The 72,089-nt window shown below is 47.7% G+C and overlaps 2 protein-coding genes across 2 annotated transcripts in view; one reads left to right on the forward strand and one right to left on the reverse strand.

The window, feature by feature from the left end:
- Window positions 1-21,662: 21,662 nt before the first annotated feature.
- Window positions 21,663-26,459, forward strand: CLDN23 (claudin 23). The gene has a single exon (XM_073636924.1). It carries the CDS (start codon window positions 22,010-22,012, stop codon window positions 22,871-22,873), a length of 864 nt encoding a protein of 287 aa, XP_073493025.1. The 5' UTR covers window positions 21,663-22,009; the 3' UTR covers window positions 22,874-26,459.
- A 45,121-nt stretch (window positions 26,460-71,580) lies between these two features.
- Window positions 71,581-72,089, reverse strand: part of LOC141156691 (zinc finger MYM-type protein 1-like) — a 1,740-nt gene continuing 1,231 nt past the window's right edge. Inside the window, exon 1 of the mRNA XM_073642998.1 lies at window positions 71,581-72,089. This exon is cut by the window's right edge and continues 1,231 nt beyond it. Within this exon, the coding sequence (XP_073499099.1) occupies window positions 71,581-72,089 (509 nt within the window).

Here is a 72,089-nt window from a genome sequence, read left to right on the forward strand (position 1 = left end):
CCCATTCGCTGTTGGGGCCCGGGCTGTTTCCCTGGCATCTGTGCAGCACGACCCGCCGGCACTGCTTGATTGCCGGCACTTCACCAGACATGGCCGCGCGCAGTGCGCTGTGCGGCTGTGTCTGGTACTAATGACCCGGCAGGGGCGACACTGCGCCTTTAATTTTGCTTGTGTGTCACCCCTGTCGCGTCATTGGTAGCAGACACAGCCTCACAGCGCACCGCCATGTCTGAAGTGCCGGCAATCAAACACCGCCGGAGGTCCTGCACAGATGCGTGGGGAGTGGCCCCGGCCCTGACAATGAGTGGGCCCCCCCTGATGGTCCAGGGCTCCATGTCTGTGACACGCTGGCGGCCCTGCATAGATGAGAGGGAGCAGCCTGGGCCCCAACAGCGAGTGGGCCCCTCTGATGGTCCAGGGCCCCATGTCTGTGACACGCTGGTGGCCCTGCATAGATGAGAGGGAGCAGCCTGGCCAACAGCGAGTGGGCCCCTATGATTGTCCAGGGCCCCATGTCTGTGACACGCCAGCGGCACTGCACAGATGAGGGGGACCAGCCTGGGCCCTGACAGCGAGTGGGCCCCCCTGATGGTCCAGGGCTCCATGTCTGTGACACGCTGGCGGCCCTGCATAGATGAGAGGGAGCAAACTGGGCCCCAACAGCGAATGGGCCCCTCTGATGGTCCAGGGCTCCATGTCTGTGACACGCTGGCAGCCCTGCATAGTTGAGAGGGAGCAGCCTGGGCCCCAACAGCGAGTGGGCCCCTCTGATGGTCCAGGGTCCCATGTCTGTGACACGCCGGCGGCCCTGCACCGCCACATGGCAGAGGAGCTCGACTGGAGACAGCACCGGGGGCAGGTGAGTGAGGCTTGTTGCCAGCTTTCCCAATCCCCATATTAAAAATATTTCTAATGTGTGTGTGTATGATGTAAATGTCTGTGTATGTCAGTATTTATGACTGTGTACATATATTTATGTCGGTTTTATATGTGTTTCTAAGAATTTGTTTTCAAATATGTATGTATATCTGTATGTGTACGTATTTGTGTATGTGTGTGTCTACGTATTGTATGTGCGCATATCTGTGTACCATGTGCATGCATGTGTGTATGTGTGTGCATATCTGCATACCGTGTGCATGTGCATGTCTGCGCACTGTGTGCATGTCTGCGCACTCTGTGCATGTCTGCGTACTGTGTGTGTGCGTGCATGTCTGTGACTCGCCCCCTGGGCCGTGGGGTACCCGGAACCGGGCTTCTGTGCGATGCTGGGGGTAGTAGTGGCAACCCGATCCCGTGGCTCAGGGTGGTCAGACCAAATGCTGTGGCAGTCTATTTATAGCGTTATGAATGTCCGACTACGCCACCCGTGGATTGCGGTCAGGGATGACCGCCGCTGCAAGGCAGACCACTGAGGCTGGTGTTGGTGTGCAGCACAGGGATAGGATAACTCCCCACGGGAAGAGTGTAGCCTCAGGGCAGCGTATGTGAGTGCTAGGGGTGATAGTGCAGGCCGCAATAGTAAGAGTTCAGAGTCCGCTTCAAACAGTCCAGGGTCTTTATTGTAGGTATTATTACTGACCCAACAGGAGTACCGAGTAGGAGTGGGCCTGGGTATCTGAGAGCATTCGGGCGAACCCCACTGGTCAGGGTGAGTGTGTAGGCCTACCGTTCTCTCTCTGCTCTTACTGACTATCCCACTTTTCGTGGTGTAATAGCCCACGTCCCTGAGCTGGCCGTGTACTTCGCCTGTATGGCTTGCGACTCGGGCCTTAGGTACCTTTTGCTTCTCCTTGCTGTACCGGTCCCTCTGTGTGGCGGAGCCTCCAGGCTTCTTAGGCCAAGGGACCTGAAATCCCTCGCGGGTTGGTTCTCTGCTGCTGGGCTTGCAACCCTGACAGCCTCGGACCCCAATGTCCGGTTGTGTGCTTCTCTCAGCCAGGACCGGCTCTCGTCGCCTCTGTCCCTGGCTTGCTGGTTCTCCTCTGCCCCACAGACTCCTCAGCTGCTGCTGACCTGTCCCTCTTCTCTGAGAACCCTTCTGGATACTTCAGAAGTGGGTTCTGGTCTCTCTAACCCTGCCCCAGTTCCAGCTTTTATAGGGGCAGCCTGCTCCCCCTACTGGCCTGGGACAGGAGGTGCTGCATGCTAATGGTCCCTGACCAGGGAACCTCCCTCCTGCTCTCAGACACAGCCTTTAATAAATGTGGCATCCAGGCCTGGGGTGACACATTCCCCCCTAGTAAAATTTAGTACTCCGGGACTAAGCAGGAAACACAAATACAGCGTATAAACAATAACGTAACATATATACAAGCTCATTTTGTCCTTAAGGTCACGGCGCTTAGGTGACCGGGTGTCCATATCACCCAACAAGGTGAAGTTTTTGAGCGGTGTGGGGACCTGTCTCCATAAACCCCAAGTTCCTGGCCTTAGGCGTGGAGACAAGGCTGAGCTAACTACTTTGGGCCACAAGGGAACCACGCCGGACAGGTTTTTCTTCTGTGGCCGTCTCCACAAGAGGGCACCAAGTGCAACTATCTACAACTCAGTTCCGGCCATTCAGTGTCCATGACCTGTCAGTCCATAGAACTAGAAAAACTGGGAAAACAGTATTAATAATCAGGTACAAACATAAAACATTAAATATATACACTGTGCATTTAGATCTTCGAGCGAGCTGGTATTTGACCCCTAGTGCTCCGGGTTGACCTCCGTAACCCACTGTCTGGTGGTGGTCTAACCTGGCTTTCCCCACTAGTATTAAGGGTACAGCTACTAGCTGGGTTTACAGGCTGGGCAGGCAGCTGTCTGCGGGTCCTTTGGCTTACCGCAGGCATGGCAGGCTCACTGTCAGCAGAGGGTTGACTCTCCTGGGCTGCTGGCATGGGTTCTTCTGCCTCCGGGGCTGCTTGTTCCTCTTGTTCTTCCTGCTCTCCTGTAGGTTCGTGCTGGGTTGGCTGAAGGAAGTGTAGGACGGGTACCACTAACGCATTGTTTATCCGAGTCCAGGTCCGGGGGAACTCACCGAGAACTGTGCTGATCATTTCTTCCTTGTCCTCTGCGGGTTCAAGGTCATCTTGATCTTCACTTGGACTCTGCAGTTGCTCGGGGCACCGTTTTAGGTGGTCTCTGGAGACGGTGCTAGTGGTTTCTCCTCCATCCTTGGTAATTACACATACCTTCGGGTTGTTGTGGTCGGACTGCAGTACTGTATACGGGTCGCTCTCCCACTGGTCATCTAGCTTGTGAAGCCTTCTCTTCCGCTTCAGGACCTGCTCTCCAGGTTCCAGGGGACCAGCAGGGGCGTGTTGGTTGAAGAGCCTCTCTTGCTTTTCTCTTGCTTGAGCCAGACTCCTCTCCACACTCTCCTGTACCCTCTTGTACTGTAGCCGCCATTCCGTATCCCAGTCCACATCTGGGGAGGTGTCCACGGGTGTCAGGACTCCCATCTCCAGGTCCATAGGCAGCTTACCTGGTCTTGCTCGCATCAGGTAAGCCGGGGTGCAATTTGTAGCATTCACCGGGATATGGTTGTACAAGTCAATCAGGTCTGGCAGCTTCTCCGGCCACAGGCTGCGTTCTTCCAGAGGCAACGTCTTGAGGAGATCAATGACGATATTATTCATTTTCTCACACAGCCCGTTGGTTTGCGGGTGGTAAGGCATTGTCTGAATCTTGCTACAGCCGTAGAGGTTGCAGAACTCCTGGAATACTTCAGCCTCAAACGTTGGACCTTGATCTGTCAAGACCTGTTCCGGATACCTGTGTGGACGGCAGAAGTGTTGCTGGAAGGCTCTGGCCGCTGTTTGGGCTGTCAGGTCTTTAACAGGAACCACCACCAGGAAGAGGGAGTAATGGTCCACAATCGTGAGGGCATAGATGTAGCCGGACCGGCTTGGAGCCAACTTCACATGGTCCAGAGCTACTAGCTCAAGAGGCTGCCTGGTGACGATGGGCCTCAAGGGTGTCTTCTGGCTGGTACGGTCTTTCCTTCTGAGGTTACATGGGCCACAGTCCCTGCACCACTTCTCTATGGCCCCTCTCATACCGACCCAGTAGAACCGCTCCCTCAGTAGGAACTCCAGTTTCTTCCACCCGAAGTGTCCCGCTCTGTCATGGTAGGCCTCCAGGACCATTGCTGCATCTCGCCTTGGGACCACTACCAGCCAGGTCAGCTCATGCGTCCGGTGGTTGACAAGCCTTCTGCACAGCTTACCCTCGTAGAGGAATAGCCTGCTTTTCTCCTTCCATAACTGCTTGGCTTCCTCCGGAGCGTCCAAGACAGGGCTAGCGTCTGCCTGGGTTAACAGGTCTTTCACCAGGCGAATTGCAGGGTCACTATCTTGCGTTTCCTCCCAGCCGTGGTGGGGTAAGGGGTTGAACATGACGGTGGTTAGGTCTTTGTCTCTTACCCGGTGAGAGTGCTGAGTGGCCCCATACTGGTGGAACGCAGGGAGCTCTACTTCCTCCAGCTCTTCCGAGTCTTCTTCTCCTTCAGGTAGGTGGGGCATTCTTGATAGGGCGTCTGCATTGGCGTTGGTTCTGCCCGCCTGGTACTTGATTGTGAAGTCATAATTGGATAGCCGGGCCATCCACCGCTGTTCTAGGGCACCTAGTCTTGCATTGTCCAGGTGTGTCAGCGGGTTGTTGTCCGTGTACACAGTGAACTTTGCGTTCTGTGACGGCCCACACCACTGCCAAGAATTCTAGCATGAAGGAGCTGTAATTCTCCGGGTTTCTTTCAGTGGGCCTCAGCTTCCAGCTCGTGTACGCGATCCGTTCACCCTTTCTCTGCCCTGTTGGTTTTGCGACAGTACGGCTCCCAGCCCCACATTACTGGCGTCTGTGTGGAGGATAAAAGGCTGGCCATAATCAAGGTAGGCCAGGATCTCATCCCCCGTGAGGGCCATCTTCAACTGTCGGAAGGACTCCTCTTCCGGCTTGTCCCACTTGAAGGGTGGCTTTTGGCTTCTGGTCTTAGATTGCCCTATCAGGAGGTCCTGCATAGGGGCTGCCATCTTAGTGAACCCGGGGATGAACCTTCGGTAGTAGCCTACCAACCCGAGGAATTGCCTCACTTCTTTGATGTTAGAGAGGCTTGGCCAGCTCTTGATTATTGTAACCTTGTCGGGGTCGGGGGCTACTCCCTCTGCACTCACCACGTGTCCTAGGTACTGGACCTTCCGTTTCAACAAGTGACACTTTGAGGGTTTCACCTTCAGGCCATAGCCTGCCAGGGCCTCGAACACTTCGGCCAGGTGCTTTAGGTGGTCCTCGTAGGTCATCGAATAGACAATAACATCGTCCAGGTAGAGTAGGACCGTCTCAAAGTTTCGGTGCCCTAGACAGCATTCCATCAGCCTCTGGAAGGTCCAGGGTGCGTTGCAGAGCCCGAATGGCATACAGTTGAATTCACTTAATCCCATCGGGGTGGTGAAGGCGGTTTTCTCCTTGTCAGCCTCTGCCACAGGAACCTGCCAGTACCCGCTAGTAAGGTCCAAAGTAGAGAAGAAATTAGCTGATTTTAGGGCTGCTAAAGACTCCTCTACCCTAGGTAACGGGTACGCGTCTTTATGGGTGATACGATTGACCTTTCTATAGTCCACGCACATTCTCATGGTACCGTCTTTCTTTTTTTCCAAAACTAAGGGAGCTGCCCAGGGGCTACAGCTATCTCTAATGACCCCAGCTTCTTTCATTTCTCTCAGCATGCCCTTTGCATTCTGATAATGTGCAGGGGGTACAGGTCGGTGTCTCTCTTTCATTGGTGGGTGGCTCCCCGTGGGGATGTGGTGTTCTACTCCCTTTACTCGGCCGAAGTCTAGCGGGTGCTTACTAAAAATTCTCTCGTACTCCTGAACCACCCGGTAGACTCCTTGTTTTTGGTGCAGGGGAGTAGAGTCAGCACCCACATGGAGTTTCTGGCACCAGTCCTCCTTGTGTTTCTGGGAGCCATTATCCTCCATCGGGGGAGATGGAGGCAAGGGTTCCACGACCCTGAGAGCATTGTGTTCGACGGCAAACAATTTGGCTAGTGTAGCGTACTGGGGCAAGTGTACTTCCCTTTCCCCAATGTTTAAGATCCGGACGGGCACCCTTCCATGGCGGACATCAACCACCCCCCTGGCTGTCAAAATGGTGGGCCTGCTGTCTGAGTACACGGGTTCTACCATGGCTTGGTAGTCTCTCCCTCTTAACCCGATTGCAGTCCGACACCAGATCATCATTTCACTTTTGAAGGGGCATGGCAATGGGGAACGGGTCGCTCATCCTCACGCTACCGATCTCACCACCAGACAGTTCTACCTGTTGCGGTTTCATCAGGGCTCTTATCTCTTTCTGGAGGACCCTCTGTTGGCTGGAGCTCGCATTCATCGCCACCTGCTGCAAAATTACAATTACTTCTGAAAGACAGTTTTCAATCACGTTAGTACCCAAGGTTATTTTAGGGTGACTTTCTCGACTGTCAATGTCCACAATGATCACTCTCTGTGCCGGCAGTTCAACCTTACCAATCTTGATGGTCATCTCTCTGAACCCCACCTGCGTCACGGGTTGGCCATTGCTGGCGATGATGCTTAAGTCATCGTCTGGCTAACGGGTTATATCAGCGTCACCCCAGTACCGCTTGAAAAGTACGTAGGGGATGGTAGTCACTTGAGACCCGGTGTCCAGCAGTGCACTCATGGGGATACCGTCCAGCACCATGGGTAAAACCGGACGTCCCCCCATGTACTTATCGCGCCAATTAGATGGGCCTGGTGACCTTATGCCTGGGGGTTGGCCCTCTGCCCCAGGTCGGACCCATTTAAAGTACAGTACCTGGCTATGTGTCCCGGCTGGCGGCAACGGCGGCAAATCGGCTGTCCATCCTCAGTGTATCGGTCGGCGGGCCTCCCTCTGAACGACGGGATCCTCCTCTGTCGAAGCCACGGGACATCCTCCGGACTGGAACGACTGTACGGTCCTGGTCAATGCAGCCACACTCTTTGTTAGTTCTTGGACCTGATGGTGCAGGTTTGTAGGCTGGGATGGATTTAGGGACTGCGCATCAGCCCCCACAAGGTCTGCGGGGTAGGGCGCCGCCCCCTGGTGGTAAGTGATGGCAGGGCGCCGGGAAGCTACAGCGCCACCTGGTGCGGGTTCTCGGAGCACCCGGATTGACCTATCTTTGAACTGTGCAAAAGTCAAATCGGGGTTCTGTAGGGCCATGAGGCGCAGCTGAGTCCTGTGGGCGCTGGACAGCAGACCTTCTATGAACTGGTCAGTCAACAGTTTATCGGTGTCCTGCACGCTGCCAGGGTCACCTTGTTTGATTGCTCCCAGGGCTTCTTGCAGGTTTAAGGCATAGTCTCTGATACTATCTTGGGCTCGCTGCTTACAGCCATAGAACCACATTTTGATTTCTGCTGAGGTACGGGTGTCAAAGGTGTTCCGTAAACGGGTCAGAACCCCCTTTACAGTCCTTTTCTCCTCAGCTGTCCAAAACTTTACCTCCCGCTGGGCCGCACCAGTTAACTGCCCTATTAGTATGCTTACTTTCTGTTCTTCTGTCAGGGGATAAACTTTGAACAGGCTATTCAGCCTTTCTTTGAAGTCGCCCAAGGTATGCGACTCACCGGCATACTGTGGCAGCCAGGCCGCTCCGGGGATATAGGGCATGGAGAACGGCATCACAGCTGCAGCGGCCACGCTGGTGGTAGAGGGTCCCTCCGCGTCCGACATCTTCCTTCCCCCTAGTTAACTGTGGCCTACCTTCCGGCGATCCTCTTCTATAGGCCGTGGCTCCGCTCGCGCTGCTCTGGGCGAGGACCTTGCGTCGCATCCTGGTGACGTCAGCGTCGCTCTCTCTCCTTCCATGACCTTGCGCAGTGTCTCAGCGTAGGGCGGAGCTTCAAGTCTCACGCGTTTTTGACATCCACGCCCCTCTTCTTCCCGCGCGGCGTCCCGAAGATGGCGTCCGATGGCGGGAAAACGGCTGAAGATGGCGGGAAAATGGCTGAAGATGGCGGGAAATGGCTCCGAATGGCGGGAAATCTCTTTTTAAGGTACGTATACAGTCTTTTCAGGCGCGCAATACCCGTTTGTGGCGGGTTGGTCACAATCCTGCCGACTACGCCAAAGCTGTCTCGCCCCCTGGGCCGTGGGGTACCCGGAACCGGGCTTCTGTGCGATGCTGGGGGCAGTAGTGGCAACTCGATTCTGTGGCTCAGGGTGGTGAGACCAAATGCTGTGGCAGTCTATTTATAGAGTTATGAATGTCCGACTACGCCACCCGTGGATTGCGGTCAGGGATGACCGCCGCTGCAAGGCAGACCGCTGAGGCTGGTGTTGGTGTGCAGCACAGGGATAGGATAACTCCCCACGGGAAAAGTGTAGCCTCAGGGCAGCGTATGTGAGTGCTAGGGGTGATAGTGCAGGCCGCAATAGTAAGAGTTCAGAGTCCGCTTCAAACAGTCCAGGGTCTTTATTGTAGGTATTATTACTGACCCAACAGGAGTACCGAGTAGGAGTGGGCCTGGGTATCTGAGATCATTCGGGCGAACCCCACTGGTCAGGGTGAGTGTGTAGGCCTACCGTTCTCTCTCTGCTCTTACTGACTATCCCACTTTTCGTGGTGTAATAGCCCACGTCCCTGAGCTGGCCGTGTACTTCGCCTATATGGCTTGCGACTCGGGCCTTAGGTACCTTTTGCTTCTCCTTGCTGTACCGGTCCCTCTGTGTGGCGGAGCCTCCAGGCTTCTTAGGCCAAGGGACCTGAAATCCCTCGTGGGTTGGTTCTCTGCTGCTGGGCTTGCAACCCTGACAGCCTCGGACCCCAATGTCCGGTTGTGTGCTTCTCTCAGCCAGGACCGGCTCTCGTCGCCTCTGTCCCTGGCTTGCTGGTTCTTCTCTGCCCCACGGACTCCTCAGCTGCTGCTGACCTGTCCCTCTTCTCTGAGAACCCTTCTGGATACTTCACAAGTGGGTTCTGGTCTCTCTAACCCTGCCCCAGTTCCAGCTTTTATAGGGGCAGCCTGCTCCCCCTACTGGCCTGGGACAGGAGGTGCTGCATGCTAATGGTCCCTGACCAGGGAACCTCCCTCCTGCTCTCAGACACAGCCTTTAATAATTGTGGCATCCAGGCCTGGGGTGACACATCTGTGTACTGTGTGCATGTCTGCATACTGTGTGTGTGTGCATGTCCACCTACTGTGTGTGTGCGTGCATGTCTGCATATATGAAGGAAGAGGGGGCAGGCTGGGCCCTGTGTTGTATACCTATATTTCACTGCCGTATCTGTGCATCATGAATCGTGTATGTGTTACAATGGCTTCCTGAGGGCCATTGCCTCCAGTGACCCCCGCTCCACCGCCGCCAAGGTAAGAAGACGGACCCCCATATTATAAAAAATATTTTTTTTTCCTATTTTCCACCCCAGAGTTTGGGGTGCGTGTTATGGTCCGAAAAATACGGTACTTATTTTCCCCACTGTATCTTTGTAAAATGAAATACCAACGTGAAATTCCGATAAGGAATTTAGATTGTGAGCCCCATTGGGGGCAGTGATGATGATGTCTGTAAAGCACTATGGAATATAATGGCGCTATACAAGCAAAATAAATAACAATTAAAACAATTATGCTGGAAAAATGAGGTGACAAGTGTCTGTCTGGAATTTATTACAACCATAATTTCTACTTCAATAAGTAACTTTAATGACATTGCCAGTGCCAATTTATTTTTCTCTTTGAGTTGTCAAACTAGGAACAAGGATATGAATTTGACGTGCTGGTCTAGGTTATTGTTCTTTAGTAATCTAGGCTTCTGTTTTCATGCATTGCCTTGGACAAATAAAGGTCTCCCTGAATGCAGGCTAGCCTGTCGAGGTGCAGCCATTCTTGTTTCCTCAAGAAGTCTAACACTTGCGTAGGAATCTGAAACAACTGGTTTCACAATGTACCTTTACAGTCAGAAATAGAAAATAGGCAGGGAGTAGACCTAGAATATGTTGGTCACAATATGTCTTGTGTTCTATGTTTGCATTTTTCAAACTGTACAAGAATATGGACTTAAGTCACATGTTCTTTTTTTATTTTATAGAATTTACTCCATCCCGCCTCTTAATCAAGACCGGAGTGAAAAGCACCTCTATTGATGTATTGGGGCCTAAGTTCCCACAATGAGAATTTAGTGCGTTTTTGACCCTGAGCATTTTCATTGCCCAAAAACGCAGAGTATTATACCGATGCATCTCACTAAATTAGAATATCATCAAAAAGTTAATTTATTTCAGTTCTTCAATACAAAAAGTGAAACTCATATTATATAGAGTCATTACAGAGTAACCTATTTCAAGATTTTATTTCTGTTAATGTTGATGATTATGGCTTACAGCCAATGAAAACACAAAAGTCATTATCTCAGTAAATTAGAATAATTAACAAAAAAACACCTGCAAAGGCTTCCTACGTGTTTAAAAAGGTCCCTTAGTCTGTTTCAGAAGGCTCCACAATCATGGGGAAGACTGCTGACTTGACAGATGTCCAGAAGGCAGTCATTGACACACTCCACAAGGAGGGTAAGCCACAAAAGGTCATTGCTAAAGAAGCTGGCTGTTCACAGAGTGCTGTATCCAAGCATATTAATGGAAAGTTGAGTGGAAGGAAAAAGTGTGTTAGAAAAAAGTGTGGTAGAAAAAGGTGCACACACAACCGGGATATTCACAAGGAGTGGACTGCTGCTGGAGTCATTGCTTCAAGAGCCACCACACACAGATGTATCCAGGACATGGGCTACAAGTGTCTCATTCCTTGTGTCAAGCCACTCATGACCAATAGACAACGCCATTAGCGTCTTACCTGGGCCAAGGAGAAAAAGACCTGGACTGTTGCTTAGTGGTCCAATGTGTTGTTTTCAGATGAAAGTAAATTTTGTATTTCATTTGGAAATCAAGGTCCCAGAGTCTGGAGGAAGAGTGGAGAGGCACACAATCCAAGCTGCTTGAGGTCTAGTGTGAAGTTTCCACAATCAGTGACGGTTTGGGGAGCTGACGCGCCCAGGGGATGGGGACGACTCGGCGCCCGGGCCTTGCTGTTAGTTTTAGGGGGGATGTCGCGGTGGCCGGCTCCCGGGGCCGTACCCTGGGGTCACTCTTAAAAGGCAAGGAATTGGGGGAAAGGTGTATGGGATAGGGAAAGTTTGTGACGCCACCCATGGTGTCTGGTGAGGATCACCAGCGCTGCTACAGTCCTCTGAGGTCGGTGGTCAGGCAGCTTAGTTGGTGCGGCACAGGTAGAGCCGGGCCTCAGGGCAGCGTAGGAGAAGGGATGCAGGACAGAGCGCTGGCGGGTGCAGAGCCACGGAAGAAAGAACAGACAGAGGCAGGATTTGAAGTCATCCAAGTCTTTACTCACAGTAGTGCTTTCTCAGCTCAGAGCTTCTCTCTGCTGTCACACGGCGAGCTGCGGCCGCCAGGGTAGGGTTCAGCACACTCCAGGTAGTTCAGGAGCGCTTGACAGGACCCCCGCTCTAAAGTGTTCCTCTCCTTGTGAAGCTTTTCCCGCCTTGTGTCCCCCACTGTGTCCTGTACGGGTGCTGCGATGTCCTTGATGGGTAGCTTGTAGCTCCCGGACCGACTGGGTGCCCTTCTTGGTTACTAGTGGTGAGAACTTGGTGTAAGGCCGGGTCCCTCTGGATGAACTCAGATTAAGGAATACAGGTGGCGACTCCGCTCCGTCCGTATCCCCCTGGGATCCACATAAGCCTCCGGACTTTTCCGACAGAGACGTGAAGTGCAAAGTCAGATAATCGGGGACCGGTACCCCCTCTTGCGGCAGGGTCTCTCTGGCAGGGCCAGGATAAGGTATGCAGGTAGCGACTCCGCTCTGTCCGCACCCCCTGAGATCCTTTCGCCTGTGGAGCTTAACTCCTCCGCTCCCCTCCTGGGCCTTCTTGGTTGGACTCTGACCGGGGACAGAGCCGGTTTTAACTCTGCCCCAGTCCCCCGTCTCGAGGCCTGAGACCGGGAACCGTGGACCCTCCAGCCGGCAGCTGCTTTGTGCTGACTTGCCGTCCCAAAGACGACTAAAGACCCGACTAAAGACCCGGTTCTTAAAATGGCCTCCAGTTATATATGATTCTATTAAGTGCTAAAGTAAAGTGCTTCCTCCACCCTCACTCACTACTTGGTTCCCCCTAACTTTGGTTCCCACCAACTCCTCCTTTCAGGACCGGGGCAGCACTATGGTGCTTTAGGCCCCCTACAGAACTGGAGTGGTGTAATTTTGAGTGTGTGGTAGGGGTCCTGTGTGGTGCTCCATCCTTACCTTGGAGAGGAGATACCACACCTCGTTCTGAGGTGCAGTACCCCTGTGGCGCCACAGAGCCATGTCATCTGCTGGTGTAGGTCCACTGTGTTTTATCAAGACCAAAGTCAGCGCAGCCGTCTACCAGGAAATTTTAGAGCTCTTCATGCTTCCCTCTGCCGACAAGCTTTTAGGAGATGGAAGTTTCATTCTCCAGCAGGACTTGGCACCTGTCCACACTGCCAAAAGTACCAATACCTGGTTTACTAACAACAGTATCACTGTGCTTGATTGGCCAGCAAACTCGCCTGACATTAACCCCATAGAGAATCTATGGAGTATTGTCAAGAAGAAGATGAGACACCAGACCCAACAATGCAGACGAGCTGAAGGCTACTATCAAAGCAACCTGGGCTTCCATAACACCTCAGCAGTGCCACAGGCTGATCGCCTCCATGCCACGCCGCATTGATGCAGTAATTGATGCAAAAGGATCCCCGACCAAGTATTGAGTGCATTTACTGAACATACATTTCAGCAGGCCTACATTTCAGATTTTAAAAACATTTTTAAAGCTGTTATAAAGTATTCTAATTTACTGAGATAATGACTTTTGTGTTTTCAGTGGCTGTAAGTCATAATCATCAACATTAACAGAAATAAACACTTGAAATAGATCATTCTGTTTGTAATGACTATATATAATCAGGGTCGGTCTGGGCTGGCGGGATACCGGGAAATTTCCCGGTGGGCCCCGCCCCTGCTGCAGAGTAGAGGGGGGAGAAGAGAACAAAAAAAAATCCTGCGGTTTTAAGGGGCACGGGCCCTTTAAAAGCGCAGGCACAGTGTATGCAGGGACGCGCGCACGCAGCGTTCATTACCTGAACCACCGCGGCGCACGTCCCAGTGAAGCAGCTGAAGCTGCGTGTCTCCTTTCGCCGGCCGGCGTATGACGTCATTGTCATGCGCCTGCTGTGAAGGAGGCGCGCAACTCAGGAGAAGGAGGACACCGCACGGGATCGCAGGAAGGTAAGAGGTGTGTGTGTGTGTGTGTAATGGTCTGGACACACAAGGGGGGGCCCAGCTGGACAGACACACAAGGGGGGGCCCAGCTGGACAGACACACAAGGGGGGGGCCCAGCTGGACAGACACACAAGGGGGGGCCCAGCTGGACAGACACACAAGGGGGGGCCCAGCTGGACAGACACACAAGGGGGGGCCAAGCTGGACAGACACACAAGGGGGGGGGGGCCCAGCTGGACAGACACACAAGGGGGGGGGGCCCAGCTGGACAGACACACAAGGGGGGGCCCAGCTGGACAGACACACAAGGGGGGGCCCAGCTGGACAGACACACAAGGGGGAGCCCAGCTGGACAGACACACAAGGGGGGGCCCAGCTGGACAGACACACAAGGGGGGCCCAGCTGGACGGACACACAAGGGGGGCCCAGCTGGATGGACACACAAGGGGGGCCCAGCTGGACGGACACACGAGGGGGGGCCCAGCTGGACGGACACACGAGGGGGGGCCCAGCTGGACGGACACACGAGGGGGGCCCAGCTGGACGGACACACGAGGGGGGGCCCAGCTGGACGGACACACGAGGGGGGGCCCAGCTGGACACACGAGGGGGGGCCAAGCTGGACACACGAGGGGGGGTCAAGCTGGACACACGAGGGGGGGCCAAGCTGGACACACGAGGGGGGAACCCTGGCTGGACACGCAAGGGGGGGGCCCTGGCTGGACACGCAAGGGGGGGAGCCTTGGCTGGACACGCAAGGGGGGAGCCCTGGCTGGACACGCAAGGGAGGGGAGCCCTGGCTGGACACACAAGGGGGAGCCCTGGCAGGACACACAAGGGGGAACCAAGGTGGACCCAGGCAAAGGGGTTGGGCAGGATGGGTATATGGGGGGCAGGATGGATATATGGGGGGGGCAGGATGGATATATGGGGGGGCAAGATGGATATATGGAGGCCAGGATGGATATATGGGGGGGGCAAGCTGGACTTATGGAGGCCAGGATGGATATATGGGGGGGGGGGGCAGGCTGAACACATGGAGGCCAGGATGGATATATGGGGGGGGGCTAGGATGAATATGTGGGGGGGCGGGCTCGATACACATGGGCTAGCATAAATATATGGAGGGGCACGCTGGATATATGGGGGGTGTCAGGATGGATATATGCAGGGGGTAAGGGCAGTATGGATATATGAGGGGAGAGGCTGGACACATGGAGGCCAGGATGAATATGTAGAGGGCAGGCTGGACACATGGAGGATATATGGGGGGGACATATGGGGGCGCAGGCTGGAAACATGGAGGCAAGGATGGATATGTGGGGGGGCAGACTGGCACATGGGGGGGCTAGGATGGGTATATGGGAGGGGGCAGGCTCGATACACATGTGCTAGGATAAATATATGGAGGGGTCACACTAGACAAATGGTGGCCAGAAGGGACATATGGGGGTGCCTGGCTAGACAAGGGACTTTATTACTGTTTGGGAGCCAGATTGAGGAACATACTTTATTAGTTTATGGTGACCAGTGGGGAACATTATTACTTTAGATTCCAATTATTATTACATTATTACTTCTGTAATATAATTTACATTTTAGGAAATTGTTTTCCATGGGATGGGACAAAAGAGAGGTCCTGTTACTGTGCAGGACGGCACTATGTTGCTTTTTTTCTTCAACTGGTGTAGTGTAGAGGTCGGGGGGGGGGAAAGTGGGAATATTCTCTAGAAGAGATCAGTTATTAATAACTGTGTGTTATTTTCTGCAGAGATGATTCCTGGCTGGAAGAAGTGATGGCTGTCTGTGCCAGATGAAGAAGAAAAGCGAAGATGAAGGACTTCACCTAGAGACATCACTGGTGAGTCAGTGTATTACATGTACACTTACACTACACACGTGGTCAAAATTGTTGGTACTCCTCGTTTAATGAAAGAAAAACCCACAATGGTCACAGAAATAACTTCAATCTGATAAATTACAAATTTTTGAAAATGAAGAGATGAAGGTCAGACATTGATTTTCTGCTTCCACAGAATTTAAAAAAAAATTAACCTCATGAAATCGGCCTGGACAGAAATGATGGTTCTTCTTCTTAACTTAATATTTTGTTGAACCTTTTGAGGCAATCACTGCAATCAAACGATTCCTGTAACTGTCAATGAGACTTCTGCGCCTCTCGACAGGTATTTTGGCCGACTCCTCATGAGCAAACTGCTCCAGTTGTCTCGTGTTTGAAGGTTGCCTTTTCCAGAATGTTTCAGCTCTTTCCAAAGATGCTCCATAGGATTTAGGTCAGGGCTCATAGAAGCCACTTCAGAATAGTCCAATGTTTTCCTCTTAGCCATTCTTGGGTGTTTTTTAACTGTGTGTTTTGGGTCATTATCCTGTTGCTAGACCTGCGACTGAGACCAAGCTTTCTGACACTGGGCAGCACATTTCTCTCTAGAATCCCTTGATAGTCTTGAGATTTCATTGTACCCTGCACAGATTCAAGACACCCTGTGCCAGGTGCAGCAAAGCAGCCCCAGAACATAACAAAGCCTCCACCATGTTTCACAGTAGGGACAGTGTTCTTTTCTTGATATGCTTCATTTTTCCATCTGTGAACATAGAGCTGATGTGCCTTGCCAAAAACTTCAATTTTTGTCTCATCTGTCCATAGTACATTCTCCCAGAAGCTTTGTGGCTTGTCAACATGTAGTTTGGCAAATTCCAGTCTGGCTTTTTTACTATTTTTTTTTTCAACAATGGTGTTCTCCTTGGTCGTCTTACATGAAGTTCACTTTGGATCAAACAACGGTGGATAGTACGATCTGACACTGATGTTCCTTGAGCTTGAAGTTCACCTTTAATCTCTTTAGAAGTTATTCTGGGCTCTTTTGTTACCATTCATATTATCCGTCTCTTTGATTTGTCATCAATTTTCCTCCTGCACCCACGTCCAGGGAGGTTGGCTACAGTCCCATGGATCTTAAATTTCTGAATAATATGTGCACCTGTAGTCACAGAAACATCAAGCTGCTTGGAGATGGTCTTATAACCTTTACCTTTTAACATGCTTTTCTATAATTTTCTTTCTAATCTCCTGAGACAGCTCTTTCCTTTGCTTCTTCTGGTCCATGTTGAGTGTGGTACACACCATGTCACCAAACAACACAGTGAGTATCTGTAGCCCTATATACAAGCACAGTGAGTATCTGTAGCCCTATATACAAGCACAGTGAGTATCTGTAACCCTATATACAGGCACAGTGAATATCTGTAACCCTATATACAGGCACAGTGAGTATCTGTAACTCTATATACAGGCACAGTGAGTATCTGTAACCCTATATACAGGCACAGTGAGTATCTGTAGCCCTATATACAGGCACAGTGAGTATCTGCAGCCCTATATATAGCACAGTGAGTATCTGTAGCCCTATATACAGGCCCACTGACTGATTACAAGATTGTAGACACCTGTGATGCTAATTAGTGGACACAACTTTATTTAACATGTCCCTTTTGTCACATTATTTTCAGGGGTACCATCATTTCTGTCCAGGCCGATTTCAGGAGTTTAATTTTTTTTTAAAATTCAGTGGAAGCAGAAAAGCAATGTCTGACTTTCATTTGTTCATTTTCATAGATTTTTAATTTATTATTACTTTTGTCAGATTCAAGTTATTTCTGTGACCATTGTGGGTTTTTCTTTCATTAAACGAGGGGTACCAACAATTCTGACCACGTGTGTATATAGTATATACAGAACTCCTGTGTATGTCACTGGTGATCACTATATTATGTATACACTATATACAGAGCTTCTGTGTATAATGTCACTTGTGACCACTGTATTACCTGTGCACTATATACAGAGCTCCAGTGTATAATGTCACTGGTGATCACTGTATTACCTGTACACTGACACTATATACAGAGCTCCTGTGTATAATGTCACTGGTGATCCCTGTATTACCTGTACACTATACACTATATACAGAGCTCCTGTGTATAATGTCACTGGTGACAACTGTATTATCTGTACACTATATACAGAGCTCCTGTGTATAATGTCACTGGTGACCACTGTATTACCTGTGCAATATATACAGAGCTCCTGTGTATAATGTCACTGGTGACCACTGTATTACCTGTACACTATATACAGAGCTCCTGTGTATAATGTCACTGGTGACCACTGTATTACCTGTACACTATATACAGAGCTCCTGTGTATAATGTCACTGGTGACCACTGTATTATCTGTACACTATATACAGAGCTCCTGTGTATAATGTCACTGGTGACCACTGTATTATCTGTACACTATGTACAGAGCTCCTGTGTATAATGTCACTGGTGACCACTGTATTACCTGTACACTATATACAGAGCTCCTGTGTATAATGTCACTGGTGACCACTGTATTACCTGTACACTATATACAGAGCTCCTGTGTATAATGTCACTGGTGACCACTGTAATACCTGTACACTAAATACAGAGCTCCTGTGTATAATGTCACTGGTGACCACTGTAATACCTGTACACTAAATACAGAGCTCCAGTGTATAATGTCACTGGTGATCACTGTATTACCTGTACACTGACACTCTATACAGAGCTCCTGTGTATAATGTCACTGGTGAACCCTGTATTACCTGTACACTGACACTATATACTGAGCTCCAGTGTATAATGTCACTGGTGGTCACTGTATTACCTGTACACTGTACACTATATACAGAGCTCCTGTGTATAATGTCACTGGTGATCCCTGTATTACCTGTACACTGACACTATATACAGAGCTCCTGTGTATAATGTCACTGGTGATCCCTGTATTACCTGTACACTGACACTATATACAGAGCTCCTGTGTATAATGTCACTGGTGGTAATAACAGTGTTGTTAGTATTGTGGTTTGTATTTATGATCAGTATTGTAGTATTTGGTCACTTTGGGGTGGTAATATGTGGTCTGGTCATGGTGTGGCCGTATTTGTTCCTTGTATGTAGTATTATTCGGTCACTATGTGGTGGTAATATGTGATCTAGTCATGGTGTGGCGATATTTGTCTCTTTTGTATGTGGTATTATTGGTGTTGATATAGTGGACTGTGTTGTGTATGGCAGTCATTTTGTTCTTGCTGATATTAACTAGGAAAAGATTTTTTTCCATTAGGCCACAGCCCCACCATCAATATTCGGTCAGTATTTTTTCTCAGGAGTAGCTGCCAAAACCAGGAGTGGGTGATAAATGCAGAATTGGTGACTTGTTTCTATTATACCTTTTCTCTGTTTGTTCCTCACCTGGTTTTGGCTCCCACTCCTGAGAAAAAATACTGACCAAATACTGATAGTGGGGCCGCAGCCTTAGAGATTAAATACTTGGACCAGAGCGGCAGAGATGCACTTACAGGGGTTCTCTGGTGAAAACAAGTAATCACCTCTCCACAGGATCAGTGATGATATTGATTGGTGGGGGTCTGACTGCTGGGACACAATCGGCAGAATGTGGAGCTTTTCTCCCCATTAGACTGGAGCGGCATGTGAGATGCGACCACTCATCCAGTCATTCCCTCAGTGACTGTGAGCGCTGCTCTTTTTTGGAAGCTGCATTTTAAAATGGGGATAAGTGTCTTGTCAGGGATGAAACTTTCCCATTCTTCTGATAGGCGCGTTTTCCAATGTTCGGACCCAAACGATCAATAAGTGATCACCGATCCTGTGGATCCCATGGATCGGTGATAACTTGTTTTAACCAAAGAAGCCCTTTAATGCAAACTACCGTAATTGTACATCCCAGTTATAGTGGTGCACAGTAGATGTGCAGGAGCCGCCAGTCAATGCTCCACTATAACAGGGATAGCGGATAACAGATATTTGCATATGGCTGTAGGTGGCCCCTAGAGTCAGTTCTCCCTGTGGGCCCCAGACACCCCAGTCCGACCCTGTATATAATATATGAGTTTCACTTTTTGTATTAAAGAACTGAAATAAATTAACATTTAAATTAACTTTTTGATGATATTCTAATTTAGTGAGATGCACCTGTAGTTCCAGCAAAGCGAATGGCATTTATAGAAAGCTCATGCCCACTGTGCTTTTTTTGAACACTGTGGAAACTGACCTGCGGTACAATTTTGAAGTCTGCAACGTGCCAATTTCACTTGCAGAAAATATGTATGTTATTTGTGGATTTTCCCCATAGACTTGAATGAAATTAGGAAAATACCCAGATAAAAAATGCATGTAAAATAACGTTTAATTAGGTAACTGTGCAACCATGAAGTTTCCGAAATAAAATTCAAAACATTAGTTATCAAAAAAGAGCAAAAACTGCAGCAGAAAAAAACGGCTGATCCATGCCGTTTACACAGACCGTCTGCCGATTGGCAAACTTATGGATCAGCGATTGTTTGAAAGCCAAACGCAGGTCGACCAAAGCAAGCGATGCGCACTGAGCGATCTATACTGAATCACTCAGTACCCATAGGCTGCCATAGCTCTCGGCAGTGAGAGTCCGGTTTACACGAGATGATGCACCGCTGAGAACGATGATCAAAAAAAAAATGATCATAAAAGATCATTTCGGCCAATGAATGACAATTTTACTCATTCGTCCGGTGATCGGCAGCCTGTTTACATGGAAAAATAATCATAAAACCATCGTTCTTAACATCTCTCATTCACAATTATCTTGCGGTGTAAAAGCCCCTTTTGCCCTCATTCAGACAGCAGTAATTTTTCTCGTACGCAAAAAAAAAAACAGTCCAATTTTCAGTGTTTTGGATCAGATTTGGAGTTCATTCAAATGTCCGTTTTTTCCACATACGAGAAAAAAACAGACTGATTATTCTGATCAGAGTGTAGTACGAATATCATCCAATTTTCTCATACGTGGAGAAATGTAGAAAAAAAAAATCTCTACCTTCTCAATTCTGACAGGCTGTGAAAATCGGACTGCACTCAGATGTCATCTAAGTGCAGTCCAATTGCTTCACAGACCATTTGACTTACATTGTCGAATTTGATCCGATCCTCATATGAAAATTGGCAATGTCTCTGCGATTTTGGAAAATCACGGACATGTGAATGGAAATGAAAATACACACGATAGCACTGGTATACTAAAATCGGACGTCTGAGTGAGCCCTTGGTCAGTGTGTCAGTTTCATCAATGATTTTATAGTGTGAAAAAAAGAAATACAAAGATTGCAAAGGTTCTCTTCCCCATTGCAATGTGAAAAGCGGACAGTACAATGGATTGTACACGTTAGACAATGTGTGCTGTGGGTGATCTTTCACGGACCCATAATCTTGGATGGCCAATTTGACTCGTTACTTGGATCAAAAACGTACCGGGTCTCAGTGATTTTTTTTTTCTGCAGACATGTGAACAGCTCCTTAGAATATAATGGGAATGTTTCCTACCTGTGGAAAACAAGGATAAGAGTTGTATGAGACAAATGGTAGAACATTTATTGCTGCTTTGTTTGACTTTTTTATTTATTGTTGGATTACCCCTTATAAATCATTTACTACTCCGAAACAGAATTTTAAAGAAGGGGAAAAAAGGATTATATCCTCTTTAATATCCAAACATGCAAATTCAGACCATCTAAATTTGCATATTAAAAGGTAGAAGATTTGCTCTCAAATTTGCCTGGAAGGAGACATCCCCCCAGTACTTGTGACAGTTTTTACACCTCACTGTTCTTATTTAATTAGGACATTTGCTTATAAATGGCAGAGCAGCAAATCATGGGTGGTCCCTGAATGGATGTGAGCTGAGCAGCTAATCCCATCAGATGCAATGCTATGTATATGAATAATCCCACCAGATGCAATGCTATGTGTATGGATAATCCCACCAGATGCAATGCTATGTGTATGGATAATCCCACCAGATGCAATGCTATGTGTATGGATAATCCCACCAGATGCAATGCTATGTGTATGGATAATCCCATCAGGTGCAATGCTATGTGTATGGATAATCCCACCAGATGCAATGCTATGTGTATGGATAATCCCACCAGATGCAATGCTATGTGTATGGATAATCCCACCAGATGCAATGCTATGTGTATGGATAATCCCACCAGATGCAATGCTATGTGTATGGATAATCCCACCAGATGCAATGCTATGTGTATGGATAATCCCATCAGGTGCAATGCTATGTGTATGGATAATCCCACCAGATGCAATGCTATGTGTATGGATAATCCCATCAGGTGCAATGCTATGTGTATGGATAATCCCATCAGGTGCAATGCTATGTGGATGTGTGCAGGCTCCCCTTCTACCCCTCCCTGCAGAATACCTAGCCAGGACTCTTGTGCCCAGTGGCCCCTCCCTTCTTCCTGCTTTGAGCCCTGTGTGGTTTCTGTCAAGCCAGTTTCACTGCATTTAAAGGGAACTTTACACTTGATGCAAACAGATCGCAAACTGCAAGAAAGAAACTGCATTGCTGATCCTTGTGCAGACAGAGTCTGGGGGAGCACTGGATGGGACCCCCTGATCCTCATGATGCCTGCTGGACTGCAACTGCTTTGTGCCTAGATACCATCAATAGATCACAGGGACAGAGTGGATTATAATCCTCGTGGATTACAAATTATCCCTGGGCACACTGCCCTACAGACTGATTTTTTGGATAATCAACCAAGGAGTTTGATTTAGAAAGAAGTCTGCAATATGAGGACCCCCGCAGTGATGATCATTGGCATGGTGCTGGCCCCCTGTGGACTGGTCTTCAATCTCACCTCTACTGTGGCCCCAGCCTGGCGGACACTCTCTTCTTTAACTAACCGACCCACGGACGTGATCCAGAATCAGGGGATCTGGGACATATGCGAGGAGTATACCACCAATCAGAACAAGCAGTGTGGCATTGCCAACCCTGCGTACTTCAGCCAACTGGTGGTGCAGGTGGCCCGGGGATTAATGATCGCATCCCTGGCCGTCAATGTCCTGGGCATCGCTCTGGCCTCCTGGGGTGTGCGCTGCTGGGAGGAACTACCCAACTTCTTAATAGCAGCCTTTGGTGGAACAGTGATCTTCATCTCAGGAATTCTCAGCCTGATACCCATTGCTTGGTACAACTACCTGATGTACAACATGCCCACTTCAGTGGATCAACTAAACACTTATGTAGGCTATGCTCTGGTTCTGGGCTACCTGGGCAGCTGCCTAGAGATCATAGGTGGCTTCTCACTGATGCTCTGCTTTGTGCCACCCTGTAAGAAATGCCTACAGAACAGAGGTAAACCTACATCTGCTATGTACTACAATAAAAAACAAAGCCCCTACCAGGAAAAACCTGTCAGCCATGTCTACAGCATCAAGGACCCTGACTATCCTTCCAGTAAGATTGGCTACAGTGTAGGGAATGACAACTACCAGCACAGTAAGAGAGGGACCTCTGTGGCCTCCAGTCCCAGATCCTACACCAACCCCATGGATGTGACAGCTGGAGAGCACCCCACACGTTATGGTAGCCCTTATGGTAGACCTGACAGCCAACTGAGCTCTCTACCGTGTGACTCGGATCTACTGTAAAGTGGTGGTACCAATTATTTCCAGATGAAGGAGCATGTAATTCAACATGCGCACATTATATTTTATATCTTTTGTTATGGACGTCATAACTATAAATCATATTATTGTCTTATGTTGCCATATTAAATATTTTGTAAACTACTGAATCACAAGTAACCTCTGTGATCTGCTGTAGAGAAACCACTCTAACTCATGGATGTATATACATATATATGTGTGTTGTACATAAAACTGTATACTAGAACTTGGTTATAAAACCTAAATCCCTGAAATAGGAATTACATGGCAAATTCCCGTTTTTATAACCATGTGCTACATTTCTATTAAATCTGATTTTTAATTTCCCTTTTTAAATTTAATTTGTATATATTGTAAGGCTGAGTTTGCACACTTTATGACACATGTCACACAACTGATGACACTTTACTGCTGTGGTTTGATGGCATCAACTATGACATGAAAGCCATAGCCAGAAATCCACAAGTTTTCAAAATTATGGCCCCCATACAAATTAGACTAAAGTCAATGATCGTCTGAAAATCTGATCTGCATAGTGGCCTCCTGATTCTCCCATGACACCTGATGTTGGGGGAGAAAAGGATCTGACCCCTTGGATTTCCAATGGCTGATCTTCTTGATCTCCCAGGAGATAAGCGGACGCCAGAGGAGTCTTATCTTTCATAGAGAGATGGAGGAGCTCTTGGGTCAGAGGAGTGTTGATATGTATGGAGAAGAGATGGGTTGTTTTGGCCAACAGCTGTCTATTATATATGTGGGGTCTTTAATATATATGGTTTGTTTTACATTTATCAGTCATTCTGAATTTTTATTGTTTGGAAAACTTTCATATTACTAGTTTTTTGGATGTGCAACCACATAATACACATACTAGTAAGACATCTGACTTTGCACTAATATATGACTTTCTTTATTGACAAGGTATTTTTTTTATGTTTTGCATTAGTTCTCCTATAAGTTTACATAAGATGCACAAGAAATTCAAAAGAAAAAAAACATTTACAGCAAAGCGTCTCTAGTGTTACCAGGGTATAAGTGATCCATTTATCAATAAGGTCATAGTCCCCTCTACCACTTTCTCCAATCAGTCCATTTCCCTCTGTCATTTCTTCAATATTGCAATGTTTATCCGATCAAGCTATAATTACAAAATGCAACCAAACCAAATTATCTATTGACACCTAAAAATCCCTGTTCATTATTGTCTTAGATGCTTTGTCTATAGTATTGTAGTATTGCTGATCTATTGGAGAACATGAGTTAATATGCTTTTTTTTTGGGGGGGGGGGTAGTTGTTTTTTTTGCTAAGCAGGAGTGGATACAAAGAAGAAAAGAAGAATTCGATTTTGCTTTACACTTTTTGTGACTTTTGCATCTACTTCTGTATTGTTTTTTTTCTGAAAAAAAAAAATAAATTTTAGAATAAAAATTACGTAAAAGGGGGGAACACAGGGAAACGTATAGAAATAGACCCACTATTTTTATACATTTTCCTGTGTGCCCCCCTTTTATGTCATTTTATTCTTTTGCCAACTGGCAGTTTTTAAATTTATGTAGTAATAAAAATATTTTATTGATTATCTGGGCGTTCATTCTATTTTTGTTGTCATTTATATATCTTAGGGGTGATCACCCAGATATGGGATATGAATATATAAAAATAACCTTGGTTATTGTAGTTGTTGAATTCTGATTAGAGCTTAATGGATTATCAATAGCAACCAATCACAATTTAGCTTTCATTTTTCCAGATCACTTTGGAAAATTAAGGCTACGTTCCCATGATGAGTATTTGGTAAGTTTTTGATGTTGCAGATATTCTGCACCTATTAAAGGGGTTTTCCAGGATTTATCCTTGGGATAGGTCATCAATGTCTGATTGGTGGGGGTGTGATACTGGTGGTGATCAGCTGTTCCTGGTGTCTGCGGCGGGTGGAACTACTCAGTTACGGTGCTGCACAGCACAGCTCCGTCGACTGTATAGTGGCTGAGGACGGGTACTGCACATCCGCCCCATATTAAAATAAATGTGCAGTACCCAACTGCGGCCACTATTATGACGACGGCGCTGTGCAGCTCCCTATCTGAACAGTTCTGGCCAACACAGGGAACAGCTGATTGGCGTGAGTGCCAGGTATCGCTCCTCCACCGATCACATTTTGATGGTAACCTACCCTAAAGATAGGCCACCAATGTTAAAGTCCCGGACTACCCCTTTAAGTAAATTAGGCTACTTCATGTGCAGATTACATGTGTATTTGATGCATTTCCTCCTCGTAAATGCACTAAAAACGCATGTGTGTTTTTTACTGCAGATTTTCTGCATCTATTGCAAGCCTATAAGAAAAATCTGCATATAAAACTCAGTGTACCCATGAAAGAGGTTGACACGTGGATTTTAAACTCGCACCGCCGGTCAGTTTAGGCCGAGTTAAAATAAAAGCACAGAGAGCAGGAGATTTCTATAAATCCCATCCACTCTGCAGGAGTTGTAATACGCTGTATTATTGAAGCAGCGTCAAAAACTCATTTTGGGCACACAGCCTAAAGCTGAACTATGTCAATTAGACAGGCCCATCAGATAAGGAAGCATCACTCCTTATAATCTTTCTAGAATTCTTTGAAGTCTGTACTTAAAAAGGACCTGTCACCAGGCTAATGTGACCAGGTTTTCTCTTTCATTCCCCTGAGTATTTTGTTTTTTAGTAAATAAACCATACGAGTCTAAAGATATGGCCCTTTTTATTTGTGCTAATTTTTATGCAATCTGATTCGGAGTACATACACCGATTTCCTTGAGGTGCCATCGAAATAGGAGTGGATTCCCCAGATACAAGAAGAAGTATATTCTGCACATTCATTTCTAGCACAGGTGAAATGATTTTATTCAAGTGCTACAAACCTAAATATACAGCACCTAGTGTATGACACACTAGGTGCTGTACAGCGCCATATCAGACGCCCTCCTTCCTGCGGCTCCTTAAGGCGATTGAGAAAGATTTCTGTGAATTGAAACATCTCCTTCTGTTGCAATGCAGGAGAATCATTGTATATTTGCACGTTTGTAGCACTCGAATAAAATCATTTCACCTTCGCAAGACAGTGAAAACGTCTTCATGCTGATTTTTATGGTCTTTACAAGGGAGAGTGGCTCACAGGATTTTCTGGGGGAGGAGGAGGTCTTTATACTACTCTGCAAAATTACCCTGGACGTAAAGCAAACTTAGCGCTAAATAAATAGGACAATAACTTTTGGTATTGACAGGTCCTCTTTAATTAAATGTGCCTCTGAATGCCCATAGCAACCAATCAGAGCTCCTCTTTAATTGCCTAAACTGCTTTAGGACAGTTTTCCTTTTTGATAAGTGAGTTTTGCTCAATAAAGCAGATTATTGTATTTCTTTGCTACACATTGGTACAGCTAACCTCTGTTGGGAAAGATAGTAGGGACTTTGGATCATCAGCAATAATGTGTGATGTATGTATTGTGTCTCCTCTAATTTTTTTTTTTATAATATTAGAACAATGTGTAAGGTGCTTCATATAATAAAATATTTTTGTATTTAAACCCCTGTCTTGATCTCATGCTGGGTGCCCTCTATTGGAGAGCTATTCGTCTTTGTGTAGTAAATAGTGATGAGCACTGTAGGGTGTCTATACTTAATCTTGTTACAGACTTGCAAATTAAGCACAACTAGAGTCAGTCTAATTACGAAATAGTTGATGGAATTCCTATGTACCCACAACTGGTTAAAACAAAGAAGCAGCAGTCCAATTGATCTAAAATCCATGCCTCCCAACCACTCCAGATTCAGCCACTAGGGGCATCATACTCGAGAAGGGGGTACTGTGAGGGCATCATAATGTGTGAGGAAATTATATGTGGGGCACGATGGGGGCTTCATAATGTGTAAGGGAGGCACTGAGTCGGGCAAACATACCACTGGTGCAACCGCTCAGGTGCCCAAGAGGTAAGGGGTGCCAATTTCCACTTTCCGAGCATTAGGATGACTGCCAAGGAGCCATGTGCTGTTTTGGACAGGGGCCCTCTTCTTTTTGTGTCTGCCCCTGCACTTTGTGGGAGGGGAACTGTGGGGGCATCATATTGTATGTCAGAGACTACTGTTGGGGAGAATCTATTGTATGTGGAAGAGCGTTGAGGGCACCCTTCTGTATGGGGCCAAAAGAGGTATTAACATCACAAATGGCATCATTTCTGTGAGTGGAAATAGGGGTTTGGTTTAGCTGTAAGAATAAAAAATTGCCTCTGTGCACCCCGCAATATGTGTACCTCTTCCCTGTCCTTCACAATTGGGAGGTATGCGATAGCTAATGGATATCCGATTGATAAAAGGTGGTACCGCAGGACATATAACATTCAGGGTCATGGATGTGTGGCACCCCAGGGATCTGGTTTCCACAGTAACAGCAATGTTATGTCTGAGAGCAGGTGGGAGGTCTCCTGGTCAGGAATCCTATGCATGCCACACCTCCTGCCCAGTCCTGGGAGGGGAAGAACTTCCCCTATATAAACCTAGGGCTGAGGCAGGGTTAGTGAGTAGAGAAGAAGTAGAGACAGAGAAAAGAAGCAAATATAGGAACAGAACATCAGGAGCTCTGTGGGAGCAGTGTTACAAGGAGTCAGGGGCTGGCAGCTGCAGAGCTCGCCCTGACTGAGAAGATTTCTTACCGGACCCGGAGTCCGAGGCTGTGGGGACTAACTCCTACCCAGCAGCAGAATCCGTCAGGCAGGGGATTCCAGGTCCTCTGGCCAAGAAACCCGAAGGCACGGTCACACGCATGGGACCAGCACCGCCGTCGTGGAGCGGAAGCTACTAGAAGGCCCCGAGTCACCGGCCATACGGGTGAGCACCACACGGTACACTCAGGGACGTGGGCTACTTATACCCGCCTCTAGCAAGGTAGCCAGAAGAGTACAGTTAGTTTGGGAGGCCTACAACTCCGCCTGGCCAGGGGAGATCCCATCTGCTCAAGGACTGACCAGGCCCCAATCGCTAGCCAGTACTCCGGGAGGGTCTATCTTTGTCACCAGTAAAGACCCTGAACTACACCGTACCGTCTCCGAGTGGTTCCTGCTACCCCCATCATCCACGTCGGCTGCCCTGAGGCCATTCCCCTCCCGTTGGGGGTTATACTATCACGCTGCACAATCCTACCACCGGCCTCAGCGGTCTGCCCTGCAGCAGCAGCTCCTTAGCTGTACTCAACGGGTGGCGTAGTCGTCCAACATCTACCGCTGATACATCGCCGCTCAGTTTGACTCCCTGGGCACGGACCGGGTCACCGCCACGAGACTACAACCCTCAACAGATCCGGCTCCGGGTAAGCTCCCGCGTGCGCAACGCAGCGCGACACAGGCCCAGGGGCGCGTCAGATGCACATGAGACTCAGGGCTCTGTACCACCCTAAATTCTACAAAGCCAGATAGATGCACTCATATAAAAAAAAATGTCCCCTGTTCTGTCAGATGGCATTTCACTCATGATTTTGGCCCCTAGACGCATTACTTCTAAGTGAGAATATCATATGGTGGTAAAGAGCCACAAGGACACTGTATGTTTCTATACACATTAAGCTATACTGTTTGCTTGAGGCCTACAAATGACAAGGCAAGCGGCTCTTAAACATCTCAGTGCATACCCCTGCTCTCTGAATATTTTTTTACATATCATTTTTAAAGGTAGGTTTAATTATTTTATTATTATTTTTTATATTCCCTTGCACTACACAAAGCAGACATGAAGTCTATTTTACACATTATCAATTGTAAAACTATACACAGACTACTGCCCATCTTTGGTAAAATCCCCAGCTAATATCATGTATACAGGGGCTGTTATGCATGGCATTAGACTGACAATATTCAACTGCATTTCCCTACTCCATGGACATGAAGGGAAGTCTGTCAGCACAGAATGACTGCTCAAACCAAGTACAAGCTGCTCAGTGCACCCAGTGCACACTTGGTGTGGCCAAACATTTAAAGAGGTTGTCCACAACTTTTACATTGATGACCTATCCTTAGGATAGGTCATCAATGTCTGATCGGCCGGGATCTGACACCCGGCACCCCCGCTGATCAGCTGTTACCGGTGTCGGCGACTGCAGGTTACTAGACACCTGCCTCCTATTGATTGGAATAGGAGGTGGATGTGCCGTACCCTGCGGCGGCCACTACAAGTAAATTGAGCAGCTCGGTAAGTGAATACTTCTGACTGGCTGGCGGCCGCCGCCACTGAAATCAGTAACAGCTGATCGGCGGGGTTGCCGGGTGTTGGACCCTGGCCAATCAGACAATGATAACCTATCCTAAGCATAGGCCATCAATATAAAAGTAGTGGACAACCTCTTTAAGTTCACCTTAGCACATACTTGTTTTCTATCTTTTTCTGTCCTTCTCTGGCTGTACTAAACCAGATCTGTCAGTCAAAAAAGAAAGAAGTGGGGATAAAGTGGAAAACAAGTAAGTGGGAAGGTGCACTTAAATGTTTGGCCACACCAAGGGTGCACTGAGCGGCTGTACTTGGTTGGAACAGTCAATCTGTGTTGACAAAGTCACTTTAAAATGTTATTGTCATAACAGGTATTTTAATTATTGGCTGAAATTTTAATTTTGCATATTAAGGAGCAGAAGCAAAGTCTATGTTTGTATAATGGCCAATGCACATAATCCGCGGATGGAAACTACACCGCTATCCTGGATATAACTATTAAAGAAGCCCTCCTCCCATCAAAGTTTCTATCCTCTTAATATATTGCACTCGTCATATATGGCAGTGTGTACTTACAATTGCTCATTTTGCCTTTCTACCGAGCTAATTCTTCTCTTTTCTCTGCTCTACGTAGAAACAGGAAGTCCCTTGTCCCTGCATTTATCATTCCCCTCTTCAATTCCTAACTCCCCTTGCCGGGGACTTTTGCAGTGACCGATGAGTCATACAGACAAAATTGACCTCCTGTTGCTACATAGAGCTTAGAAGGATTCATCTAGTCAGTTTTTAATCACTTGATGTCATAGACCTAATAGAAAAGAGAAGAATCAGCTGGGCAGAAAGGCAAAATGAGCAATTGTAAGTGCACAGTACTATGTAATATGATGACTGCAATATACACTGCTCAAAAAAATAAAGGGAACACTCAAAAAACACATCCTAGATCTGAACGAATGAAATATTCTCATTGAATACTTTGTTCTGTACAAAGTTGAATGTGCTGACAACAAAATCACACAAAAATCATCAATGGAAATCAAATTTATTAACCAATGGATAGATATCTATATCTGTTTTCCTGTCTGTACCATTAAAAGCTGATTGAAATAAAGAAAAAAAAAGTAAGTATTACGTATATACAGTGCTGGCCAAAAGTATTGGCACCCCTGCAATTCTGTCAGAAAATACTCAGTTTCTTCCTGAAAATGATTGCAATCACAAATTCTTTGGTCTTATTATCTTCATTTAATTTGCTTGCGAGGAAAAAAACACAAAAGAGAATGAAGCAAAAATTAAATCATTGATCATTTCACACAAAACTCCAAAAAAGGGCCGGACAAAAGTATTGGCACCCTCAGCCTAATACTTGGTTGCACAACCTTTAGCCAAAATAACTGCGAACAACCGCTTCCGGTAACCATCAATGAGTTTCTTACAATGCTCTGCTGGAATTGTAGACCATTCTTCTTTGGCAAACTGCTCCAGGTCCCTGATATTTGAAGGGTGCCCTCTCCAAACTGCCATTTTGAGATCTCTCCACAGGTGTTCTATGGGATTTAGGTCTGGACTCATTGCTGGCCACCTTAGAAGTCTCCAGTGCTTTCTCTAAAACCATTTTATAGTGCTTTTGGAAGTGTGTTTTGGGTCATTGTCCTGCTGGAAGACCCATGACCTCTGAGGGAGACCCAGCTGTCTCACACTGGGCCCTACATTATGCTGCAAAATTTGTTGGTAGTCTTCAGACTTCATAATGCCATGCACACGGTCAAGCAGTCCAGTGCCAGAGGCAGTAAAGCAACCCCAAAACATCAGGGAACCTCCGCCATGTTTGACTGTAGGGACCGTGTTCTTTTCTTTGAATGCCTCTTTTTTTTTCCTGTACACTCTATGTTGATGCTTTTTCCCAAAAAGCTCTACTTTTGTCTCATCTGACCAGAGAACATTCTTCCAAAACGTTTTAGGCTTTCTCGGGTAACTTTTGGCAAACTCCAGCCTGGCTTTTTTATGTCTCGGGGTAAGAAGTGGGGTCTTCCTGGGTATCCTACCATACAGTCCCTTTTCATTCAGACGTCAACGGATAGTACGGGTTGACACTGTTGTACCCTCGGACTGCAGGTCAGCTTGAACTTGTTTGGATGTTAGTCCAGGTTCTTTATCCACCATCCGCACAATCTTGCGTTGAAATCTCTCGTCAATTTTTCTTTTCCGCCCACATCTAGGGAGGTTAGCCACAGTGCCATGGGCTTTAAACTTCTTGATGATACTGCGCACGGAAGACACAGGAACATTCAGGTCTTTGGAGATGGACTTGTAGCCTTGAGATTGCTCATGCTTCCTCACAATTTGGTTTCTCAAGTCCTCAGACAGTACTTTGGTCTTCTTTCTTTTCTCCATGCTCAATGTGGTACACACAAGGACACAGGACAGAGGTTGAGTCAACTTTAATCCATGTTAACTGGCTGCAAGTGTGATTTAGTTATTGCCAACACCTGTTAGGTGCCACAGGTAAGTTACAGGTGCTGTTAATTACACGAATTAGAGAAGCATTACATGATTTTTCAAAGGGTGCCAATACTTTTGTCCACCCCCTTTTTTAGGTTTGGTGTGGAATTATATCCAATTTGGCTTTAGGACAATTCTTTTTGTGTTTTTTCATTGAAGACAAATTAAATGAAGAGAATAATACCAAAGAATTTGCGATTGCAATTATTTTCAGGAAGAAACTGAGTATTATCTGACAGAATTGCAGGGGTGCCAATACTTTTGGCCAGCACTGTAGATGTAGATGACTTATATGATAACATTCAGACAGGCCTAGTTCAATGCATGGCAGACGCTTGCATACATTTTTGACGTATATATTCTATGCATATGTCTGCAGACGTATAAATGTGAACCTAGTTTAACAACTTGGCCTACATTCCCATTTAACATAGAATTAGGGAAATTATTGCTGATCACTTTTGTTTTTTAATAAAATCGTCAGGATAGCCGACATTACTTTGATGTGCACTGCCATTGTGAAAGCGGCATTCTGAAGCCATTACCGTTTTGAGATAAGATTGTGTATTTTTGCACAACTTTATCTTAGATATTTAATAGGTAAATATAGATACTGTAACTTAGATGCACTGCTCGGAATAGCTAGAGTCAATTATATTGGCCATCCTGTGGCTTGTATATCATTCCTTAGGATTGGGGGGTCCCAGCTGTAGTGGGGAATTCCTAACCTTAGTACTTTCATACACGGAAGCCCCAAATCTCCAAATCGTTTAACTCTTCTGCAAGAAGAAGCTGGATTGCAGTAAGGGAAGGATACTAAGAACCACATTTAAATCTGCGAGACCCCATAATTAATAAGGGCAGTATACCTGGCTAAATTCTGTAAATCCAGTTAGAATATGGCCGGAAGTATGCAAACTTAAGGTCACGTGACTGCCCACTGTTGCCGCAACACCAAAATCTGTTGACAGACATTTCATAGAGAACACCGGGAAGCTCAGCTGGAAGAACGGCCGGCGGCCATCTAACCTTGTAATGTGTATCTAATGTGTATGGTGGGCTTTAGATCAAATAATTCTTCCAGGATATGTCATATTAGATATTTCTATCTGGGAATAGCAGTTTCCACCCTAACTTCATTGCACAGGTAAATAGTTGCATTGATGGTGTTACCTGAACTTGCCTTCTCCATGACAAAAAATACCTGTGATTGATCTCCTGGAAAGCTTCACAGCCAGATACTGCTTTGTATTTCTGACCTACTCTTATTAACTTTTCTAGACCATGAACTCAAGTGCACTACTTATCAGGACAAAACTTGCATTCTAATCTGAATGGCAATTGAGTTGGTAATGGATCTCCTTTTGTGAGCCTATTAGCAACTAAGAAGCAAAAAACAAAGTGTAAGAGGAATTGACACTAAATACTAAAGAAAAGGCATTGTTATTTCAAGTGACGTCAACGAGGTGAAGAATTCCAAGTGTAAATAGGTTTGGGAGGGGTTGAGTCCCAATTAAAAAAAAAAAAAGTTTGAGCATGTCATTTTTTTTCTTATCGAACACAGTAAGTAAAATTGGTGATTGGGACTGTTATACATGAATGCAGAAAGTAATAGAGACTCGTATAAATTCTTTATAAACAATGGGCCCGATTCATCATAGCTTTTACATCTGTATTCCGGGTAAAAAGATTGGAAAAGTCACAATTTTGGCACAACTGGTGGCTAAAATTATGTGACCATTGGTATTTTCACCCAACTCTGGCAGAGCGAGTGGAATTTGGCCTGTTACATGGAAAGAAATGCAAAAAAGGGCGCCACCACAAAAAGAAGGGATCTATCTAAGGCATGCTAAACCAATAAATATGAGAGAAGGAAAAGAATCCTTTTTTTTTGGAAGTGCATTGAGGTGAAGGGTACATTGCTGGAAAAGGAAGAAAAAAAAACAAAAACCCTCTTTAAATCTCTTAGTTTGCGAGTGTGAACGAGCTGCGTGTGTCCGGAGCTTAAGTGCGAACGAAAGTAAGTGTGTGACTTGTTTTTCAGTGACTTTGGATTCAGGGAGTTTGGAAGGGAGGACTTAGGACTGAATTGCTGACTGTATTTCATTCTTTCTTTACTTTACTTTTTACTTAATTAATCCACCTGACCTACTTATCTGATTCCCCCGTCCATACTTGATACTTAATTGATCCCCCGTCCATACTTAACTGATCCCCCGCCGATATCTAATTGATACACTTGCACATCCCTAATTGATCCCCGTCCATACACCTATATATAAATAATTGTGTTTTGTACTTGTATATATACACTGACTGTATCCCCATATTTAGAATGACGTCCATGTTGGCCGGAGCCGTGCAGTGTACATCTTGCGCAATGTATGCATTCCGTGAGCAACCGCTCGAGGATCCATACTGCTGCGAGAGATGTGAGCATATCGTGCACTTGGAAGCCCAAATTCTGGATCTAAGTGCTCAGATAGCGGTACTGAGGAGCATCGACAACATGGAACGGAGTTTGCTGCTCACCGAGCAGACACTCAATGGGTCAATACTGGGGGTGGAGCATAGAGGGGAAGTGCAGGCTGAACAGGCAGGGAGCTGGATAACAGTTAGGAGGGATAGAGGGAAGAAGTATAGGAAGGCTGGTTCAGAACCGGCATTATTGGAGCACGACAGATCCTCTGACCGCCGGGGGAGTGTATGCTCCAGTAATGAGGGGGAGGGGGGAAGTGTAGGGCAGGCAAGACAGGTTCTGGTAGTGGGTGACTCTATTATTAGGGGGACAGACAGGGCAATCTGTCACAAAGACCGGGATCGCCGAACGGTGTGCTGCCTCCCTGGCGCTCGAGTCCGGCACATCGCGGATCGGGTTGACAGGTTACTGGGTGGGGCTGGCGAAGACCCAGCGGTCATGGTCCACATCGGCACCAATGACAAAGTGAGTGGTAGATGGAGGGTCCTTAAAAATGATTTCAGGGACCTAGGTAGGAAGCTTAGGGCAAGGACCTCCAAGGTAGTTTTCTCAGAAATACTACCAATCCCGCGAGCCACACAGGAGCGCCAACGGGAAGTTAGGGAGGTGAATAAGTGGCTAAAGAGTTGGTGCAAGGCAGAAGGGTTTGGGTTCATGGAGAACTGGGCCGACTTCGCGGTTGGCTATAGGCTCTACCATAGGGACGGGCTGCACCTCAATGGGGAGGGTGCAGCGGTGCTGGGGAATAAGATGGCTAATAGGTTGGAGGAGTTTTTAAACTAGAGACGGGGGGGGAAACCAAGGAAATAGGTGGGATGTGAGGCAAGCAAGGGGGAAGGGGAGAAGTGAATATAATGAGGGTGGAGAGGGGGGTGGGGATAGTACAGTTAGATCGTTAGAGAAGAATAGGATGCTAAATAACCCCAAAGTTTTATCTTGCATGCTGACAAACGCAAGAAGCCTGACCAATAAGGCGGATGAGCTGCAGGCGCTTATATCGGAGGAGAGGTATGACATCGTAGGTATAACAGAGACTTGGCTAGACGATAGCTACGACTGGGCGGTAAATTTATTAGATTATAGTTTATTTAGAAGGGACCGGAAACAGGGGAAAGGCGGAGGAGTCTGCTTATATGTAAAGTCATGTCTAAAACCCAGACTAAGGGAAGATATAGGAGAGGGAGAAGAGGGGGTCAAGTCCATGTGGGTAGAGATAGAGGGGGCAAAAAATAATAATAAAATATTACTGGGGGTCTGCTATAAGCCACCAAATATAACAGAGGAGAATGAGAATCTGCTATTAGGGCAAATAGACAAAGTAGCAAAACATAATGAAGTGATTGTAATGGGGGATTTCAACTACCCGGATATTGACTGGGAAACAGAAACCTGTAGATCTCAGAAAGGAAAAAGGTTCTTGACAAATATTAAGGATAATTATCTCTCCCAACTAGTGCAGGAACCAACGAGAGGGAAGGCCGTGTTGAACTTAATATTGACTAATAGGCCTGATAGAATAACTGAGGTACAGATAGGGGGGCACCTAGGTAATAGCGATCATAATATTATCGACTTCAAAATGCCCTTCAGTAGGGTTATCAATAAGGGAACAACAAAAACATTAAACTTTAGGAGGGCGAAGTTTGATCAGCTGATAGAAAACCTTCAACTTATTGACTGGGACAAAGTACTTAATCAATGGAATACGAATAGTAAATGGGAAACCTTCAAAAGAATTCTGAATACTCAGTGCGAGAGGTATATACCGTATGGGAATAAAAGGGCCAGAAATAAGAGGAAACCAATATGGTTGAACAAGAACGCAAAAGGGGCGTTAAATAGCAAAAAAGAGGCATTCAAGAGATTAAAACAAGGTAACAGTAAGGAGGCACTAATGTGTTACAAGGAAAAAACGAGAACCTGTAAAAAACAAATAAAAATAGCGAAGGAGGAAACAGAGAGACGTATTGCTAGGGAAAGTAGATCAAATCCCAAACTGTTCTTTACGTATATAAATAGTAAAAGGATTAAATCGGATAATATTGGACCGATAAAAAGTGAGGAAGGCAAAATCATAGAGAAAGATGAGGATAAAGCTAATCTATTAAATAATTTTTTTTCGAAAACTTTCACAAAGGAAATAGAACTAACAGGAGAAATGAGAAGTGACAAACTTAATCCTCCACTAAGTATGACAAATCTAACCCAAGTTGAGGTACAGAAACGCCTCAGTAACATTAAAATAAACAAATCACCAGGACCTGATGGCATACACCCACGGGTACTAAGGGAACTAAGTAATGTGATAGACAGACCGTTATATCTTATATTTAAGGACTCTGTTGAGACTGGGTCTGTGCCACTTGATTGGCGACAGGCGAATGTAGTGCCAATATTCAAAAAGGGAGCGAAAAGTGACGCCGGAAACTATCGGCCGGTGAGTCTGACGTCCGTTGTGGGCAAAATTTTTGAAAGCTTCATTAAAGAGGCAATTACGGAGCATCTTGATGCTAATAATCTTTTAATCCCGAACCAACATGGATTCATGAGGAATCGCTCCTGCCAAACAAACCTGATTGACTTCTACGAGGTTAGCTCTCGAGTAGATCAGGGGGAACCAGTGGATGTCGTGTATCTCGACTTCTCAAAAGCGTTCGATAGCGTGCCACATAATAGGTTGGTATACAAAATGAGAATGATGGGGCTGGGGGAAAATGTCTGCAAGTGGGTAGCTAACTGGCTAAAGGATAGAAGGCAGAGGGTGGTTATAAATGGAATATACTCAGATTGGGTAAGCGTCACTAGTGGGGTACCACAGGGGTCTGTACTATGCCCAATGTTATTTAACATCTTTATTAACGACATAGTCAACGGGATAAATAGTAAAATATCAATATTTGCAGATGACACAAAGTTATGTAAAACAATTAATACAAAAGAGGACAGTGCAGACCTACAGAGGGATTTGGATAAGCTGGGTATGTGGAGCATTAAATGGCAAATGAGGTTTAACGAGGAGAAATGTAAGGTCATACATATGGGAAGGAAAAATGGAAGTCACCAGTACTCACTGAATGGGAAATCATTGGGGAATTCAGAGATGGAGAAGGACTTGGGCATCTTGATTGATAGCAAACTAAATTGGAGTGCCCAAAGTCAGGCCGCTGCTGTAATTGTGCTTTATAGGATATTCAGTCACTAAGATTGATAAAATATTTACTGTGAATTAGTGATATGCTTTACATCTAGTCACGCTTATTTTCTGCGAAATATATTGTTGCTGCTTGTACGTCATGGACAAGATCGGCTTATTCTTAGTAAATAACCACATCCTCCTGGACTGCTGACTCACTGGATTTTGTATTACAAAGTGACAGGAAAAGAGAAAAAAAAGTATTTTCTTACAGTAATAGGCAAGATGGTGATTAGTTGTCATATTTCACATCAGCCCCTTTACGCCAGCAGTTACCCTCTTGTGCCTTCTCCGCAGCTCTCAAACTATGGATTCTTCTCTAAGGCCAAACTCCCCTATTTACATGAATGTGCAAAGAATGTGCAAAATTTTTGGTATGCCGGGGAATTCTTTTATGGAGGTTTTGAGGATCATATTTTGACATGGATATTAATTTAGCTAAACAGAGGCAAAATTTTGCTTCATTTTTTACATTATAGAAAATTTACAAAATTAGAATAAAAAAACAAAACAAAAAAAACTTAAAATCCATGCTTCACTACTGTCACCTACAGTTTCTATTGTAATGTTTTATGCCGTTGCATCTCATTGCTTAAAGGGAACCTTTCATGTAAAAAAAAAAAACACTATTAACTTGCAGATATGGGGTTAATTTGCAGGTTAATAGCATTTTGAACCTGTCCTCCACCCGCACCGAGAGCCCTGCTGCCGGGAGGAAATTAACTTTATTCCCCCCAGCAGGCTCGGGCTATCAGTCATAGGGGTGGGCCGGCGCGGCTTCAGTCATTGCACAGTACCTAGCGAGTGATGGCTGTAACCGCTATGATTGACAGCCCGAGCCTTCCAGGGGGAATAAAGTTCATTTCTTCCCGGCAGCGGGGTTCCGTGCGGGTGCTGGGCAGGTTTAGAACCCTATTAATCTACAGATTAACCAGAGATCTGCAGCGTTTTTTTTGTTTTTTACATGACAGGTTCTCTTTAACCCTATTCACCTGGAAGTGATACCAATGTCACTGTTAAGGCAAGGTCAAATGGAGTAGCCATGACAAGGTTTGAAAATGTGTTTTTTTTTTCTGGGCAATCGCATGACCAATTGTAATTTTCTGTGTGTTTTGCGAGTAAAACCATTTTTGCCCGCAAAAACAGGTGATTACTTACAAAACCGTCAGTTTTTGGCCATCACCTGGCTGCTTCAGCCGGTCTTCAATTCAGAAATCTTTAATCTACTGGAATCAAGATATGCAAAGTGACAAGTTTTAACCCCTTCACCACCTTGGATTTTTCAGTTTTTGCGTTTTAGTTTTTTGCTCCCTTCTTCCCAGACCCATAACTTTTTTATTTTTATGTCAATATGGCCATTTGAGGGCTTATTTTTTGCAGGACGGGTTGTAGTTTTGAACAACATCATTGGTTTTACCATATTGTGTACTGCAAAATGGGAAAAAAAAGTTCCAAGTGCGGTGAAATTGCTAAAAAAAGTGCAATTCCACAATTTTTTGTTGTTGTTTTTTTTACCATGTTCACTAAATGCTAAAAATAACTTGCCACTATGATTCTCCAGGTCAATACGAGTTTGTAGATACCAAACATGTATAGGTTCTTTTTTATTTAAGAGGTGAAAAAAAATCCAAAGTTTGCAAAAAAAAAAATAAAAAATAGTGCCATTTTTCAGGATTTGTGGATGGTTGAGAGCTTAATTTTTTTTACTTTTTTATTGATACCCTTTTTGGGGTAGATACAGTGTTTTGATCGCCCGTTATTGCATTTTAATGCAATGTTGCAGCGACCAAAAAAACCCCGCAATTCTGACGTCTTGATTCTTTTTCGTTACGCCTTTTACCAATCGGATGAATTCTTTTTATATATTGATAGATCGGGTGATTCTGAATGTGACGATACCAAACGTGTATTTTTGATTGATTTTTCATTGTTTTATTCTGAATGGGTCGAAAGGGGAGTGATTTGAACTTTTTTTTTCTTTTAAATATTTTTAAAAACACTTTTTTTTACTTTACACATGTTAAATAATCTCCATGGGAGACTAGAAGCTGCGATCATCTGATCAACTGTGTTACACATAGCAGGGCTTTAGCCCTGCTATGTGTAACAAAAGTGCTCATCAGGGTGACGCTTTGGGCGGGTCTTATGACGCGCTTCCAACGCGTACATGTTAAATGCCGCTGAGTTTGGCAGCGGCGTTTAACACGTTAACAGCCGCGGACGGGTCGCGATTCCTCCTGCGGCTGTTAGGGGCACAAGACAGCTGATCAGATCATCTGTCATGTGCCGGAAAAGATGCAGGCTCATTGGCGGAGCCTGCTCCAAAGAGATGGATGCGACCTTGGACGTACCTATACGTCCAAGGTAAGAAAGGGGTTAAAGATGGTCCACTACTTGGACAAACCCATTTCATTTGCTATATTACGCCCCGGTGTTGGCGCAATTTCAGCGTTGACAGTGCTTTGTATCTCGTGACGTTGTTATGCTACATGAGCCCAGCAACCAATAAGCAGCCGCTTCACTCTCACTTCCTTTGCATGAAACTGGCACCCAGAAGAAGTGAAAGTTGCTGCAGCTCTCTGATTTCCTTGGAATGTCAATTATGTCTGAAGGAAGTGAGAGAGAGGCGGCTGCTGATTGGCTGCAGGGCTCATGTGACATAACAACATCACGCGAGCCCTGGAAGAGCAGACACCGACATCACTGGAATGGCGCCAGAACCAGAGGAAAATATAGCTTGTTTTTATTTGTTCATTCACCCTGTCTTTTATTATGCTTTGCTTATAAAGCGCCATCATATTACACATCGGTTTACAGACATCATCATCACTGTCCCCATTAGGGCTCAAAATCTAAATTCCCTATCACTATGTCTTTTTTTAGAGTGTGGGAGGAAACCCACACAAACATGGGGTGAACATAGAAACCCAGGACCCCAGTGCTGCAAAGCAACAGTGCTAGCCACTGAGCCACCATGCTGTTTTTACAGTACTGCTGCTCCAATGATTATGTGATTTTGAAGATGAAAGGCCCTGTAGAAGAGGCCAAACTAGAGTAGCAGATGTGAAAGAACAATGACTAGTATAGTACAGATATGAGAGCAGGGCGGATATATCCATGCTGGAACAATGTACCATCACTGCTGCTCAGATGCTGTTGCTGGTTCAGTGTAGCAGCTGGAACACCAACTACCTGAATACTCAGACAACTGAACACTGCCTAAACTGGGTTTAACCTCTTTACCCCCGAGGGTGGTTTGCACGTTAATGACCAGGCCAATTTTTACAATTCTGACCACTGTCACTTTTTTGAGGTAATTACTCTGGAACGCTTCAACGGATCCCCCTGATTCTGAGATTGTTTTTTCGTGACATATTGTACTTCATGATTGTGATAAAATTTCTTTGATATGACTTGCGTTTATTTCTGAAAAAAATTGGAAATTTTGCAATTTTCAAAATTTGAATTTTCATGCCCTTAAATCAGAGAGATACAGTACAGACCAAAAGTTTGGACACACCTTCTCATTTTAAGATTTTTCTGTATTTTCATGATTATGAAAATTGTACATTCACACTGAAGGCATCAAAACTATGAATTAACACATGTGGAATTATATACTTAACAAAAAAGTGTGAAACAACTGAAAATATGTCTTATATTCTAGGTTCTTCAAAGTAGCCACCTTTTGCTTTGATGACTGCTTTGCACACTCTTGGCATTCTCTTGATGAGCTTCAAGAGGTAGTCACTGGAAATGGTCTTCCAACAATCTTGAAGGAGTTCCCAGAGATGCTTAGCACTTGTTGGCCCTTTTGCCTTCACTCTGCGGTCCAGCTCACCCCAAACCATCTCGATTGGGTTCAGGTCTGGTGACTGTGGAGGCCAGGTCATCTGGCGTAGCACCCCGTTGGACCATCATTTATTTTTCAACAGGACAATGACCCCAAACACACCTCCAGGCTGTGTAAGGGCTATTTGACCAAGAGGGAGAGTGATGGGGTGCTACGCCAGATGACCTGGCCTCCAAAAACCCTCAATGTAGGCCCTGGGCGTGGCTGCAGGGCATAGGTGATCCGGCGTTGGACCACGTCTTCAGCCACGCCAAACGGGTTTTTCTACTGAGGTCATTTGTTGTACAATTATAAAACCAATAGGGGGCACCTTAAGAAGTGCAACTATTTACAAGGGAAAGTTCTTTGGTTATTCACCGTCCATAACCTGACAGTTTTTGGTACCCTTACCGGGTAAGTATGCACACATAACTTTTCAACTTGTGGGTGTACCCTTCCGGGCAACTGGGTAAACATAAAACTCTTTTAACTTGCAGTGTCTCTGCTGCACCCTGACGGGTAACTTATATACGGTTAAAGTTCAGTTCAGTCCCATCTACTGCACTCAGTAGTGGTGCTCCCTCCGGGGAAGCTCTTGTCCACTGTAGGCTGACCCAGCTGGGTCTTCAGCGCTGTAGGGTGAGGAGCTGCTCCCTTTCCCCACCCGGTGGACATTCAGGGCATACCAGCCCCGTTCACCTTGGTGTCTGGTATACGTGACATAATCACCCAGATATAGGTTCCGGTCCGGGTGACCTTCTTTTAGGTGGGACTCTACGTCCCTCCGGTTCATGAAGAGGTCGGTTTCGGAATGCGGGTCCCGGATGAAACCCTAACCTCCTTCCAGGTTAAATTTTACAATGACCCCTTCCGCACGGGGACCGGATGCTGCTCTGCTGGTTCTGCGGGCCTGGGCCTTCTCCTCCATATTGCAGGCCTCCAACTTCTCCCAACGTACCCGCCGGATGTGTCGCTCCCTCTCGAGCTGCGCCAGCTCCCTCCTGCAGTGCTCTTTTCTGCGGGCCGCCGCTGCCTTGGTTTCCTGGGAAAACCCCATGAGATCTTCCCCGAGATTGTCCCACTCATACTCCTCTTCCTCACCGTGGGAGTTGGCAGGGGGCTGGGGAGCTGGCAGCAGTGGGGCCCGCTGGTCCTCCACCTCCGTGGACCAATCCCATGATCGGTGTCTGTACATCCACTCAAGTGTGGGAGGGGGCGGTTCCTGCAAGGGGCCCAGGAGTGGGCCTGTGTCGCTGGTGCCCGGAGGTAACGGTTCCGGGGCCTGAAGGACGTCTAGGGCGGGCGCGCCCGGGGACGGATATCTGGGGAGGAGGATCTGAAATGCATCTTCATCTTCCACGCCCGGGGGCAGAGGGCCTTGCTGGGGTGTTAGGAGCGGGCCGGTATCAGTAGCGCACGGGGACAGGTGTCCTGGGAGGAGGGTCCAGAATGGGTCCTCGCTTGCCACGACCGGGGGCAGAGGGCCTTGCTGGGGTGTCAGGAGCGGGCCGGTATCAGTAGCGCTCGGGATTGGCGGCTCCTCCAGAGGGCTCAGGAGCGGGTCAGCAGCTCTAGCGCCCGGGACAGGGAGACTCCTCTTACCTGCTCCCGCGACTGCTCTTGCACTGCACTCTGCCTCCTGGCGCTGGTCCGGATCCGTCACGGCTGGGGCGCTGTCCGTGCTTGGCAGCGGTGCTTGCTGCCGGCTCGCCAACCTTTCCACCATTTCTTTCTTCCAGCCGATAATAGCGTCTTGCTGGGCCCTCTCCATCCTCCGGCTCAGGTCTTCCATCCCGGTGCAGAGGATCTCGGAATCCTCCCGGGACAGCCTGGCAATTAACTCCTCCAGGGTGAGGGGTGGCTCCTGTGACGGCAGGCCGCTAGCAGGGATTCCGGCTTCACCTGTCCCCATCTTCCCTGCTGGGTATGGTCCCTCTGGAAGGATCCAGACCACACCCCGTCTTCCAGTTTTATTCTTCCCTCTCCCCTTTTTGGGGCGGTCCCATGTCTGCCTGCTGTCGGTCACACCTGGGGGCATCTCTTCCAGACTGATGGACAGGTCCAGGGTCATGGCCACAGTTGCAGTGGGTGGGCCGCGCTTTTGGCGCCATTCTGGGACCCAGCCCACGATGGGAGGTGATCTTTTGTTGTTGTCTGGCTCGCACATAATGGCGCCCGTTCTTCAGGGGCGGGCGCCACATTCAGTAGGAAACACAGTCTTTTAGGTGCACAATACCCGATGATAACAGGTGGGTTACATATCCTGCCGACTACGCCAAAGTTGACGCGCCCCCTGGGCCGTGAGGTACCCGGTGCCGGGCCGGTGGATTCTGGGGGTTGTAGTCACAGTGGCGGTGACCCGGTCCGTGACCCAGGGCGGTCAATACAAGGGGAATTATATGTATAGGTTTTAATAAAGAGTCCGACTACGCCACCTGTGGAATGCGGCTAAAGGGGCTGCCGCTGCGGAGCAGTCCTCTGAAGTTGATGTTACTGCAACAGGGATGGTGTGGCTCTCCACAGGAAGAGCTAGCTCCAGGGCAGTGTAGAAGATGTTGCAGGTTGTGCTGGGCGTTGTAGTGCAGGGAGTGATGGCGCAGTAAGAAACACAGAGACAAGGTGGTGCAGTCCCAGGGTCTTTACTCACGGTTATTGCAGTCCAAGTTACAGAGCTCAATATAACTGTCCACGTCGTGCTGCATTTACTCAGTGAGGGGTTCAGTCCAACCTCAGATATCTCTGGAGTACTTAGCAGGACCCCCTTCTGTGTGTTCTCTCTGGCTGTCTCCCTGAACCTCATACCAAGTGTCCCAGTCCAGTATCTGCGGGCCTTAGCGGGCGACGTTTGTTCCGTCCCCTGGGTCCTATGTAGCTACCTTCCTGGTGAGACTGGCATGGAATGTTGGCTACAGGACATGAAATACTGCAGCCTTCGGTTTCTAGTTAAGATGTGCAATCTTTTGCTAGTTGAGGGATCCGGTACCCTGTATGCAGCCTGACCCCTCCACCTCCCGGTAGATGCGGGCGTACGGGTGGCCTTCTGCACGGCCCGTACCCCTAGGGTCCCTTCTTCCGTTCCTGGAGCCTTCCTGCTCCCTCTCCTCTCTTCCCAGACTTGGGCCTCACTGTCCAGGCCCGCATCTGGAGCAGAGCTCGTATAGAGCCTCTGCTTCTGTCACTTTCCTCCTCTGACTGGCTTGGCTTTCTAAGAGGGTGTCTGTACTTATATCTTTCTTCTATGTGCTCCCCTTAACTGCTTCCTCCACCCACACCCACTACGTGGTTCCCCTTTACTAGGTTCCCCCCCCCCACTCCAGCCAGGGAAGGGGCTCAGCAAGTACGTGGGAGGCATCTTGCCCCTCCTGTTGGCCTGGAGTGGTGTGTTGGATGCAGGTGTTAGGATCCTGAGCTGTACTCCTTCCTTACCTGAGAGTAAGATACCACACCTCTGGGTGAGATGCAGTACCTCTGTGGCGACCGAACCTTCAGGGGCGCCACACATGCCCTTCTTAAATGTTAGTAGTGAATCACTCATTACTACATCATGCAGCAGAGAGTTCCATATTCTCATTGCTTTTACAGTAAAGAATCCCCGTCTGTGATTATGATTAAACCTACTTTCCTCCAGACGTAGAAGATGCCCCCTTGTCCCCGTCTCTGGCCTCAGAGTAAAAAGATCAGTAGACAGGTCTTTGTACTGTCCCCTCATATACTTGTACATAGTAATAAGATCACCCCTAAGCCTTGGTTTCTCCACAGTAAATAACCCCAAGTGTAATAACCTGTCTTGGTATTGCAGACCCCCCAGTCCTCTAATAACCTTGGTCGCTCTTCTCTGCACCCTCTCTAGTTCAGCTATGTCTTTCTTACACACCGGAGACCAGAACTGTACACAGTATTCTAAGTGTGGTCGCACTAGTGACTTGTATAGAGGTAAAATTATGTTCTCCTCATGAGCATCTATGCCTCTTATAATGCATCCCATTATTTTATTTGCCTTTGCAGCAGCTGCCCGACACTGGCCACTAAATGTGAGCTTGTCGTCCACCAACAGCAGCACCATTTTTATTTACATTCGTCTTTTTGATCGCAGTTTATTCCATTTTTTGTTTGGCGGTATGATGATAAAGCATTGTTTTTTGCTTCGTTTTTTATTTATTTTTTTACCGTCTTCACTAAAGGGGTTAACAAGTGGGACAGTTTTATAGGTCAGGTCGTTCCGGACGTGACAATACCAAATATGTATACTTTTATTTATTTTTTTTGTTTTTTTCATAATATTTATTTATGGGTACAGTATATTTTTATTTTTTTTTTATTATATTTTTATTTTTTTTTTATATTTTTCCATTTTTTTTTCACTTTCATACACATTTTTTTTACTTTTACACTTTGTCCCACTATTGGATGTTCATTTTTTTGCAATCTGATTGCCTGTATCGCATAGAGATGCAGCAGCATCTCTATGCTATTGTCACGCCAGGTGTGGGAAAGACTTAGTGCAACACAAGTGGAAGAGGGAAAGGAAGCCCAGATTCTAGGGAAAGGGGGAATCTGAGACCTCCTAGTCTGGTTTAGTGTCACCCTGTCTCAACTACTGTCCCTATATTGGCTCTTCACCAATCGCCGCACGCGTGCTTCGCCGTGACTTTCCCTGGCGTATGGCTAAGGCTAGGGACGGGATGAGAAGAACACTAGTCGATCTCCACTAAACTCTATAGACAACAAGGGTAGATAAACAGGGGGGGATTGCTGTTATGATCTGCAACAAGAACTAAGGAAAGATAGGGGAAAGCTGTCCCTACAGTAAGACTAAGCTGAATCCCTACGATGTAGCGGGCTGCCTGTTCCTAGTGAACACACCCACCTTCGTCCTCGGCTAGTCTGAACGAAGACCTATAGAATTAAGGGAGGGGTCCCTAAAAGAACTAAGGACTGGGACAAAAATGGGACACCTCCTAAACAGAAGTTTTTGCAGAGCACAAAAGACAAACTGACAAAAAGTACTAGAGGTCCAGAGGACCAAGCAAACTGACAGAGATAGGCATCATAGCACCAGGCTAACAAAACAGTCAAACAACACTGAAGTCCAGCAAAGCCAGAAGGGCGGAGCTGGAATATATAGGCAGATGGTCATGTGACCGCAAAACACAAGATAGTTTTTTCTAACAGGAGGGTTCTAACAGTACCCCCTCTTTTATGAGGATCCTCCGGATCCTCCAGGCCCAGGCCTATCCGGAAGCCTCCAGTGGAAAGCTTTAACAAGCCTAGGAGCAGAGACATCATCCGTCCTTACCCAGGAGTTGTCTTCGGGACCGAAACCCTTCCAGGAGACAAGATACTGTAATCTCCCTCTATGCCATCTAGAATTCAAGATATGCAAAATTTCATATTCGCCGTCTTCCACCACAGGAGGAACTGTGACAGTGACGTCCCTATCAGATACGTCAGCCTTTTTCAACAAGGAAACATGAAACACAGGATTAATCTTCCAGGAAGTAGGGACATCCAACCTAACAGCAGACTGGTTAACAACCTGAAGCACTTTAAATGGATCCACAAACTTAGGACCCAGTTTTTTAGAGGGAATCCTCAACCCCAGGTTCTTCGAAGACAACCAAACCATGTCACCCACAGTAAACAAAACCTCTTTACGTTTCCTGTCAAAATACTTCTTGGACTTTTTGTTAGCCTCTTGAAGGTTACAACGTACATTAGTCCAAACTCTCTCCAAATCACCGGAAAAATTCTCCTCCTCCGGCACCGCCGACCCCAATTTGGAGAATGAACCAAAAGACGGATGTCTTCCAGTACAACAAAAAAAAGGAGAACACCCAGCAGAGGAGGATGTATGATTGTTAAGAGCAAATTCTGTGAGAGGCAGAAACTCCGACCACACCTCTTGATTGTCCGCCACAAAACAACGCAAAAACTGTTCAACATCCTTGTTCTTTCTTTCAGTCTGTCCATTAGACTCAGGATGGTAACCAGACGAAAATGACAAATGGACTCCCAACCTGTCACAAAAAGCACGCCAAAAGCGAGCCACAAACTGAGGTCCTCTATCAGAAACAATATCCGTGGGAACGCCATGGAGCTTGACAATCTCCTTAACAAGCCCCTTAGTGAGTGTCTTGGCGCAGGGCAACTTAATGAATGGAACCAAATGACACATCTTACTAAAACGGTCCACGACCACCCAGATGACAGTAAAACCCTCGGACACCGGAAGATCAGTAATAAAATCCATAGTGAGATGCGTCCAAGGCGCACTAGGAACCTCCAGAGGGCAAAGCAACCCCACAGCAGAAGTATGTGAAGCCTTTGACCTAGTACACACAGTACACTGATGCACCCACTTGATGACTTCCTTCTGCCATCCAGGCCACCAAAAACTGCGACTGATCAGTCTCTTAGTCTCCGAAATTCCGGGATGACCTGCCAACAGAGACTCATGACACTCCACAAACAAATCTCTCCTAAAGGCTCTAGGCATGAACAACCTCCCATGGGGAGTGTTAGATGGAGCATCATCTTGAGCTTTCAGAATCAAATTCTCCAAAACGGAGTCCAAAGCCGCCACCACAACTCCTTTCTGTAAAATGCTCTCCTCCTGCTCGGCACCGACCGTAGGAGAGAAGCTGCGAGATAAAGCATCGGCTTTAACATTCTTAGTACCAGGGATATAGGTAACAGAAAAATGAAACCGAGAAAAAAAAAGTGCCCACCTTGCTTGACGGGCATTCAAGCGCTTGGCAGCATCCAGATAGATAAAATTCTTATGATCTGTGAAAACCTGAATAGGAAATCTAGCGCCTTCCAAAAAATGACGCCAATGTTCAAACGCGAGTTTAATAGCCAGCAACTCCCGATTTCCAACATCATAATTCAGTTCGGTTTCCGAATTTTTTTTCGAAAAGAAGGCACAAGGATGTGTGACACCCTGGCCTGGATGCCACAAATATAATAAAGCTGTGTCTGAGAGCAAGGGGGAAGTTCTCTGGTCAGGGGAACATTAGCATGCAATACCTCCTGTCTCAGGCCAGTAGGGGGAGCAGGCTGCCCCTATAAAAGCTGGAACTGGGGGCAGGGTTAGAGAGAACTGGACGACCAGTCTCAGGATTGAGAGGTGTCCAAGAGCAGAGAGGGACAGTTGTATTGCACCCTACGAGGAAGTGTGGCAGTAGGAGAGCCACAAGCCAGAGACAAGAGGCGAAGTGAGCCTGTCTTGGCAGACAAAGAACTCAATTTACCAGACTTTGGTGTCTGAGGCTGGGAGGATTCCACGTCCTGCAGCAGATAACCAGTCTGCAGGGGACTGTATGTTCCTTGGCCTAAGAAGCCCGGAGGCTCTGCCACAACAGAAGGGACCAGCAAAGCCGTACCAGGCCGGGAGCAGAAAGGAACCCACGTTGCAGGCCATACAGGCGAGAATACACGGAGAGCTCGGAAACGTGGGCTGTTACCCTACCAGGAGGAGATAGCCAGAAGGAGCGCAGAGAGCACAGTAGGCCTACACCCTCACCCTGACCAGGGCCAATTTCCCAATTGCTCTCAGACATCCAGGTCCCCTCCTAGCCGGGACTGTTTGTGGGTCAGTTCACCTGTTCTAGTAAAGACCCTGGACTGCAATCTGTTGTCTGTGTGCTCCTTGCTCCTCCAGCACTAACGGTACTGGGACGCCCTACACCATCACCCCCATCTTCCATTATACTGCCCTGGGGCCGCACTCTTCCCGTGGGGAGTCACACTATCCCAGCTGCATACATCATCAGCCCCAGCGGTCTACCTGGCAGCGGCGGTCCGCACTGACCGCAATCCACGGGTGGCGTAGTCGGACATCACTTAAAACTTATAAAGGGACTACCACTGGCCTGACCACCCTGAGCCACGGAGCGGGTCGCCACTACTATCCCCATCGTTCCCCTATTGACCGGATCCGAGTGCCCCACGGCCCAGGGGGCGAGTCAGATGTACTCCACCCTTGTTCTCCTGAGACAAAACTGCTCCGACCCCCACCAATGAAGTATCGACCTCGACCAAAAAAGGCTTGGTCTCATCAGGCTGCATAAGGATAGGGGCAGAACTGAACCTCTCTTTGAGATACTCAAACGCTTCAATGGCCTCAGTAGTCCACTGGGCTGTATTCGCACCTTTCCTGGTGAGATCGGTTAGAGGTTTAACAATTACAGAAAAATTCTTAATGAATTTCCTGTAATAATTGGCAAAACCCAAAAATCTCTGTATAGATTTCAAACCAATAGGCCTAGGCCATTCCTGCACAGCCTGAACCTTCACAGGGTCCATCTCAAAGCCCTCGCTGGAGACAATGTAGCCCAAAATACTAATTTTCTGCACAGCGAACTCACATTTCTCCTGCTTAGCAAAGAGTGAATTATCACCCAATAACTGCAAAACTTCACGTACACTCTGCCAATGGGATTCCAGATCTGGTGAATAAATCAAAATGTCATCCAAATACACAACCACATTCTTGCAAATCAGAGGTCTCAGGATGTCATTGACTCGCCCCCTGGGCCGTGGGGTACCCGGAACCGTGCCTTCTGGTGTTCGGTGCTCATGGGGGTAGTAGTGGCAACCCGATCCCGTGGCTCAGGGTGGTCAGACCAAATTGTGGCAGTCTATTTATCAGTGTTTTGAATGTCCGACTACGCCACCCGTGGATTGAGGTCAGGGATAACCGCCGCTGCGAGGCAGACCGCTGAGGCTGGTGTTGGTGTGCAGCACAGGGGTAGGAGAGTGTAGCCTCAGGGCAATGTAGGTGGATGCTGACGGTGATGGTGCAGGCGCAGCAAAGATCACACTGAGTCCAATGGTGCAGTCCAGGGTTTTTACTCACAGTTGTTATCCAAGTCACTTCTGTCAGCAATGACTGCCCAAGCCGTGCTGCGTCCACCAGGTGAGGAGCTCGGTCAACCCCCCAGGCAATTCAGGAGCATGGCACAGGACCCCCTTCTGTCCTTTCTCTGGCCTCTCGTTCCCCACCAGTGACCAAACTTCTGTCCAGCTACCGCGGACCGTGTCGGGTAAGCGTTGGCCTCCGCTTCCCGCTATCCTATATGGCGCCTTCTTAGCAGGTTTGGCAGGGGGGTTCGCACCAATAAATGATCACGACCTCCGGTTCTTTGCTGAGGGATGATTTACCTCCACCAACTTGGGAATCCGGTACCCTTCCACAGCCTGACCCTTCACCCGATATAACGCGGGTTTGCAACGGTTGCTGTCCGTTCTGCTCTCTTAGGGTCCCTTCTGCCTTCTTGTTTCTGGAGCCTTTCTACTCCTCTGTCTCTCCTCTTTCCTTCCTTCCCTTCCTCCTTCTCCGGCCTTCTCTCTAGGCCTGCCTCCTGGAGCTGAGCTCAGCCTGAGTCGCAGCTCCCTGTCAGCTCTCTCTCCCTTCTGCTCTGACTGACTGAACTCCCTCCTAAGATGGCCCCCACCTTTTATCTGCTTCTCTGTGTCTGAGCTCAGGTGACCTGCACCCAATGAGCTCCTTCCTGTGCTCCAGAAACCGCCCCCTATCTGCTCCTACACCACTGGGTTCTCTCCCCCCTCCCCACTACAGCCAGGGACATGGTCAGTTGTGCCTGCATCTGGGAGCACCGTCGAGCTGTCCCCCGGACATGGGGAGTGTATGTGTGTGCACCTATCTGAGCCCTGGACCACACTCCATCCTTACCTGGGAGTGGAATATCACACCTCTGGTTGAGGTGCAATACCCCTGTGGCAACTGAGCCCTCGGGGCGCCACATCATTAATAAGGTTCTGAAAAAATGCAGGTGCATTGGTAAGACCAAAAGGCATCACCAGATTCTCAAAATGACCTACCGGAGTGTTAAAAGCAGTTTTCCATTCATCACCCTCCTTCACACGTAACAAATTGTATGCTCCTCGGAGATCAATTTTGAAGAACCACTTGGCTCCCACTAACTGGTTAAACAAGTCAGGAATTAACGGTAATGGGTAGGAATTGAGTACGGTAATCTTATTAATTTCACGAAAATCCAGACATGGACGTTAGCAAGCAACTTTTGGAAAGAGTAGCACCCGGAACAAACTCAATGGCGCAATCATAATCCCTATGAGGAGGTAAAACTTGCGACTCCTCCTCCCAAAAAACCCTCCAAAAATCTTGAATAGGTACAGGTAATTCCACTTTTTCCACAGCCGCAATGCGACCATTACAACATTTATCATAGTGTAGCACCCTGAGGATTCGGCTGCTACAGGGGTATTGCACCTCAACCCAGAGGTGTGATATTCCACTCCCGGGTAAGGATGGAGTGTGGAACTGAGCTCGGTAGGCTGCATGCACTACACACATCCCATTTCCGAGGAGCAGACCGACGGTACTCCCACTTAGAAATGTGCAGGTACGACCGAGTCTGTTCCTGGCTGGAGTGGGAGGGGGGTGGTACATCCCATGTAGTGTAGGGGCAGATAGGGGGAGCAGCCTGGGTAAAGATAGGAGCTCATTGGGTGCTGGTCACCTGAGCTCACACATAGAGGGTGTATATGAGGTGGGCACCAACTGAGATCAGGGTCAGTCTGTCAGAATCAGGAAGAGGAGCAGAGCAGAGCCCTAGAGAGAGAGAGAGAGGAGAAAGAAAGAGAAAGACCCAGAGGGGGAAGACTGAAGGGACCCAAGAACCCAAATTAGAGCACCGGGTGAGGAGTCAGCAAAAGGGTACCGGAACCCAAACTGGTGGGGGTAAAAACAATCCCCAGCCAGAGACCGGAGGCCGTGGGCAGCGTCTGCCACGGCCACCCACCACATCCACCACGAAGGCATACCACACGGAGGGTCAGGGAACCCAAGGCCAAGGGTCACCCAACAGAAGGCCCGAGGGAGCTGGACCTGGGTGGATCACTAGTGGGGACGGCTGAAGAAAGGACTGAGGGAGAGCTCAGGGTCACGCTCCGGACTTGTTTGGGGGTTGGCTGGATCCAGGACCTGGTGGACGCAGCACGGCTCGGGTGGTCACTAGCAGCTGGAGTGACCGGAACATCTGCACAACCCGACTCTGTCTTCCTTTAACATCTATGCTGCACCACCACAACCCCCATCCTCTGCACCTGACCCCCTGAGGCTATACCCCACCCATTGGGGGTTATACCAACAAAAGCTGCACCTACACCATCAGCCTCAGCGGACCCTGCTGCAGCGGCGGCCACAGTGACCGCATCACAACGGGTGGCGTAGTCGACACAAAAGAACTTTAGTAACATCTGTAGAACTGCCACATCACACTGAGCTTGACGCCCTGGGCACGGGACCGGGTCACAGCCGCTCGGAGACTACAACCCCCCATCTGATCCGGTGCCGGGTATTCCCCTCAAAAAGGAATATGTCCCAGGGGGCGCGTCAATAGCACTTCGGACTCCAAGACTTAATCACATTAGTAGACCAGTCCAGTAAAGGATTGTGCAGTTTTAACCAAGGCAATCCTAGAACAACTGGAGAGGGTAAATTATCCAAAACAACCAAGTTCAAAATTTCTTGGTGAACTCCATTGATAGTGAGAGGAAATGCAGCAGTCTTGTGAGTAATACATTTCAAAGGAGTGTTATCAATTGCAACCACAGAACTAGGTGATGACAAAGGTTTGGATTTCAATTTAAGGTTTTCCAAAAACCCTTTATCAATCACATGAAGTGTTGAACCACAATCCACAAATACCTGAAATTCAATCAAATCTCCCTGCAGAGTAGTACTCCAGAAAGAAATACTCCTGCAGAGCGTAAACAAGCTATACGGGCGTAACTGACCTTTTTTTTTTCTTTACTTAAACGACGCTCACAATGCTTAATCAAATGGTCACCTTTACCACAATAAAGACACAATCCCTCGGCGAATCTCCGGTCTTTTTCCTGAGAGCGGAGTGACATCGCCCCAACCTCCATCGGTTCCCCACCGTCAGAGCAGATTTTCTGGGGACAAGGACCTGACATTACAGGAGTCTTTACCTCATTGAGCCTGCACCTCAGTCTCCTGTCTATACGAACAGCTAACTGCATATCTTCCTGCAGAGTCTCAGGTGCAGGGAATGCAATTAGCAAATCCTTAACCCTTTCACTCAGACCAGCAAGAAATAAACATCTCAGCGCCGAATCATTCCACTTAACTTCTGAAGCCCATCTCCTGAAGTGTGTGCAATAATTTTCAACATCATCAGACCCCTGATTCAAACGTCTAAGTACTGATTCAGCAGATGAGATTCGATCAGGATCGTCATATAACGGCCTCATAGCAGAAAAAAATTCTTCAACAGAACTTAAACACGGATCATTAGGTTGGAGAGAAAAGGCCCAACCCTGTGGTTCTTTGCGCAAAAGTGACACAATAAAACCAATGCGCTGTGATTCATTCCCAGAGAATCTTGGTCTCAAACGAAAATATAACAAACAAGCATTTTTAAAGGAAAAAAAATCTTGCTGTTTACCATAAAAGACATCAGGCAGTCCTACCTTTGGTTTGACAAAATGCGCTCCAGGACAGCTACTCACGTGTTGCTAAAGCTCGGCCACCTCCAGAGACAATCCCTGCAGGCGTTGAGCCAACTCCTGGACGGAAACCATACTGATCCCCGAATTTCTTTCCTTTTAGTTTTTTTGGGCTGGACTTACTGTTATGATCTGCAACATAAACTAAGGAAAGATAGGGGAAAGCTGTCCCTACAGTAAAGGCCCCGTCACACTAAGCGATGCAGCAGCGATCCCGACAACGATACGACCTGTCAGGGATCGTTGCTGCATCGCTAATACATCGCTGGTGAGCTGTCAAACAGGCAGGCTCACCAGCGATCAGGGGAGCAGCGATATCGTGGAAAGAATCGTTCCACGATGTCCTGCTCCCGTTACCAGCCTGCTGCAAGCAGGAGCAGGCTGGTAACTATGGTAAACATCGGGTTACTAAGTGCGCGTGTGCCCCATGTAACCCACTGTTTACCATGGATACCACTCTGCTACGGTGCGCGGGAGCCTCCGTGCACCGTAGCAGAGTGGTATCCATGGTAAACAGCGGGTTACTAAGTGTGCGCGTGCCCCTAGTAACCCGATGTTTACCATAGTTACCAGCCAGATCGTTGGTCCCGCTGGTCACACACAGCGATGTGTGCTGGCCAGCGGGAGGCCAACGACCAAAAAATGGTCCAGGACACTTTGCAACGATCAGCGACCTCACAGCAGGGGCCTGATCGTTGCAAAGTGTCACACACAGCGACATCGCTGGTGAGGTCGCTGGTGAGTCACCAAAACCGTGACTCAGCAGCGATATCGCTAGCGATATCGCTATGTGAGATGGGGGCTTTAGACTAAGCTGAATCCCTACGATGTAGCGGGCTGCCTGTTCTTAGTGAACAGACCCGCCTTCGTCCTCGGCTAGTCTGAACGAAGACCTATAGAATTAAGGGAGGGGTCCCTAAAAGAACTAAGGACTGGGACAAAAATGGGACACCTCCTAAACAGAAGTTTTTGCAGAGCAGAAAAGACAAACTGACAAAAAGTACTAGAGGTCCAGAGGACCAAACAAACTGACAGAGATAGGCACCGAAGCACCAAGCTAACAAAACAGTCAAACAACACTGAAGTCCAGCAAAGCCAGAAGGGCGGAGCTGGAATATATAGGCAGATGGTCATGTGACCGCAAAACACAAGCTAGAAAAAACTAACAGGAGGGTTCTAATAATTGCTTAGCTTTAGACTCCAGACAAATGCGCACACGGCCTCAAGCTCCAGAGGGGATGAAGTACTGCTCTTGCTAAAGCCTCACAAGTAGCAATGAATATCGCCGGCACCTCCCTCTCAGACACACCAGGTATTTATACACCCAGGCTAGGGAGCTAATTAGCCAGAGGGAGGTAGCCGCTGGGTCTTAGAGACAGCCAGTGTCTAAGAAGATGTCTGTAATGCTAAATGTAGAGATCTCCTGCAACCAACTGCTGGGCGACTGTCTGTCACCTCTGACACACCCATGACAGTACCCCCTCCCTCTACGAGTGGCCCCCGAACACTCAGGACCGGGTTTCTCAGGAAAAGAGGTGTGAAATGAGTGAACCAATCTGGGAGCGTTCACCTCTGACTCTGAACGCAAATTCCTCTCCTCTGGACCAAAGCCTTTCCAGTGCACCAAATATTGTAGAGAACGACGTTGGAGATGAGAATCTACAATCCTCGAAATCTGGAACTCCAGATTACCATCAACCATTACTGGGAGCAGTAGTAGAGGTGAGGGCTGAAGAGGTTCTACATATTTTTTAAGTAAGGACCTATGGAACACGTTGTGGACTTTAAGGGCCTGAGGAAGTTCAAGACGAAATGTTGCTGGGTTAATGGCGGCTGTTATTTTATAGGGGCCAATAAACCTAGGTCCCAGCTTCCAAGAAGGAAATTTCAATCTTATATTCCTGGTAGACAACCACACAAAGTCATTCATATTCAGGTCCGGACCTGGCAAGCGTTTTCTGTCAGCCATATGTTTATACATGTCTCGTGATCTTTAAATTACTCAGCACACCCTGCCACACCGAGGAGAGCAACAAAGCAAACCGTTCCTCCTCAGGAACTCCTGAAGCTCCTCTCCCACTAAAGGTACCAAACGTTGGGTGATAAATGTATGCATCGAAGAATGGTGACCTGCCAGTGGATTCTTGACGATGATTATTAATGGCAAATTCTGCCAGCAGTAAGTAGGATTCCCAATCCTCCTGTTTTTCGGAAACAAAACAACTGAGGTAGGTCTCCAAATTCTGATTGACACGCTCGGTCTGTCCATTCGACTGAGGGTGGAAGGTAGAGAAAAAGGACAGCTGCACCCCCAGTCGAGAACAGAATGCCTTCCAGAACTTGGAAACAAACTGAGTCCCCTGATCTGACACCACATCGGAGGGAACCCCGTGAAGCTTCACAATCTCATTTATGAACACCTGAGCAAGTGTCTTGGCATTTGGAAGCACAAACAATTTTACTGAACCTATCTACTACCACCAAAACCACCGTTATGCCTGCAGAATCCGGTAGGGCAGTAATAAAATCCATGGACAAGTGTGTCCATGGCCTACTGGGGATAGGTAGCGGAAGAAGAGTACCAAACGGACGGGTATGCGAAACCTTAGAATGCACGCAAATACTACATGCAGCTACGTGTTCAATTACATTCCAATGCAAACCCGGCCACCAAAAACGATGAGAGAGGAGGTCCGCGGTTGCCATACCACATTGATGCCCAGCAAGCACAGAGTTATGATGTTCCTTAATTACTTTGCGGCACAGATTAGAAGGTACAAATAACTTTCCTGAAGGGCAGGAGACAGAGGTGTTTCCCCCTGTGCCTCCAACACCTCACCCTCAGTTTCACGTTATGTACAATCTGAGTAAATGCTTTCTGTGCAAGTGGTGCTGAGTCGATAGCGAAAATGGAAATAGGTTTATCTAAAGTTCAACAAGCAAAGCCATGAGTTTTCACAAACTCAGCATCCACCATGCTGACTCCGGCTCCACTGTCAACAAACACAGAAATTTTCTCGGTTTTGCTCTCTAGCACCACCTCTGCTGTCAGGATAAAGCAGGAACTGTAGTTTGGCAACAAATGCACCCCTTGTTTATCCAACTCCAGACTACCAAGAGTTAATCGAGTCTCCTTTTGTTTAGGAATTGAAGGACAGGTCCCAACAAAATGTCCCTTTTTCCCACAAAAAAAATACGCCTTTTTGCTTGCGAATCTCCGGGGAGATGTATGATGTAGAGACTCCCACCCTCCCACCCAACTGCATGGGTTCCTTCACCTCCCCCAGTACTGGCTCACCCCCAGGCTGCTGCCCTGGCAGAGGTACACAACCTCACCCGTCTATCCTGAAGGAGTCTATCAAGACTTATGGCCAAAGACTTGGAAGCCTACAAGGACTGAGGGGTTTCATATACTGCCAAGGCATCTTTTAACCTTTCAGAAAGCCCCTCACAAAATTGAATTCTAAGGGCTGAGTCATTCCATTTGGAATCCGTTGCCCATCTACGGAATTCTGAACTGTACGTCTCCACTGACTGATTCCCCTGCTGAAGGCGATTTAACCTAGGCTCAGCCAAGACAACTCTGTCAGGGTCATCATAGATAAGGGCCCGAAAAACCCCTCCACAGACTGGAGAAAAACCGAGTCCTACGGTAAAGAAAACGCCCAGGATTGAGGATCGCCCTGCAGTAGAGAGATCACAATTCCAACCCGTTGCTCCTCATTTCCGGAGGAATAGGGACGAAGTTTAAAATACAGTTTGCAGGCCTCCTTGAATAGAAAAAACTTGTCCCTACCTCCAGAAAACCTGTCCGGGAGGGCAACCTGGGGTTCAGGCTGGGCAGGCCTACCTGCAGAGACCCCCCCATATTGGCAACCTGTAGCCGCTAATGCTGCTGCTGTACCTCACCTTGGAGGTCATTCACCTCCAGATATAACCTGTGCAGCTGCTCTGCGAGCTCTGCAACTGAACCCATACCAAGGGAGAAAGGTGGAAAAAAAGGTCCACGCCCAAAAACATACAGAGAGGGAAAAAAATGTTTGTTTGTTTTTTTCCCCTTTTCAAAACGTGCTTGGCCAGCGATAATGTCACGCCAGGTGTGGGAAATACTTAGTGCAACACAAAGGGAAGAGGGAAAGGAAGCCCAGACTCTAGGGAAAGGGGAGACCTCCTAGTCTGGTCTAGTGTCACCCTGTCTCATCTACTGTCCCTATATTGGCTCTTCACCAATCGCCGCACGCGTGCTTCGCCCTGACTTTCCCTAGCATATGGCTAAGGCTAGGGACGCAAGGAGCACTAGTCGATCTCCACTAAACTCTATAGACAACAAGGGTAGACAAACAGGGGGGGATTGCTTAGCTTTAGACGACTCCAGACAAATGCGCACACGGCCTCAAGCTCCAGAAGGGATGAAGTATTGCTCTTGCTAAAGCCTCACAAATAGCAATGAATATCGTCGGCACCTCCCTCTCAGACACACCAGGTATTTATACACCCAGGCCAGGGAGCTAATTAGCCAGAGGTAGGTGGCCGCTGGGTCCTAGAGACAGCCAGCCTCTAAGAAGATGTCTGTAATGCCAAACGTAGAGATCTCCTTGCAACCAACTGCAGGGCGACTGTCTGTCACCTCTGACACACCCATGACAGCTATCCAGGCTGTCAGCAGTGCACAGGCAGAAGTCACTTTGATCGCGCACTGCGCATGATCAAAGTAACTTCCTGCTGTCTGGTGACCCGGATGTCATCATGACAACATCGGGTCACCATGACAACCACCGTGACCTGGCACAGACAGCGCGGGACGCCAGAGAAGAAGTAAGTAAGCAGCGCTTATGTAGCACCCTGAGGATTCGGCTGCTACAGGGGTATTGCACCTCAACCCAGAGGTGTGATATTCCACTCCCGGGTAAGGATGGAGTGTGGAACTGAGCTCAGTTAGCTGCATGCACTACACACATCCCATTTCCGAGGAACAGACCGACGGTACTCCCACTAGAGAAATGTGCAGGTACAACAGTGTCTGTTCCTGGCTGGAGTGGGAGGGGGGTGGAACATCCCAGTAGTGTAGGGGCAGATAGGGGGAGCAGTCTGGGTAATGCTAGGAGCTCATTGGGTGCTGGTCACCTGAGCTCACACATAGAGGGAGTATATAAGGTGGGCACCATCTTAGGACAGGGTCTTTTGCAGAGTGAGGTCAGTCTGTCAGAGCAGAGGAGAAGAGCAGCTCCAAGGCCAAGAGAGAGAGAGAGGAGAAAGAAAGACCCAGAGGGGGAGAAAGAAGGAACTCCAAGAGCCCAAATTAGACCAGAGGGTGAAGAGTTGGCAACAGGGTACCGGATCCCAAGCTGGCAGAGGCTACAGCACACCTTAGCCAGGAACCGGAGGTCGTGGGCAGGATCTGCCACGACCACCCACTAAATCCACCCGGAAGGCAGACCAGGAATAGGGTCAGGGAACCCAGAGACAAGGGTTTACCACCAAGAGGCCCGAGGGAGCCGGACATAGGTGGATCCCTGGTGGGGAAGGCCAGAGAAGAGGACAGGACAGAAAGGGAGCTCAGGACCATGCTCCAGAATCACCTGGGGGTTGGCCGAGTCCAGGACCTGGTGGACGCAGCACGGCTCGGGTGGTCACTTAAGGCCGGAGTGACCAGAACAACTGCAGTAAGTAAACAAACCCTGAACTGCACAGCCCGACTCTGCGTCTCATTTCCATCCTCGCTGCACCACCACAACCCCCATCCTCTGCAACTGACCCCCTGAGGCTATACCCCTCCCGTTGGGGGTTATACTACCTGAGCTGCACATACATCACCAGCCTCAGCGGACCCTGCTGCAGCGGCGGCCTTTTGACCGCAATTCAACGGGTGGCGTAGTCGACACAAAAGAACATCTAGTAACATCATAAGGACTGCCACACACTGAGCTTGACACCCTGGGCACGGACCGGGTCACAGCCACTCGGAGACTACAACCCCCATCTGATCCGGCTCCGGGTATCCCCAACAACACTGGCCCAGGGGGCGCGTCACTTACCTCCCCTTGCTCACGGAATGCTGCGATCTACTTTGATCGCAGCATTTCGGGGGTTACTGTGCTGGGAGCGGTGCTTGACCACTCTTGGCACATAGCACCGGGTGTTAGCTGTGAGAATCAGCTGACACCCGGCGGCGATCGCCCCGCTTGCGTGTGGGCGCAATCCCGTGATGTGTAATAGTACGTACAGGGTCCAATAGACCCGGGCCATATCGACATACTATTACTAATCACATCAGAAAGGGGTTAAAAGGGACTCTGTGTAGCATCGGCGTCTCTGCCCCGTTCTAGGCAGAGACGCCGTCCCTCTCACCTCCCAGCTCCTGGCGCGGCGTCCTCCAGCGCTTCTCTCCCCGCTGCTTCCGGCACGCGCTCCTTCCCCGGCAGTGTGCTTAGGGCGCGCGCGCTCCCCCTCTCTTAAAGGGACCGCGCGCGCCGTCCTAAGGAGTCCCCAGCCAATTGCCGGAGGACCTCCCATATAAAAGGCACCTCCTCCAAAATGGAGGTGCCCGAGCAATGTTGTAGCACTGTTCACTACTCTGCTTCAGCCCTCAGGTCCCGTTGCCAGTTACCTGCCAGATTCCTGCCAGTCTGCTGTCTAATTCCTGCCTGATATCCTGCTACCTGCCTGCTAGCCTGAGGTCCGACGGTCTGCCTTCCAACTCCTGTCAGTCTGTCTAAGGACCAGCTTGCCCGCTCACCTGGGAGCGCTCATCTGCTGCCTGTCTGCTAGCCTACCAGGAGGCTCTGCCGTCACGTGCTGTGACCACCCGCCTGTCCAGAGACTCCTGCCCGCTCACCTGGGAGCGCTCATCTGCTACCTGTCTGTCGGTCTTCCTGGAGGCTCCGCCGTCACATGCTGTGACCACCCGATTATCCAGAGACTCTCGCCTGCTCACCTGGGAGCTCACGTCTATCATCTGCCGCCACAGGTCGTACCAATCCTTTACCCAGAGACTGCCCCGGTCACTTGCCGTGACCTCCTGCCCGTTCATCCAGAGACTGCCCTGGTCACTTGCCGTGACCTCCTGCCCGTTCATCCAGAGACTGCCCCGGTCACTTGCCGTGACCTCCTGCCCGTTCATCCAGAGACTGCCCCGGTCACTTGCCGTGACCTCCTGTCCGTTCATTCAGAGACTGTCCCAGTCACCTGCTGTGACTGCCTGCCCTTCTACCCTGGTCGCCACCCGCTCCCTTACAAGGACCGCCCCCTTGTATAGTAGCTCAGAGGTTCCGCCTCCCAGACCCGTTACAGTTTGCTCGGGCCATGGAACCCGGTGGCACCCAAGCTCCCTCGCTCTCGGACCTGTGTCATGAACTGTCCCGTCAGAGGTCCCAACAGGAGTCCATCCTGGGTCACCTGCGGAATGTCAATTCTCGCCTGGACACTCTGACTGCTCTGCCTGCAACCACCGCTAGTGCCATGACTCGCAATCCGGCAGCTCCACTGCCCACTAATAACATGGTATCCTACCCCGGACCCCGGCTTTCTGCACCTCCTCGTTTCGGAGGCGACTCCGTCCAGGCTCGGGGCTTCATAAATCAGTGCACCCTGCACTTTGAACTCCTGTCTCACCAGTTTAACTCCGACCGGGCCAAAATTGCCTTCATCATGTCCCATCTCACCGGAGAGGCCCTGGCCTGGCTAAATCCTCTATGGGAGAGAGGAGACCCCCTGGTGTCCGACTTGCCTGCCTTTCTCACGGCTTTCCGGAAAGTCTTCGACGAACCCGGACGGAAGACCTCATCCGCATCATCTCTGCTACGCCTCCGTCAGGGAAGTCTCACCGTTGGCCAATATGCCATACGGTTCCGTACCCTTGCCTCGGAGCTGGCCTGGGATAATGACGCTCTGGTTTCCGTCTTCTGGGAGGGTCTGTCCGGCCGTATTAAAGATGAACTTGCCGGTCGGGACATTCCTACCACTCTCGATGACCTAATAACTCTTGCCACCCGGATTGACCTGCGGTTCCAGGAGCGTGCCAAAGAGGTCACCCGTGAGAGGAGGTTTCCACGTCTAGCTCCTACTTTTCAGAAACCCGTCACTCCCTCCGTCTCTCCTCAGCTACACTCTCCTGAGCCTATGCAGGTCGACCAGACCAAGATGGTCGGTTCTCGCCAAGAATCTCGCCGAGCCGAGGGAAGCTGTTTCTATTGTGGCAGTATGAAGCACTTCATCCGTTCCTGCCCGGAAAAGCCGGGAAACGCCAGTGTCTAGGACCACTCGGAGAGGTCGTCCTAGACAAAAGTAAGCCCTCTCCGTCTCTGACCTTACCGGTCTCTATTGCTTGGGGAGAAAACCGTCTCTTTGAACTCGCCCATCTGGATTCTGGAGCTGCTGGAAACCTCATCTCCCAGTCTCTGGTAGAGAGATACCATATTCCCACCAAGTCCCTGGCTGAACCATTGTCAGTCGCCTCCGTGGATGGAAGACTTCTCTCGGAGACCATCCTGCTAGTCACCGAACCCATAACCCTGCAGGTGGGAATGCTGCACTCTGAGGAGTTCTCATTCCATGTGCTGTCCGGACTTTCTCACTCCCTGTTGCTAGGTCTACCTTGGCTCCAGACACATGAACCCGTATTGAACTGGCGGTCCGGTGAAGTACTCCGATGGGGTCCTGACTGCCATAGGACCTGCCTGGTCCCGGTCCGTCCACTTCGCCCTCAGCCTACTCCAGCTAACTTACCTGGTCTCCCGGCTCCCTACTGGCCCTATGCGGACGTCTTCGGTAAGAAGGAAGCTGAGACGTTGCCACCCCATAGGCCATACGATTGCCCGATCGACCTGGTACCTGGCACCACTCCTCCCCGTGGGCGTATCTACCCGTTGTCTGCAGCCGAGACCCGAGCCATCTCTGAGTACATTGAAGAGAATCTGGCTAGGGGATTTATCCGAAAATCTACCTCCCCGGCTGGAGCTGGATTCTTCTTTGTCAAAAAGAAAGACGGCTCGCTACGTCCCTGTATTGACTACAGAGGACTCAATCTCATCACGGTAAAAAACAAATATCCCCTGCCACTCATCTCCGAATTGTTTGACCGTCTCAAGGGCGCCAGGATCTTCTCCAAGCTGGATCTACGAGGAGCGTATAATCTGGTCCGTATCCGTCAAGGAGACGAGTGGAAGACGGCATTCAATACCCGGGACGGTCACTACGAGTACCTTATGATGCCCTTCGGTCTCTGTAATGCTCCCGCGGTCTTTCAGGAACTAGTCAACGACATCTTCCGTGACCTCCTGTACTCCTGCGTAGTGATATACCTGGACGATATCTTGGTCTTCTCTCCGGATCTCCCCACACACCGGAGGGATGTTCGTCAGGTCCTGCTTAGGCTTCGGCAGAACCACCTTTACGCCAAATACGAGAAGTGCCTCTTCGATCAGACCTCCCTTCCGTTCTTGGGCTATGTCATCTCCCAAACAGGTCTGCAAATGGATCCCGAGAAGCTCTCTTCCGTTCTAAAATGGCCTCGTCCTGAAGGTTTGAAGGCGATACAGCGATTCCTGGGCTTCGCTAATTATTATCGTCTTTTCATCCCACACTTCTCGTCTCGGACTGCTCCCATATCTGCACTTACCCGTAAGGGGGCTAACCCCAGGACATGGTCGCCTGAAGCCGAGGAGGCCTTCCTTTCCCTAAAGAAAGCCTTCGCCTCTGCTCCCGTCCTGCACCGTCCGGACTGTAATAAACAATTCTACTTGGAGGTTGATGCCTCCTCCTCCGGAGCCGGAGCGGTGCTCACCCAGAAGTCTTCTACCGGGAGAATGGTAACGTGCGGCTTCTTCTCCAAAATCTTCTCCTCGTCGGAGCGCAACTACTCCATTGGAGACCGGGAATTGCTAGCCATCAAATTGGCACTGGGAGAGTGGCGCTATCTGCTTGAAGGGGCTCTCTACCCGGTAATTATCTACACGGATCACAAAAACCTGGCATATCTCCAAAATGCCCAGAGACTCAATCCTCGCCAGGCCCGGTGGTCGTTGTTTTTTGCCCGCTTCGACTTCATTCTTCATTTCCGTCCGGCGGACAAGAATGTCAAAGCTGATGCCTTGTCCCGGTCCTTCCTGTCCTCCGATCAAGAGGAGGAACCTACGCACATCATCGACTCCTCCAAGGTGATGAATGTGGCCCCCTTGGATCTGACTCGTCTAACACCCGGTAAGACGTTCGTAGCTGTGCCAGATCGGGAGAGGGTTCTTCGCTGGGGACATTCTTCTAAACTAGCTGGCCATGCTGGCCAAAAGAAGACTTTCCAACTTATTACCCGGCATTACTGGTGGCCTACCCTGCGTAAGGACGTGGTAGACTTCGTCGCGGCCTATTCATCCTGTGCCCGTAACAAAGTTCCCCGACATCTACCTGCCTGCCATCTCCTGCCCCTTCCCGTACCTGCTGCTCCTTGACAACACATCGCTATGGACTTTATCACCGACCTTCCAGTTTCTGCCGGTTGTACTGTCATTTGGGTTGTCGCTGACCGTTTTTCTAAGATGGCCCACTTCATTCCCCTGCCTGGTCTTCCGTCTGCACCCGAGCTGGCTAAAGACTTTATCCGCCACATCTTCCGTCTCCATGGTCTGCCCCTCCACATCGTGTCGGATCGTGGGGTTCAGTTCACCTCTCGCTTCTGGAGAGCCACATGTAAGCTGCTGGACATTACCCTGGATTTCTCCTCCGCTTACCACCCTCAGTCCAATGGTCAAGTGGAGCGGATCAATCAGATCTTGTCCAGCTACCTCCGGCACTTCGTTGATGCTCACCACTCGGACTGGGTGGATCTCCTACCATGGGCCGAGTTCTCTTATAACAACCATGAGAGCGAGTCCTCTTCCAAATCCCCGTTCTTTATAGTCGGTGGCCAACATCCCCGGATTCCACTTCCTGTCTCCGTTTCTGTGGACAACCCTGCTGCGGAGTCTCTTGTCAGCGAATTTTCTACTATTTGGGAGAGCACCAGGTCCGCTCTTCTTCTCTCCTCTGAGCGGATGAAGAGATATGCTGATAAGAGACGTCTGGATCCGCCCCAATTCCGTCCGGGAGACAAGGTTTGGCTCTCATCCAAACATGTGCGGCTCAAAGTACCCTCCTACAAGTTGGGTCCTCGATTCATCGGCCCCTTCGAAGTCCTCAGGCAAATTAACCCTGTGGCCTACAAATTAAAACTCCCGGCCACCCTACGGATCCCCAACTCCTTCCACGTATCTCTCCTCAAACCCGTTGTCTTTAACTTTTTTTCCAAAAATCCAGGTGCCCCTCCTGCTCCGGTTTCCGCTGATGACATCTTTGAGGTAGAGAGTATTCTGGCCTCCAAGAGGGTAAGAGGAAAAACCTTTTTTCTGGTAGATTGGAAGGGGTTTGGTCCTGAGGAGAGAACTTGGGAACCCAGGGAGAACATCAACGCCCCGCTTCTCCTTGAGAAATTTCTTTCTGACCAAAAAAAGAGGGGGCCTAAAGGGGGGGGTACTGTAGCATCGGCGTCTCTGCCCCGTTCTAGGCAGAGACGCCGTCCCTCTCACCTCCCCGCTCCTGGCGCGGCGTCCTCCAGCGCTTCTCTCCCCACTGCTTCCGGCACGCGCTCCTTCCCCGGCAGTGTGCTCAGGGCGCGCGCGCGCTCCCCCTCTCTTAAAGGGACCGCGCGCGCCGTCCTAAGGAGTCCCCGGCCAATTGCCGGAGGACCTCCCATATAAAAGGCACCTCCTCCAAAATGGAGGTGCCCAAGCAATGTTGTAGCACTGTTCACTACTCTGCTTCAGCCCTCAGGTCCCGTTGCCAGTTACCTGCCAGATACCTGCCAGATTCCTGCCAGTCTGCTGTCTAATTCCTGCCTGATATCCTGCTACCTGCCTGCTAGCCTGAGGTCCGACGGTCTGCCTTCCAACTCCTGTCAGTCTGTCTAAGGACCAGCTTGCCCGCTCACCTGGGAGCGCTCATCTGCTGCCTGTCTGCTAGCCTACCAGGAGGCTCTGCCGTCACGTGCTGTGACCACCCGCCTGTCCAGAGACTCCTGCCCGCTCACCTGGGAGCGCTCATCTGCTACCTGTCTGTCGGTCTTCCTGGAGGCTCCGCCGTCACATGCTGTGACCACCCGATTATCCAGAGACTCTCGCCTGCTCACCTGGGAGCTCACGTCTATCATCTGCCGCCACAGGTCGTACCAATCCTTTACCCAGAGACTGCCCCGGTCACTTGCCGTGACCTCCTGCCCGTTCATCCAGAGACTGCCCCGGTCACTTGCCGTGACCTCCTGCCCGTTCATCCAGAGACTGCCCCGGTCACTTGCCGTGACCTCCTGCCCGTTCATCCAGAGACTGCCCCGGTCACTTGCCGTGACCTCCTGTCCGTTCATTCAGAGACTGTCCCAGTCACCTGCTGTGACTGCCTGCCCGTCTACCCTGGTCGCCACCCGCTCCCTTACAAGGACCGCCCCCTTGTATAGTAGCTCAGAGGTTCCGCCTCCCAGACCCGTTACACTCTGTCAGCAAAGAATAACCGTTCAAATGAAGTATAGCCACGTGGTGCATTATGGTTTGGCCAAACAGTTCCATGCACCTTCCCACCTATTTGTTTTCCATCCTTCTCTTGCGCTATGTAGCAAGAGCTGTCAATCAAGAAAGGGGTGCGGGTAGAGTAGAGAGAGAAACAAGTAGGTGGGAAGGTGTACTGAACCTTTTGGCCATACCGATGGTGTACCAAACGTCTGTCAGCACCGAACGACTGTTCAAACCAAGTACAGACTCCTTTTAAATGACACCTGAGGATAACCAACAATGCATGTAGAGGAGCAATATTAATTCAGTGTGCAGAAGAGCACACAGCACCGGCCAGAGAGGTGACACTATGCATCTGCCATTGTTACCCTTTGTGCACATATGTACTGTATGTATCCACATCACCCATAAAGATCATATACTGTTCCATACTTACAGCATGATCCCTCGGCCATGATATAACTTTCAAATAAATTAATACATAAAAATAAATAGACCATTAGGTGTACCCAACCTCCTAATTTCAAATTTCTTTCCATGTCCATGCCTTCTTGACATTGAGAATGTGATGCCCAAGTTGACCAATGTGTTTTATTGCAATAAAGTGTCTTGGGATTTTAAATTCTATTTTTTTTTCTTTTTCACATCCGATTCCTATAAAAGGACCAAAAACAAAAGGCACTTTTTCTTTGCAGGTTTTTGTTACTATTCAGAAGTGTACGCCCAGTAGATGAGATCAAAAATGTATTATATTACAAAAAAGACTTAAAAGCATATATTAAAAAGGAGAGTGCACACGGATAACTATAGTATATCTCTCAGGACACCCAAAATACAATATCAGGACCTTTGTCACTCACCTGCTAAGTCCAGCACTATGCAGACACACAGTAACAGTGGAATAATTAAGTGGTGATAGTGATGATTAAGATTTCACCCAGCAATGTGGTAATCTATAGTAGCTAGTAGCAACAATAATGGTAAGTATGGAGGTATAGATACAAGCCAAGTGGCCACATTAGCTCCAATAGTTCACACATCGCAATAAATCAGTAAGCCATATATTGCAAACAAGTATATAAAACAGCCAGAATGAATGCAAAAGGAAACAAAATGCTGGCAAAACAAGGCACAATTAAATGGCTAAAACTTGAGTGGTGAGAGAGAGAGACCCCAACGTGCGTTTCGCGTTTAGCTTCTTCCCGAGGGTGGGGATTTACCATTTACGTTTGCAAGTTCCTTTTTAAATATATGCTTTTGTCTTTTTTGTAATATAATAAAGGTTTTGATCTTATCTACTGGGCATACACTTTGTTGTTTTTTTACATTTGGTTTATGTTTACTACGGCAATTTTTTTGGGGTTGGGTAGTTCCACCCACATGGGCAGGTGATTAAAATCAAGGGCTACTACACTTGCAATAGAGAATTCGTAGTATATTTAAAACTCTTTCCTTGTATGTGACAGTCTAACTGGGTCACACTTCATGAGGTTATTGCAGCTAAACATGACAGACACGAAAAGGTAAACATGACAGACACGAAAAGGTTACGCCGTCAAAGGTCTGTTTAAAGGGAGTCTGTCAGCACAGAACGACTGTTCAAACTGCAGGGGATTGGCCCACTTTTGGTGGGGCCAAACATTAAAGACCACCTTCCCACCTGCTTGTTTTCCCTCCATCTCCCACCCTACCCCCTTCTTTGAGAGCCCTGGCTTCATAGAACCAGAAAGGACGAAGATAAATGGTGCAAATAAAGTATTGGTCATATTTTATATACATTTTGGCCAAACAATATGTAGAAGCAAAGGATATCCACCCAAACTCAGTCCTGGCGATCTTGTCATGAAGTGTGCTCAAAGTACATTCTAGTTCATGTTGAGGGTAACAGTTAGCTCTAAACTTCTTTGGCTCACAATTTTTCACTGTGGATCTGTAACAATCCTAAGCCTTTTACCCCCGACATGAAAATTGTATTCATTGAAGCCAGATTTTCTCAGAGTAGAAGCAGTTATCTCTTTCCGTAATGAGAAAAATCTGTATTGACTGAAGACTGCTTTTACCCGTGAACTGAAAATTATGACAATGAAGGAAATCAGCTTCTTTCTACTCCAGGTTTGATTTAATAATTTATTACAAAGTTTCCCTTTTTCAAGTGTATTCAAATGAAAAAAAATCTTAATATAAATCACCAGAAACTATTTGCTAAATAGCATTAAAACCCGCGTAGCCTGCTGCGTGAACATGTGGCTACATAGAGAAAATGAAATTTTATTCTCAGTGTAACCACTCTGTCACCGGGGCAGTATAGTGGAGTGATTACGTCGTCAGTCCACTGCACTGCAAACATACAGTACAGACCAAAAGTTTGGACACACCTTCTCATTTAAAGATTTTTCTGTATTTTCATGCCTTTGAAAATTGTACATTCACACTGAAGGCATCAAAACTATGAATTAACACATGTGGAATTATATACTTAACAAAAAAGTGTGAAACAACTGAAAATATGTCTTCTATTCTAGGTTCTTCAAAGTAGCCACGTTTTGCTTTGATGACTGCTTTGATTAGGAAAAAAATCTAGCATCTGCAGCAAGATTTGTAAAGTTAAAACATTCATTTTATTGCAACATTAAAAAAATGAATAAAAAAAATATAAAATATGAAAAAAAGGGGGAGGGGGAGAAGGAACCCGGGGGACACAGGTCTACGAGTTTTAAGCACACCCTCTGAGGGTAAGTGCCCACGATGCAGAAATGCTCCAGATTTTTCCTGAGCGTTTCTGCATCTCCCTGGCAGAAAAAACGCATGCGGATTTTACATGCATTTTTTCTGCCAGGGACAAGCGTAAGCAGGGGTGGATTAAGGATAGCCAGGGCCCCGGGGAGTTGAGACTGCGTGCCCCCCCCCCCCCCCATGACAGGTCAGGGGTCACCATATACCGGAAACATTAGTATTGAAAAAAATAGCTGCCGAGTGAAACTAACCTAAAAAACAGCCATTAATCTAAAATTTACCTTCAGTTAAAAAAAAAATACTTTTACCCATAGTATTGAACAGACCAACTTTAATATGTAAACAAGTCTCTTGCCAATTTTCACAAGGTTTTCATATCAATAGTGCAACACAAACACAGAATACTGTAGAAAACATTAACAATATAACACTTCCATTACAATAGAAACAGTCATATCAATAAAGTGTCAAATGCATAACAATAAATAAATATATATTTTTCAAAAGCTGTCAGAACCATGAACTGTAGAACCAAAGTATCCTCTTACTAAGCCTAAGCTCAGGCATACCAGATAGTTTTGTGTATGCTACTTGTTACATGTAACAGATTAATCTGACCTTTAACCAAGGGATGTTAGTAAAGATTTGTCTCCAAAAGTGTCACCCATTTCCCCTGTATGAGGTTGACCAATCAAACTGAAGGCATGAAGGAAAAAAAAACAAAACAAAAAAACAAAACACAACAGATTAAGGCAAGACATCACCTTTTCTGAGTAATATAAATCATGTTTAAAGCAATACTCCAGGTTTTTTTTTGTATTACGGCACTGGAGTAGAGCCACTAATCTAAGTTCCCTGCCCCTAGTCTCATACTTACCAACCGGCATCTTCATCTGTATTCCTTGAGTCTCCTGTCATTCTCCAGCAGTTTGTGACCTGCCGGATTGCTCCAGTATTTGCTGGCCTATCAAGAAGTCAGAACTCAATTTAAGTCCATGATATCCAGAACAAGGCCTCCAACAGGCTCCCATACTTACACTGAGAGCTTCTGACCATTACTTCAGGCCAGTCCATAGTTGCAGTCAATACATGGCTGTGGGACCGAAGCTGCTCTGGGAAAAGCTGAAGACAGTGGCTAGTAAGTATAATAGGGTTAAGGAACCACTAGTTTAGTTGCACCACTCCAGTGCTGAAATTAAAAAACAAACAAACCCTGCAGTGGGGCTTTAACCAGGTCACAAAACTGTCACTAGCAATGATTACTGTGCAGGCGGAGGAGAGCAGAGGTGTGTGATTCCATATACTGCTCTGCATCTATCTCAGGCTGTGTGGAATAATGCCCTGATACCTGCGGTAAATGCTGAGCGTTGTATGTGACACGTGCTGATCGGACACTGCCGCTCTCATCTCAGGACTGTCCTGCTGCTGTGAGACTAGAGCTGTAGTGTGCGATCAGCACTTGTAACAAACAGCGCTCAGAATTTAGCCCAGGTGCCTGAAAGTTATTCACCAAAGCCTGGGACGGATGCAGAGCAGAATATAGAATCATACACCACTGCATAGCAATCAATAGAAGTGAGTTTGTTTTTTTTTAACTAGTTAGACATGAGTATTATATACAGAGAAAGCCAGCTCTCATATCCTCTGCGATTGTGCGCTTTATCCTCTGCCTGACACCTCCGGCATATTATTGGATAACATCATATAGGGGAAAAAGTAAATGCCCCCTTAGTTGAAGGGGAAATTGCCATAAAGTTTACAAGTTAATATCTCTGCAACGGAGATGATAAATAAAAAAAAGCAATGTTTTATTCATATCTTCAGGCACTTGAATGTGAAGCAACTATTTCCTCTTTAAAAAGGGAATCGTTTAATAAGATGAACCTGGCCCAAACCACATATATAGGCATGCAGGTCCTTGAAACCTAAATCCAATGACATCTTTATATCTTTTATCTGTTACTGCATACCCAATAGATCAGTTTTGTAACTGGGCTTACAATATAACTAGTGGGCATTGTTTTCCTTAGACTAATTGTTCCACTAATAATGTTATCATGTCCTGCAGGATTGAGTGACATTTGCAAGAGCAGTGTCACCAACAGCTCTTTGTAAATTTCAGCATCCCTGATCATGCACAGTAAGCCAGGTGTGCACCTTGGCTTCATCAGAACAATGTGCATGGCCGGGTATGCAGCATGGACGCAGGACACAGCCAGCTGCGGAATTTGCAGAGAACTGTCTGTAAAGGCGGGCTGTGTCCGGTGTCATAATTGCCTGTAGTTAATACAGTGTGCTGATAAAGTTAGGGTGCACACATACGTCTGCCTTATTGCGCAATGTCAAGGAGGCAAAGATTTGCATAGAGCCAGTGGTAACAATGCTTTGCTAATAATGTCACTCATTCCCACAGGGGTATACCATGATTAGTGGAACAATTAGTCTGGGGAAAATAACGCCCTCACAACTAGTCCCCCAGTACTTAGCAAATTGCAAGCCCTGTTATAAAATTGATCTTCTGCATAGGTAACAATTAATAAGCCCAAAAAAGCCTTGTAAGAAGGGTATAAAGGGATCAAGAAATATGTGGTTACAGATTGGAGATCCTGGAGAAGCAGACAAGTTACCTTTACAATAGAAATTTATTGGAAATGAATAGACATGACTACTAAATTAACATTTTTTTTTTCCTACATTTCTTGGCGCTGTATTCATCAATTATTTGGGATAGGTCCAGGGTTTTCAGAAGTTTGCATTCAATACTTAAAAGAGACAGGTGATTTAACTGTTCTTGGCCCATTTTACTCCTTAGTTCGTTTTTTATCCTTTTCAATTTGGAAAAAGACCTTTCGCCAGCACAGTTTGATACCATCATACTCAAATATATTCTAAGTATAATTTCAGTGTTACAAAATGTCTGAGTAAGGTTATGCTCATGTAGAAATAGAAACAAATTCAGTTCTGTCAAGTCATTTTTTATGGTCTTCTCTCTTATAAAGGAGGTGGATAAAAATTTGGAGAACTGAACCAACTCTGTTTCAGTTACACCTGGCATTAGGTCTTCTGGATATGAGCAAACAAGATTGCTTCCAGCTTTTTTTATCTCCAATGGAGAAAGTTTGGACAAATTTGCTAAAAAGCCAAATTTGGAGCAAACATCTGTATATGCTCCAAGAC

The sequence above is a fragment of the Phyllobates terribilis genome, unplaced genomic scaffold (assembly GCF_046119375.1).
Source record: "Phyllobates terribilis strain yellow unplaced genomic scaffold, ASM4611937v1 Scaffold_1__5_contigs__length_1240528914, whole genome shotgun sequence".
Lineage (NCBI taxonomy): Eukaryota > Metazoa > Chordata > Amphibia > Anura > Dendrobatidae > Phyllobates > Phyllobates terribilis.

Excerpts from the sequence above, each read along its gene's own strand:
- CLDN23 (XM_073636924.1), top strand. The coding sequence starts at position 22,010 with ATGAGGACCCCCGCAGTGATGATCATTGGCATGGTGCTGGCCCCCTGT.